Source organism: Setaria italica, chromosome II (genome assembly GCF_000263155.2).
Source record: "Setaria italica strain Yugu1 chromosome II, Setaria_italica_v2.0, whole genome shotgun sequence".
NCBI lineage: Eukaryota > Viridiplantae > Streptophyta > Magnoliopsida > Poales > Poaceae > Setaria > Setaria italica.
In genome coordinates, this window is record NC_028451.1 from 26,145,474 (window position 1) to 26,206,421 (window position 60,948).

The 60,948-nt window shown below is 46.0% G+C and overlaps 2 protein-coding genes across 3 annotated transcripts; both read right to left on the minus strand.

Annotated features, from left to right (window-relative positions):
- Positions 1-48,018: 48,018 nt before the first annotated feature.
- LOC101775604 (ubiquitin-conjugating enzyme E2 36) lies at positions 48,019-52,262 on the minus strand. Of its 2 annotated transcripts, XM_004956499.4 has the most exons (8): positions 52,054-52,262; positions 51,947-51,974; positions 51,578-51,664; positions 49,857-49,915; positions 49,390-49,431; positions 49,243-49,316; positions 48,433-48,530; positions 48,019-48,350 (listed from the first exon to the last, which is right to left on the minus strand). In XM_004956499.4, the coding sequence occupies exons 1-8, from the start codon at positions 52,087-52,089 to the stop codon at positions 48,313-48,315; spliced, it is 462 nt and encodes a 153-aa protein (XP_004956556.1). In that variant the 5' UTR covers positions 52,090-52,262; the 3' UTR covers positions 48,019-48,312. The 2 variants fall into 2 exon arrangements, with proteins under 2 accessions (XP_004956556.1, XP_004956558.1); XM_004956501.3 differs by lacking the exon at positions 49,390-49,431.
- A 1,092-nt stretch (positions 52,263-53,354) lies between these two features.
- On the minus strand, positions 53,355-59,045 carry LOC101776545 (phosphoenolpyruvate carboxylase 2). The gene is made up of 10 exons (XM_004956502.4): positions 58,734-59,045; positions 56,938-57,329; positions 56,772-56,856; positions 56,428-56,650; positions 56,130-56,233; positions 55,957-56,044; positions 55,700-55,854; positions 54,612-55,610; positions 54,021-54,407; positions 53,355-53,927 (listed from the first exon to the last, which is right to left on the minus strand). Exons 1-10 carry the CDS (start codon positions 58,905-58,907, stop codon positions 53,631-53,633), a joined length of 2,904 nt encoding a protein of 967 aa, XP_004956559.1. The 5' UTR covers positions 58,908-59,045; the 3' UTR covers positions 53,355-53,630.
- Between the last annotated feature and the right edge of the window lie 1,903 nt (positions 59,046-60,948).

Genomic DNA, 60,948 nt, shown 5'->3' on the forward strand with positions numbered 1-60,948 from the left:
TACAGGTTTAAGTCTCAAAAATCGGCAAATCCGAACCCAATCTCTCAAACATCCCTTAAACAATCTTGTAGAGTAATCTGAGCACTACATTTGATAGATTGGCCTTTACCCGAGATGAGCACCCTAACACCAAGTTTTTGGAGCTCCAAGTTCGGCCAGGACCTCCTGTAACTGAACTCAGACAATTCAGTTTCGACAGTCTTCACATGTGGTCATTTACCCTTCTTTGGCACAAATTTCAGTAGCTCAACTGTATTTCGTATAGGCCAACCACTCCCTATTTGTGTTCTACAACTAATAAGGATTCCATTTTGCACCATAAACCATATAACCTTTGCACTGGATTTTCCTGAAATTTGCTCCAAACATTGCTGTTTAACACGGTTTTCAGACTTAGAATTTATGCAGCTTCGAGAGTTGGCCGAAATAGCTAGAGTGCTGACTTTGAGCTTTGATTTACATTTGATTCTTTTGCTATCTCTGAGCAACAACATCTTATTAAACATTTCCAAGGATCATACTTCACCTCTGTCTAGTTTCCTTTGCTCACTTACTTGAAAAATTGGGCAGAATTCGGTTTCAAAAATAGATACTCATTATGTTTTCCAGACTTAGAATTAATTCGGCAAGGAGCTCGAAATCTGCTCAATTGCTGACTTTTGGCTCCAATTTGAATTCAAACCTTCCACTTTCTCTGGACAACAACTATTCATTTACCTTCTCCATAATCCATATTACACTAATGTCCAAAAACATCTGCTCACTTTTAAGGAAATTTCTCCAGAAATTGGTTCTAAAGTCATGCACTCAATACCAATTTCAGACTTAACCAAATTCCAGCAAAGCTGCCGATTGTGACAAAGTGCCAACTTTAGGCTTCCATTTGAAATAGTTCCCTCTGCTATTCCTGATCAACAACACCCAGATTTAGGAGTCCAAAATTCATACTTCAACATGGTATAGTTTTCCTGATTTACTTATTTGAGAAATTTATCAAAATTCAATTTCCAAAAATGGACTCTGAGCTGTTTTTCTGATTTCTTGTTTTCGGACGGTGAATAGTAAACGTAGCTTTTCATTTCCTTCTCTGATTTCTTTTGAGTGTTTAGGATCAAATATTATCCCAAATTTTTGACCCTTGAGTTCTAATCATCTTTATACTTCCACTTCATATTTTCGCCGAATTTTTCTGAATTTCAAATTCAAAATTCAAATTTCGGCCAAATTTGACCCGAATTTGATTTTCGGTCAATTCCTTTCTCCTTTCTTCTTGAATTGCTTCCAACTCCTCCAAGTCACTTTGATGACTAACATGGCAGGTGTTACAGCCCAGTTCCCACGCGCAGGGCCTTGACGGTAGGTGATTACTTCTTGGGCGTGGCTTGCTGGATCACAGTCGCATCCTCGCTAGCCTTAGCTGTTGTCTCCTCTCGTCGAGTACTTAACGTTGGGACCTCTGGTATAGTCAGCAGCCTCCGCCGCCGCAGGATCAAAGTAGTCGTTTCTTCTGCCTTTATCTCCTCCTTGACTACTTGCACATAAGCAAGATCAAAGTCAAATTTTGGTGATAAAGCAAACAACGAACAGACACTCGATCCTCAGGATCTTGTTACCTGATGGGGGACTTCATCAGCTAACACCTTCCTCACCGCCCGTTTGGCAGCGGTAGTACACGCCTTGTTCGGGGGTGGCACCACATCGACTTTCTAAATGTCCTTCACCACGCACTTGGACATCCCAGAAGATGAACCCACCTTGTCAAAAAGACGGGGCATCACAACATACTTCTCAGCAGACTCTGAACCAGAGCTGCTGAGGGAGGACCAGTCTAGCGACTCTTTCCTTTCTCCTTCCTTCTCCTCCTCCTCCTCAAGCACCCTCTGCATAAACTCAAGGGACTGCATACGGGGTGTGACATCAAGATCTAGTGGAGGGGGGTGGAGACATACAAGTTCAAGTCATCCTACATGCAATAGTAGACTACTCGGTACAATGACAGAAGTCAAAATTATACTCAGGGGCTGTAGGTCATAGGTACTTACAGGATTCGGTGGGTTCCCAGCGCAGTGCTCCTGCAAGATCGCTGGGATACCAATAATGCACTTGAAGAAATGCTGCAAGCATGCCATCACCTCATCAGGGGACAGCTCCTCCGACGTCATCCTCGACGGGTTGTTGGGCCTCGAGTAGTTGTATCCCGCAGTACAACGAAGCTGCAGGGGATGGACACACCTCCTCATGAAGCTGAAGGCAACGCCGACACCGGTGAGACCATCCTTCTTGAGCTGGGCAATCTTCTTAATCAGATCCGGCAGCTAAAAGCTGTTGGAACTACTCAGCTCATCCAGCCAGTGGTTGTTCCACACTGGACGATGGTCGGTGACCTTGGGAAGATGGGGCTCATGATTTGCAATGTAAAACCACCATTACTTCCATCCACGCATTGTATTGGCTCTAATAGTGCTCCTGAAGCTGGATCCCCACCCCTCCAATTACTAGTGTGTGGTCCATCCGGGGTTAGGACTTTACTCTGAAGAACTTCCTGAACAGCTGGAAGTGGGGTTGAATCCCTAGGAAGGCCTTGCAGAGGTGCACGAAGATGGCAACGTGCAAGATGGAGTTGGGATTGAGGTGGACTAGTTCCAGATGGTAGTACCTCAGCAGTCCCCTAAAGAACTCGGACGATGGCAGTGCCAGCCCGCGCTCGATAAAGTGCATGAAGATCACTGTCTCGTTCAGGTAGGCCTCAAAGGGCCACGAATTTCCGATTGCTTCCCTTCAATCTGCAAATTCCTTTTCCTAGAGCAGATTGGCACGCACCAGTACTTGGACCTCCACCTCCTTCAAGGTGGACGGCTTCCAGGCCATGGCTTGATTTGGCAGCACCGTCTGGTCGGTCTTCCCGTACTTGGGCGTCAGCAGCTAGACCTCCTTCTCCTTCTTGGTGGCCTTGCGCTTCTTCGACTCTGTCGCCTTGCTCGAGGATGATTTCTAGGGTGCCATTGCTCTGATGGTCTTCTGGCGCATCAGCTGGATGGCTACACAGTAGGGGGTGGCGGCACTCCGGGATGACAAGCTGTGGCACTAGGGCAACAATGCTCAGTGAGTGTAAGCAACGGTGCTAGGATGGTAGTGGAGAAGATGAATGGCTCAGGTGCACTAGCTTGGGTAAACGGAACAGATAAGATTTCTCCATCATTAATAACCACGGCACAAGGTAACTGAGCGGCGAAGATTATGTGGAATATTCCATTTTTTAAGCCATCAGTTATCACCAGAACGGTTACCAAGTTCTTCGGAAGAGATAAGTTTTCTGAAGGCGAACGGTCACATTGGACCAGTGGTTGATCCTTATACCCAAACTAGTCGTGTAATGGCTTGGGGGTTGTGTACCATGTGCCCATTGAACAAAAAGTTTTTTCTCCAGGTTTTATGGGGCAAAAGATGTGAAATTACAAGATTGACCCTTAGCCTAATTATTTGATTCAACCTAAGGCTCATGGGCTACTCCATATGGAGTGCGATTTTTTCAAATCGCACATACATATCAAGATTCAAGACTAAGTTAAATGAGACTTGAGCACCTTCTAGTTGCATGGCAGTACTCAAGCACATTCGAAGATTCAATCTGATGGAGTACTCAAAGGAGCACCACAAACTAGTCAGCGACGTCTACAGAAGTACTCGGGACTGCTGCATGTGTCTAAAAAGTACTCGGGGGCTTGTCGGCCAAACATCTATGGACCCACCAAAAGGCTTGGACACTCCTACAATATGGGGTTGTACACCAAGACGTATCAGACATAGAGACTACGGTGCAGGATGGTGTGGTCTATGTGGCAAACAAGGACTAGTCAAGGATTAGGAAACTACTAATAGCAATTAGAGTAGGACTCTCTGGTTGAATCCGACTAGTACTCTTGTACAACAACCGACCTATAACCCTACCCTCGTCAATATAAGGCGAGGCAGGGACCCCCTCCAAACATATCATCAATCAATACAATCCAACCAGCACACAGGATGTAGGGTATTACGCAACATAAGTGGCCTGAGCTTATCTAAATCGTGTGTTTGAGTTCACCTTCGAGGTCCTGGTCTTCGGTGAGCCCCATGCACAAAACACTACCTTGGTTACCCCCTCGGTAGGTTGCCGGGTCTAAACACCAACACTTTGTTCCACACCGCCGGTGATAATCAGGATGAAGGGTGGGTCTTTGGGTCACGAGCGAAAGCCTTGCCTTGCTTTGGCTGACACTTACAATAACGATGTTCGAGGATGTCGTTCACCTTGCTAAAGGTATTGTAATGACCTTGGCCTTACATCCTTGGGTGAAAACCTAGTCTTGAGGTCGGATGGGCGACGATCGCGCTTATGCGTCATGTCCTTCTAGGAGGCGTTGTCTTCAGGATACCTTCATCATGCAGATTTCACCATTAGTGTGGGTGCTCTGGCTGGTGTTGGCGGTTGTATAATCTTGTCTATAGGGTGTTCATTGCTTGGTTTGTCTCTAGGGTGTTCTTTTGGTGATGGTGGCATGTGTTTTGTTTATTGTCTTATGGATCGAAGCTAAGGTGGTCGCTCTCTCTTCTCTAACAATGGTCATCTCAGTGCACTATCATCTTCAAACTTTTGTGGTTGCTCATCACTCGGCAAGATTGAGCTTCACACTTGTGCTTGGTTGTCTTCCGCTTCGTTAGTCTTGAGTCCCTTGTATTGTGTGACGGGTTTTTCCTAAGCTTTGGGATGTAGTGATGTGTATTTCTTCAAGTTTATTGTTGTCATGTTGTTGTTGTACCTATTCAAACATTTCTTTTTCTTAATGAAAAATGTGTTGTGCATGTCTTAAAAGAAAGTTTCTATTACAGAGAGCATGCATAGGAATCCCCAGTCAATCTTGACGCTCGCTCACTAGCCACCACCGACCAGTCACCACCTCCCATTGACTTCCCCCTAGGAGAAATTCTCCACAATCAAGACGTCACAGGCAGGATCTCAAAGTGGCAGTTGAACTTGGAGCGTTGTCCATAGAATTCAAGCCCTGGACTGCTATTAAGTCCTAGACCCTAGTCGATTTCATGGCAGAGTGGCGGGAGAATCAACTACCAACACTAACAAAATGCTGGGAGCATTGGGTGATCTACTTTGATGGGTCACTCAAGCTCGAAGGCGCTGGTGCAGGAGTACTCTTGATATCCCCCAAAGGAAAACAACTCAAATACGTCCTACAAATCTTCTAGGAAGTATTCAACAATGAAGTTGAATACGAAGCGCTTCTACATGGGCTCCGCTTGGCAGTCTCGCTTGGAATCAAGCAATTGTTGGTCTACGATGACTCACTGGTGGTGAGCAATCAAGTCAACATGGCCGAACACGCGTTCGTTAGGCATTTTCACGTATTGGGTCTGTCACCCACGTTTTCGTACCCGGAGGCCGGTGTGTGGAGTTCCACCTTGTCATCCGCGACAACAATGTAGCTGTGGATGCCTTATCCAAGCTGGGATCTACTCGAGCTCAAGTACCAGATGGGGTCTTCATCTATGAACTGTGCAAGCCATCCATTGGCGGAGCCGGCACCATCTCCAACCACTGACCCTGGTCCATTTGAACCTAGTCGAGAGGTTATGATGATCGACGTAGACTGGACGACGCCCTTCATCGACTACATCAAAGAGCACAAGCTACCTCCAGAAAAGAAGGAAGCAGAGCAAGTCTCGCGACACAATAAGAATTACATTCTAGTCAGAGACAAGCTATACAGAAGAGGCACATCATTAGGGGTGCTCATGAGTGCGTCTCATGGCAAGATGGCAAGGATATCCCAGAGGAGATACACAAAGGCATCTGCAGCAACCATGCATCCTCACGAACAATCGTGGGCAAAGCTTTTAGATCAGGGTTCTATTAGCCTACAGCTTTCGCTGATGCTGAGGAACTAGTCCGACGATGTCAAGGGTGCCAATTCTTCGCCAAGCAGCAACACGCCCCTGCCTACAAGCTGATCACGATACCACCATCTTGGCCCTTCGCATGCTAAAGGCTTGACATGATTGGAACTCTACCAACTATGTTGGAGGGTTCAACCGAGTTCTGGTGGCCATCAACAAGTTTACCAAGTGAATCGAGGTGAAGCCAGTCACATGGCCCAAAGCAGACAAAGTACTTGACTTCCTCGATGAGCTTGTTCATTGTTACAGCTTCCCCAATTACATAATCATGGACCTAGGTTCAAACTTCAATAACCATTGGTTCTGGGAATACTATGAGAACAATGGGATGGATGTCCAGTATGTCTCCATCGCTCATCTTTGGGCCAACGGCCAGGTTGAGCGCACCAACGGGATGGTTCTGGACACTCTCAAGAAAAGGTTGCATGACATCTCCAATACCAAGGGAGGCAAGTGGCTCAAGGAGCTACCCAATGTACTCTGGGGGTTACGTACCCGGCTATGCAAGCCTATAGGGCAATCACCCTACTTCCTCATCTATGGATCTGAAGTCATGCTACCTGCTGATGTCATGTGGAAGTCTCCAATAGTCAAGCAATATGAAGAAGGTGCAGCACAAGAAACAAGGCATCTAGATATTGACAACCTCGAAGAAGCCTGCTGTGCAGCACTCATTCAGTCCGCGAGATACCTCGAGGGGCTTCGCTACCACCATGATTGAAACATCAAAGAACGTTCGTTCAACATAGGCGACACGGTCCTTCATCGTATCCAGGACACCAAGAGGCTGCACAAGCTCAACTCACCATGGGAGAGGCCTTTCATTGTCTCTAAGGTCACTAGACCTGGATCATAGAGGCTACAATACCCCTCTGGTGAAGATGTCGACAACTCATGGAACATCAAGCAACTCTATCGATTTTATCCTTAATTTAGAGTTACATATTCATGTAATCGGCCAATCATCCCTAGTTGTAGATTTACAATTCAATAAAGTAGTTATATTTTCATCATAATTTGACTACTTATTTCTGCCTCATCGCGGCTTACTAAAGCAAGTTCGCAGTACTCCTGATGAGCTATTCAACTCTCTAGGCAAAATCGTCCAATTGCGGTTTGTAATAATAAGTCTGCAAAAGTCTAACGAGCTATTCAGCTCCTTGGGCAAAATTGCTCAAATCACAGTTTGTAATAACAAGTCTGCAAAATTCTAATGAGCTATTCAGCTTTCTAGGCAAAATTATCCAATTGCAGCTTGTAATAACAAGTCTGCACAACTCTAACGAGCTATTCAGCTCCTTGGGCAAAATTTCCCAACTCGTAGCTTGTAATAACAAGTCTGCAAAATTCTAATGAGCGATTCGGCTCTTTGGGAAAAATTGTCCAATTGCAACTTGGAATAACAAGTCTGCACAACTCTAACAAGTTATCCAGCTCCTTGGGAAAAATTGTCCAATCACGGTTTGTAATAACAAGTCCCCAATATCACCATGAGCTATTCAGCACTCTGGGCCACATCACTACACCTCAGCTTATAAAAACAAGTCTACATATCCTTAGGGGTTATTTAACTACCTGATCAACCACTATCTAGACAATTCTATCTAGCCGCAGCTTGTAAGAACAAGCCTGTAGCTCCGAATTTTCATGAGCATATGTCAATACAACCCATAGAGGTTGTAAAAATACGAGCTCTATCAAAGAATTCTCGAAAAGACTACTCATCCAAAGGTCAACTACCCAGATAGTCTGAGTACATGCACTCTCAAGATGGAGAGCTTGACTACAAATGGTCTATATCGGCATCTGATGAGGCTAACATTAGTAGCCTTTGTGCAAACAACTACATCAATTACATAAGTGCAACTCAGAATTCTTCGTAGCATGCACATAAACAAGTCTCAAAGCAATAAAAATTGCACAAAGACTTAGTTACTTTACATCACAGACATTACTACTTGTTCATTTACAATACTAATGTTTGTTTAAATGCAGAATTACTCAAGGTCTAGTTTGGCCACCTCTTTCGCAATTAGGGCCATCTCCTGCATGTACTGCTTGAAGGCTTCATCAGAGCAGTCGTTCGCCATGCCTTCTGCAATGGGTGTCAAATTGGCTCCTGGTTAGAATGACTTCACGAAGCTCAGCACCTGTTGGGAGATCGACTTTGCCATCTTCTGGATATAGCCGGTCACCTTGTCTGGCACGTCTTTGAGTATTTCTGCGAGAGGACGTGGCTCCACACCTTCAACTAGAGGTTCTATCATATATGCAATGGGCTGGGCGGCTTCACAAATTTTCTTCAAAGTGAACGAAGCAATTTCCACATCTGCCTCATGGTCCTTCAAAGTCTCCAGGGCTCAAACCAAGTCAGCTTCACCATCCTCGCACATTTTCTTCTCCTTCTCAAGGTGATTCTCCTATTTTTCCACGTGAAGAATGAGCTTGTCATGCTGGTCAGTCACATGGTAATAAGCGTTTTTCCAATCCGTGACCTGCGCCTGGAGATCCTTCTTGGCCTTCTTCAAAGCTACACGTTGATACTTAAAAAGGGTCAAAGACTACAAAGCAGAATCAGCACACACAAGTTGCAAGAGCAAATTATTACCTTTGACTTTCTGGCTCAAGGACCTTTTCTGTCCAACAAGGCGATCCTTTTGTTCAGTAATTTCCTGGATGCAATTGTGGTACTCGGCGACCGTGCCATCAAAATTCATAAGCAGGTGTCACACCCAATTTTAAGGACAAAACCGAGTGCTTTCAATACATGTGCGCTAGGATCAAGTTACACACATGTATGACAGTAATGAATAACAAAGACAGTGCTAAGGCGAATAGAGGGAGTATTAAACATTATTACATGACCGAAAGTCTCAATAAAACACAAGCCTAAATTATCACGCAGCGGAACTCCAAAGATGACAACGACACCACAGGCAGCTGACTGAAGAACCGTACGCCTAGAACTCGTCAAAGTCGTGCAGATACTCCTCCAAATTAGCTTGGTCTGAACAGCAGTTTTGCAAGGGTGAGTACACTTATGGTTGGTACTCAACAAGTCGTGGGGAATAGTGTAGTGTAAGGCAAATCAAGGTATGGCTAAGGCTTAATTAGCATCAGCTTTTAATTAAGTTGGTCAAATTTTATTAGCAATTAACTAAGTATAAGTTTATACCACCCGAAATTAGACATGACCATAAATAAAGTAAACAACATATGCATGAAATGACAACAATTTAAGTCCATCTTTCGATAATATTATCATGTGAGTGTCCAGGCCGCTCTTAACCGTGAGCACGGCTGATCGATCAATTTTACACTCTGCAGAGGTGGCACATCTTTACCCACAAGTCGCGTAAAAGTTCAAAAGAACTTTGGACTCAACCATGCCGTGTTTGCAAGGCACATACCACACTTCCAAGGTGTGATTCCATAGGGACACTACGAGGCCTTTACAAAGATTCCCTAATAAGAAGTGGTCCGCTAAGGTTTCATGATCAGCGCAGAATATAGCAGTCCCCTAGTGGTATAGTGTCTTAGCCAAGCCCAGTTCCCAAGAGAGCGAGTGCTATACGCCAACTACTATCTCCCCCTCTTGCCCTTTCGGTAAGACCGCTTCAAACTAGAGTTTCTAATTATTCAGCCAAGACCAGAGCCATTTAGTCTTGTGGTAGCACTGTTTTCCTAGGTGGTTCTCCATGTTCTGATTAAACACTTGTGATCTTGTATTAATGAAAGGTATAACAGAAGTAAAGCAAGATTAAACATTGAGTTCATTTAAACCACCATATACCAAGTAAGAACTAAGCATAAGCTACCCAACATAAAAGGTAAACCCGGTTGGTCAAGGCAAAGGTAAATTCAATCTAGGCGAACCTTAATTGGGACCCATCAATTTAACCTTAACATGTGCATAGCATAAATGTTGAGTATGAGAAAGTAAAGGTGTATAGGACTGGAAAGAAGTGATCAAGGGCACAACTTGCCTTCTTGGCCTTGCTCCTACTGTTCGTACTCCTCAAAGGTTCGATCTTCAAATCCCTCGAACTACTAAACGTCTACACACGTCACATGAGCACATACAAGCAAACATGGGCAAAAAGTAATAAAACAGTACACCAATCACAATTACACAGAGAAAACAAGCTTGTAAAATTGATCTACACTTTAAAATGAACACGTGGATATAAAGAAAGCGAAAAACGGAGTTAAGATGCAAAAGATATGATTAAAATAAGATCTAGGGGCTTTTCTTCAAGAAAAACAAAACTTCTAGGATCAAACTGCGAAAAACCAAGGGCTTATACGTAATTACACATATAAACCGAAGGTTTAACATGCAAAAACTCCAAAACGGTTGGTGGGTTGATTTTAGAGAAACTCAGGGTTTAAACAAAAAAAATAGGACCAAAACACAAATATTTTTAAACTAGATTGGACCGCGGGTTGATTTGCAAAAAAGGTGAGGGCTTAAGTGCAAAAGCGACACGACGCGGCGTGGTTGACCGATACACGATCCGGTTGACTTGCTGCCGGCCGTCGGATCTGGATTCGACGGTCATGCGCGTCGGCGGTAGCGCGGCGGCGGTGGAAAAAAATGGCACACGGCGGCGAGCGGCGGCGGGGTTGCCGGAGTTGGCCGAAACGGCCCTCCGGGGCTTGGATTCGCGCGCGGAGAACACCAAAAGCATGAGAAGAACAAGGCGTTCTCGTTTTGGCAGTTCATGATGACTGAGGCTCACCGGAGGGCGGTGCTTGGCGGCGGAGAAGTGGCGGCGGCGCTGGAGCTCGCGGCGGCTAGGATTTCGGGTGCTGGCGCAGGTGCTCGTGGCCGGGAGGGTGCGGCAGCTTAAATAGTTGCGGATGGCAGCGGCTTGCTCGTCAAGGGATAAGGGGCGGCCACGTTCAAATCGGTTGGTGAGGCAGCTCCCGCGCGGAGATCTCGCGCGGCTGTTGCGGGCGGGCAGGAGTCCGATCGGAGGTGGGAGATGATGACGGGGCCCACCTGTCGGTGGCCGTGGAGCGGGGACGGGCTGGCGCGGCTGTTGGGCCAGCGAGGCTTCGCGGGCTGTGGAGAAAAAGGAGAGCGGGCGAGCGGGGAGACGAGCTGGGTCGGCGAGGGGGAAGCGGCCGTGGAGGCGCTGGCGTTGGGCCGCAAGGGAAGATGGAGCTGGTGACGCTGGGCCACTAGAAGAAAAGAAAGAAGGGGAAAAGAAGGATGCGGCCCAAGAGAAAGAAATAGAAAAGGAGAAAAGGAAAGGTTTTGGAAATTGAAATTGAATTTGAAATTTGAATTTGATTCAAACACAATCAACCAAAAAATTGTGCACCAGCATGAATGCACAATAAACTCCTATTAATTTAATTTGGAGAAAATGAAAATTAATATGCCTAAGAATTTAAATGACATCCTAATTGAGCAAATTTTAGTGAATTTAAATTCTTTAAAAATTTGGGTGTTACAAATCCTACCCCCCTTAAGAAGAATCTCGTCCTCGAGATTCGGAAGATCCTGCAAAGAGATGGGGAAATTCCTTCTGTAGCTCGTCCTCTCTTTCCCAAGTTGCCTCGTCCTCTGTATGGTGACTCCACTGAACCTTGCACATCCTGATCGTCCGGTTTCTGGTAACCTTTTCCAAAGTATCCAAGATCTTAACGGGGTATTCAGTGTAAGTGAGGTCATCTTGAACATTCAATTCCTCCATAGGCAACTGTTCTTCGGGAACCCTGAGGCACTTCTTAAGTTGTGAGATATGAAACACGTCGTGTACATCTGACAACTTATTAGGCAACTCCAGTCGATAGGCTACCTGTCCCACTCTCTCAAGAGTCTTGAACGGACCGATAAAGCAAGGTGACAACTTTCCTTTGACCTTAAATCTGCGCATACCCCTGATGGGCGACACCTTGAGATACACATAATCACCTACCTCAAAGGTCAATTCCCTTCTCCTGGTATCAGCACAACTCTTCTGTCGGGATTGTGCAGTCCTCAAGTTCTCTCGGATGATCTGGACCTGTCTCTCGGCCTCTTGTATAATTTCTGGTCCGAATAACTGACTCTCTCCTATCTCACTCCAATAAAGGGGTGTTCTGCACTTTCTACCATACAAAGCTTCAAACGGTGACATTTTGAGACTGGCCTGATAGCTGTTATTATAGGAGAACTCTGCATAGGGTAAACTCTTGTCCCAACTGCCTCCATGCTTCAATGCACATGCTCTCAACATATCCTCTAGTATTTGATTTGTTCTCTCAGTCTGTCCATCCGTCTGAGGATGATAAGCTGAACTGAAATTTAATCTTGTACCTAGAGATTCATGCAACTTCTGCCAGAAGCGTGACATGAACTGAGTACCTCTGTCAGACACTATCTTCTTGGGCACACCATGCAAACACACAATTCTTGCCATATACAACTCCGCTAGCTTGGACCCGGTGTAAGTAGTCCTTACCGGTATGAAGTGAGCTACCTTAGTCAATCGATCGACTATGACCCATATGGAGTCATACCCATCTCGGGTGCGAGGCAAACCCATGATGAAATCCATTCCAATCTCTTCCCACTTCCATTTCGGCACCTTCAATCGCTGAAGTAACCCAGCTGGTCTCTGGTGTTCAGCCTTGACCTTTTGACATATGTCGCAAATTGCTACATGTGCAGCTACATCTCTCTTCATTCCGGGCCACCAATACCTCTGTTTAAGATCCTGATACATCTTGGTACCACCGGGGTGAATAGAATAGGCTGAATCATGAGCTTTATTCACGATCGTCTCATGGATATTTCCCACATCGGGTACCCAAATTCTTCCTTTGACCCATGAAGTTCCCTGAGAGTCTTCTGTAAAATCTGTGGCTCTTCCTTCCTTTACCATCTCCTTAATTTCCTTGACCTTGGCATCCTCAAGTTGTCCTTTTCATATCTCTTGCTCCAACGTCGACTCCACTTCCATCGTTGTTCCTTCAGTATGTGCAACAACGCTCAAGTTAAGCCTCTCAAATTCTTTCATCAACTCATCAGGTAGCTGGAATGCTAAGGCCAGGTTAACATGATCCTTCCAACTCAGAGTGTCTGCAACCATATTAGCCTAGCTAGGATGATAGTGAATCTCCAGATCATAGTCGTTGATAAGCTCTAACCATCGTCGCTGTCTCAGATTAAGGTCCTTCTAAGTGAAGATGTACTTGAGACTCTTGTGATCGGTATAGATCTGACATTTAGTCCCCAGAACATAGTGCCTCCAAATCTTCAAGGCATGTACCACTGCGGCTAACTCCAAATCATGAGTCGGGTAGTTTTGCTCATGTTTCCTCAACTGCCTGGAAGCATAGGCTATCACATGACCTTCCTGCATCAAAACACAGCCTAAACCCTGTCGAGATGCATCACAATATATGTCAAACCCTTTATGCAAATCTGGCATTACCAACACTGGAGCGGTGGTCAACCTTTACTTCAATTCCTCGAAACTGGCCTGACATGCCTCTGTCCATTTGAATTCCCTTCCTTTTTCTAGCAGCATAGTGAGGGGTTTCACTATCTTGGAGAATCCTTCGATGAACCTGCGATAGTAGCCTGCAAGAAAACTCCTAACCTCAGTTACTGTCTACGGTGGGTTCCACTTCAAAACATCCCTCACCTTGCTTGGATCCACTGCAATTCCACCGTCGGAGATGATATGACCAAGGAAAGGGACCTCCTTCAACCAGAACTCACACTTACTGAATTTTGCATACAACTGATGCTCCCTCAACTTCTGAAGCACTAACCTCAAATGTTCCTCATGCTCTTCCTCATTCTTGGAATAAATCATTATATCATCAATAAACACCACAATGAACTTATCCAGGTACTCCATAAATACCTTATTCATCAGATACATGAAGTAAGCTGGAGCATTTGTCAGCCCGAATGACATTACCGTGTACTCATAGAGACCATATCTCGAAGTAAAGGCAGTCTTAGGTATGTCAGACGGCCTGATCTTCAACTGATGATAACAAGATCGCAAGTCGATCTTGGAGAATACCTTGGCTCCTCTCATCTGATCAAACAAATCCTCAATGCGGGGCAATGGTACTTATTCTTGACGGTTACCTCGTTTAGTGACCTATAATCCACACACATCCTCTGAGTACCGTCCTTCTTTGGCACAAAGATAACCGGTGCTCCCCATGGTGATGAACTAGGCCGAATAAACTGTTTTGCCAATAGTTCCTCTAATTGTTGTTTCAATTCTTTTAATTGCTCAACCGACATTCTATAGGGACGTTTGGAGATAGGTGCAGTACCAGGTAAAAGATCAATAGCAAATTCAATTTCACGGTCAAGTGGCATACCTGGTAAATCATCGGGGAACACATCCGGATAATCACACACCACTTTGATATCTTCCAAAGATCTTCCGGCCAACTGATTAACGGTGCAATCTGCTGCTGAAGGTAGAGTAGCCACAAACTCAATTCTTTCACCGGCTGGACTTGTCAATAGGACCGACCTCTTGGCACATTGAATGGTTGCATCATGCATACTTAACCAACTCATGCCCAGAATTACATCAATCCCCTTTGAGTCGAGGACTATCAATCTTGCTGAAAAATCTACCCCCATAATCTTAAGATTGACCTTCGGACACATATATGATGCTTTCATTTCCCCCCCTGGTGAGCTAACTAACATATGTTGCTTCATGGTGCAGATGGTAAGGTTATGCTTGGCCACATAGTGGGAGGTAATGAATGAATGCGATGCTCCAAAATCGAATAAAACTGATGGGGGGCTGAGTTGACAAGAAACATACCGAGCACAACTTCTGGAGCCTCCTGAGCGGTATCAACATCCACGTAGTTCAGCTTGCCACGCACATAGTTTTGTTGTCCTTGAGAGCATTGCGGGGTTTGGTTCACATTCCTTGACTACTGCGCCTGCGGATTCTGCCGAGGTGTGCTGTTATTCTGCATGGGAGTAGACGGCATACTCCTCTTAGGACAAGCGTTGGCATAGTGGCCAACTTCCCCACACTTGAAGCAAGTGTTGCCCACTGGAGCATTAGGCCTCACTAGAACGCCGGTAGGAGTCATCTGGCGATTCTGCGGAAAGCTGGGGCGCGGAGTCTGCATCCCTGGATGCTGGAACTGGGGGCTGGGGTGCTAAAATGGCTGCTGAGCGGGGCGCTGGAATGACTGCTGCCCAAAATTCCCACTCGGGCCCCCTGGACGGAGTTGTGTCCCTTGTTGTGGGGCAAAGCAAGGGCGAGTGTTGCTTCCTGATGATGACTGAGAGTTAAACTTCCTCTTCATCTCCCCAAGCTCATTCCTCTTGTGATCCAGGCCAATTGCCTTGTCCAGCAACTTCTGAAAGCTAGGGAAGGTGTGCGACATCAGCTGGTATTGGACTGGTCCAATCAAGCCATCCAAGAACAACTCCTGCTTCTGCTCATCATCTGCAACATCTTCAGGAGCATAGTGGGACAACTGGACAAATTTGTCCCTGTACTCAGCCACTGACATATTTCCCTGCTTAAGAGCAAGGAACTCCTTCTTCTTGAGCTTCATCAATCCGAAAGGAATGTGGTGACTCCTGAAGTTAGTCCTGAATTCCTCCCAAGTAATGCCATTGGCGTTGGCATGAGTGGTGGTGTAAGCATCCCACCAATCTGCAACTGGTCCTTCCAGGCATCCTGAAGCATACAGGACCTTCTCCCTATCCGAACACTGGGTAATGTTCAGCATCTTCTCTACAGTCTTCAACCAATCATCAGCATCTAGCGGGTCTAGAGTGTGAAAACGTTGGGGGCTTGTGGCTCATGAACTCCCTGTGCCTATCCCTTGGCGGCGGCTGCTACTGGTTGTTGTTGTTGTTGTTGTTGTTGTTCAGCTGAGCCTGTAAGGCTGCCACAGTGTTGGTCAGATCGGCGAGGAGCTGAGTCTGGGCGGCTAAGAACTGTTCCATCCCTGCAGGTGCTTGTTGATTCTGCTGCGGAGCGGGGTTGGGATTGCTGTTGTTGTTCCTGTGATGAGGCACTACGGGGTGGTCAACTCCTGATCTGGACCTGGTGTTTACCATCTAAGCGTTAGAGACAATAGATTTAGATATGTGTGTGAAGAGATAAGTGAGAAAGATAAAGCGACAAGATATAAAAGTAAGACAGATTCTGTTAGCTCTGTTGAATTAGATGTGGCCGTCAGTTGAAGTGCCCAAAATTAGTGAAAAATTACCAAGTTGTAACATACTAAATTTGTAAACCAACCCAACTAGAATAACCTCAATCAGACATCTAGATCTCGGGTTACAAAATTAACAAGCTAACAGTGTCGGTCGATAGTTTTAGATTCTGATTGCTCTAATAATTCACACATATCTCCCACAAAGATTCTCCACAAATTCTGAAAAATTTACATAAAATACTCCACGAAATTCTGAAACTAACCCCACTAATTTCATGTCATTTGGATCTCTGTAGCTCGAGATACAAAGAAAACAGTACTTACGTGTTGATTAATGACGAGAACAGAATTGAACATCTCATAGCTTGCATGACAGATAGATTTAGACAAATGGGAGATCAAGATTAAGAAAGATTAGAAGCTGATTTAGAACAGAACTAAAACCCAACCAAGCACTTTTATTACTAAGACCGGTATTGTGTGGCAATTACCCCACATACCGCACTCATTACAAAGATCCAGCTCAAACATTTAGCACAAAACCAAGCATCTAAGCACACTTTAAACTAAACACACTCGAGTGACGACTAACGACTACAAAAAATTTAAACTTAACACTCCTAACTCCTAAAGATCTTCTGCAGCGATGCCGGGCGAGTCATAGCGGGGACGCTTGGGTGACGGTGACGAAGCGGGATAGTCGGCATCCTCTTGCGGCGGCGGTGCCCTTGTCGTAGAAGCAACTAGTACATCTCTCTCCCACCTAACTTCATGCAGCTCCCATTGAGTATCCAAGAGGGTGTTGTTGGCTTCATTCAAGGTGGTGAGAGTTGCAGATAGGTACTTGCGGAGATAGTCCGTGGCCATGTCGACATCACCGTGAGTAGCTATGAATGTCCTTGCTTCACCACAAGCCCTGGCATAAGGTACCAGAGATATGTGTACTGTAGCCGTGGACGTTCCTCGTGAGAGAGGACCTCAAGCGCTCTCCTAGCTGCCTTGGCTATGCCGGCCTCCATGGTCCTCCTCATCGCCACATCATGGTGAACAGCCACCACCTCCCATCCTCTTTAATGCTCCTCACGAAGGGTAACCTTCAACTCCCAGAACGTAGTATAGCGAGGGTGTGTGTACCGTGCACACTTGTAGATAGGCCTCATGGTATATCCCAAATGGTGACAAGTCCACCTCAGCATGTCAGCCATGTGCACTCCTTGTCCAAAGTCCTCCTTCACCCATCTGATCCATCTCTCGGGCTCAAGAGCTTGTGCAGCTACTTCTAGCTCCGGTGCTGGGCGCTCTTCTGGTTCAGGCTCCTTGTCTGATATGTCGATGACAGGTACGGGCGCCGGGGCTGGTGCAGGTGCTGGTGTCGGTGCTGTCTCCTGCTCCACGGGCACGGCGTCCTCGTCAGTCTAATCCCTCGGGTGCTGAAAGTAGTAGACCTCCTCTTCCTCCTCTTCTCTAGGCTCCATGGCGTGATATGGTGCGATGCCGTGACGTGGGGGACGGGTGCTCTTGCGTGCTGTCAACCGGGTGCGAGCCATCTAACAGAAAGAAAAGGAAGAATTTTAGAATAAAATTTTGACTGAACCAAGATAAAAGTAAAATAAAGGATTAAAAATAGCAACAAGTATGAGACAAATCAAGTTTAAGAATATTTAAGTAGATTTAAATTAAGAAAAGGTAGGAATGGCTACTAGATTATTATAATCCTTAAATACAACCATTTTCTAACTAGGCTAATGTCCTACAGTGCTTTCGTACCACTTTTGTCACACCCGATTTTAAGGACAAAACCGAGTGCTTTCAATACATGTGCGCCAGGATCAAGTTACACACATGTATGACAATAGTGAATAACAAAGACAGTGCTAAGGTGAATAGAGGGATTATTAAACATTATTACATGACCGAAAGTCTTAATAAAACACAAGCCTAAATTATCACGCAGCGGAACTCCAAAGACGACGACGACACCACAGGCAGCTGACTGAAGAACCATACGCCTAGAACTCCTCAAAGTCGTGCAAATACTCCTCCAAATTAGCTTGGTCTGAACAGCGGTTTTGCAAGGGTGAGTACACTTATGGTTGGTACTCAACAAGTCGTGGGGAATAGTGTAGTGTAAGGCAAATCAAGGTATGGCTAAGGCTTAATTAGCATCAGCTTTTAATTAAGTTGGTCAAATTTTATTAGCAATTAACTAAGTATAAGTTTATACCACCCGAAATTAGACATGAGCATAAATAAAGTAAACAACATATGCATGAAATGACAACAATTTAAGTCCATCTTTCGATAATATTATCATGTGAGGGTCCAGGCCGCTCTTAACCGTGAGCAAGGCTGAGCAATCAATTTTACACTCTGCAGAGGTGGCACATCTTTACCCACAAGTCACGTAAAAGTTCAAAAGAACTTTGGACCCAACCATGCGGTGTTTGCAAGGCACCATACCACACTTCTGAGGTGTGATTGCATAGGAATGCTACGAGGCCTTTACAAAGATTCCCTAATAAGAAGTGATCCGCTAAGGTTTCATGATCAAGCAGAATATAGCAGTCCCCTAGTGGTATAGTGTCTTAGCCAAGCTCACTTCCCAAGAGAGCAAGTGCTATACGCCAACTACTGTCTCCCCCTCTTGCCCTTTCGGTAAGACCGCTTCAAACTAGAGTTTCTAATTATTCAGCCAAGACCAGAGCCATTTAGTCTTGTGGTAGCATTTTTTTTCCTGGGTGGTTCTCCATGTTCCGATTAAACACTTGTGATCTTGTATTAATGAAAGGTATAACAGAAGTAAAGCAAGATTAAACATTGAGTTCAGTTAAACCACCATATACCAAGTAAGCACTAAGCATGAGCTACCCAACATAAAAGGTAAACCCAGTTGGTCAAGGCAAAGGTAAATTCAATCTAGGCGAACCTTAATTGGGACCCATCAATTTAACCTTAACATGTGCATAGCATAAATGTTGAGTACGAGAAAGTAAAGGTGTATAGGACTGGAAAGAAGTGATCAAGGGCACAACTTGCCTTCTTGGCCTTGCTCCTGCTGTTCGTACTCCTGAAAGGCTTGATCTTCAAATCCCTCGAACTGCTGAATGTCTACACGCGTCACACGAGCACATACAAGCAAACATGGGCAAAAAGTAATAGAAAAGTACACCAATCACAATTAAATAGAGAAAACAAGCTTGTAAAATTGATCTACGCTTTGAAACGAACACGTGGATATAAAGAACGCGAAAAACGGAGTTAAGATGCAAAAGATATGATTAAAACAAGATCCAGGGGCTTTTCCACGAGAAAATCAAAACTTCTAGGATCAAACTGCGAAAAACTGAGGGCTTATACATAATTACGCGTATAAACCGAAGGTTTAACACGCAAAAACTCCAAAATGGTCGGCGGGTTGATTTTAGAGAAACTCAGGGTTTAAACCGAAAGAAAATAGGACCAAAACACAAATACTTTTGAACTAGATTGGACCGCAGGTTGATTTACGGAAAAGGCGAGGGCTTAAGTGCAAAAGCGACGTGGCGCGACGCGGTTGACCGGTACGCGATCTGGTTGACTTGCTACCAGCCATTGGATCTGGATTTGACGGTCACACGCGTCGGCGGTAGCGCGGTGGCGGCGGAAAAAAAGGGCAGAGGCGGCGAGCGGCGGCGGGGTCGCCGGAGTTGGCCAAAACGGCGCTCCGGGGCTCGGATTCGCGCGCGGTGAACACCAAAAGCACGAGAAGAACAAGGCAATCTCGTTTTGGCAGTTCATGATGACTGAGGCTCACCGGAGGGCGGTGCTTGGTGGCGGAGAAGTGGCGGCGGCGCTGGAGCTCGCGGCGGCTAGGGTTTCGGGTGCTGGCGCGGGTGCTCGTGGTCGGGAGGGTGCGGTGACTTAAATAGGTGCGGATGGCGGCGGCTTGCTCGTCAAGGGATAAGGGGTGGCCACGTTCAAATCGGCCGAGGAGGCGGCTCCCACGCGGAGATCTCGGGCGGCATTTGCGGGCGAGCAGGAGTCCGGCCGAACGTGGGAGACGATGGTGGGGCCCACCTGTCGGTGGCCGCGAAGCGGGGACAGGCTAGCGCGGCTGTTGGGCCAGCGAGGCTTCACGGGCTGTGGAGAAAAAGGAGAGCGAGCGAGCGGGGAGAGGAGCTGGACCAGCGAGGGGGAAGCGGCCGGTAGAGGCGCTGGCATTGGGCCGCGAGGGAACATGGAGCTGGTGACGCTGGGCCACTAGAAGAAAAGAAAGAAGGGGAAAAGAAGGATGCGGCCCAAGAGAAAGAAATAGAAAAGGAGAAAAGGAAAGGTTTGGGAAATTGAAATTGAATTTGAAATTTGAATTTGATTCAAACACAATCAACCAAAAAATTATGCACCAGCATGAATGCACAATAAACTCCTATTAATTTAATTTGGAGAAAATGAAAATTAATATGCCTAAGAATTTAAATGACATCCTAATTGAGCAAATTTTAGTGAATTTAAATTCTTTAAAAATTTGGGTGTTACAGCGGGTGCGGGGACTACCCTTTTTTTTGGCAAGCTCCGCCTCCAGCGCCTCCGCACAAAGTACCGTATCTCCATATGCTTCAAGCATCTGCCACTTGCGGCGGGAGCGCTCAATGATGTCCTGTAGCACAAAATCAATACTCATGTCAATTCATGAGCACAAATTTATCGATTATCTCCAACAACACAAGGGCAAGAAGATATACCCTGCATATAGTTGCCTAGGTGACGATGCGACTCCATCATCACTGACACCATTTCTGGGTCCAGTAACGGGTTGTCGATCAATTGGATGTCCTCCAGACGGATATTCTTATCAGCTCCAAACTTCACATGGATTTCTTCTTGCGACACCAAGGCATGACTACTTGATGGTCCAGCCATGATAGCTTCCATCGCCATGGCTTCTAGAGCTGATGCCATTTCAATTTCTACAAATGGCTCGGGGACTACAAGAGAGGCCACGATGCCAGGAGTAGTCACTGGGCCCTTGGGAAATGGCTCGGGGGCTGGCACTTCAACACCCGCCATTGACTCGACCATCAGTACTAGATTTTTCGCCAAGCCTTGACAATTCCACGTCCAAGGACTTCCTACAAAACCAAGAACTCACAAAGTTAAGTAGCGAAGACAACGTGATACAACAAGTAGTCGCAAGAGTGCCAAGATTACCTAGACAATCTTTTCAACTTTAATTTGGGCTCTCCCATTAAGTGCACAAGCTTGATGCCCAGGGAGGGTACCTTGGGCGCGGTCTGTACATCTGCAAGGGGGATCGACTAGCTTGCAGTACTCCCTCTGGTCCTTGAGTTGTTTTTCCGTTGGCAGGGTCCACAACTTGACCAGATGAATGGTCATCAGTAGCATCGTGAGGTGACGGACCGTCATCAATCTCAATCACCTTATTGGTCACCGGTGACTTATCTTGAGCAGCCAAAGTAGCTGCCTTCTCCGCATCCGTCACCAGTTCGATCACCTGTGAACCACCAGCGTCATCTAGAGTGGACGCGGTGGTGATATTGGAGACACCTTTTGGGAGTATATGATACTCAGGATCTCATCCTTCCTCATAGGTAACCTTGGAAGGCACATCATCTGCAGTGACGAACTTCTTCACGACCCATTTCGCAACAACGGTCCGCTTCTCCTTCGGTGGTGGAGGGATCGCAGCTTCAAGCTCATCTATAGCTGAGCAAATCTTCAACCTGAAGGACAATCCGGCCTTAGCAGATGGCCGAGCCTTGACTTCATATTGCTCTACGACATCAGAACTAGTGCCGCTAGAGGACTCAACTGCTTCCTCCTCCTGGTCATCACCCCTCATAACTTCCTATGTGAATACATGAGGAGCGGATTCACATGCATCTTCAGATCCGGGAGGAGGAGGAGCAGAGAAATATAGGGCAACATCTTCCTACACAGAAAGACAAGTTAGCAAATTCGAAAACTTCAAATAGGTACCAGGGGCTACGGCCACGGGTACTTACAGGCTTTGGCAGGTGTGAGGCACTGAATTCCTGTACAATCGTGGGGATCCTGCTCACATTCTTGAACATCCATTTGAGCCAAACCATTATTTCGTACGTGTTGGTTTTCTCAGGATAGAATCTGGATGGATCATTAAGGCCGGTATACTCGTAGCTGTAATGGCATCGCTGTTGCAGAGGCTGGATGTGATGCTTCATAAAGCTAAAAGCTACTCCAATTCCAGTAAGTCCTTCCTATTTTAACTAGGCAATTCTGCCAATCAACTTAGGAAACTACAGGCAATCATCATGCTTTGGCTCATCAAACCACCGGTTGTTCCAAGAGGGATGGTGTCCTGAGAGTTTGGGTAGTTTTGGATCATGGTTGCCACTATAACACCATTTTCTTTCCACCCGGCATTGGAGTCTATTAGTTTGTAATCCAAATACTGTCTGCTCACTATTTCTCGCATCTGAATCCCCGTGCCTCCAACCAAGAGGGTGTGATCTTTTGAAGGCTGCGGCTTGACACGGAAAAAACTTCTCAAATAACTGAAAGTGCCGCCTAATTCCTAGAAAAGCTTCATAGAAGTGGATAAAAATGGCAGTATCAAAAATTCCATTGGGATTCAGATGAACTAATTCCAATTTGTAGTAATCAAAGAGACCCTAGAAGAAATCGTAGATCGGCATCCCAAGACCTCGCTCGATGAAATGCAAAAAGGTTACCATCTCATTTGGATATGTTTCCAATGGGCAGGCGTTTCTGAGGGCGGATCTCCACTGAATATAGCACTGATCTTGCAATAGCTTTGTAGTGACAAGAGCCTTGATGTCACCCTTAGTTGCTTTTGACTCCTTTCAGGCGCACACGGCGTTGGGCGGTGCAGTCTGATTGGTATTGCCGTACTTAGCCATGAGCAATTGAGGATCATTTCCCTTGCCGGATCTCTTTTTCTTCTTCTCACTCCCAGTGGGCTTCGAGGCATCGGTCTTCCTTCCCATCCTTGATGTCACGAGCGTCTTCAGTCGTATACATCGGGGGCTGAGTGGTCGAGGGGGAGGCACTAGCGTTCGAAGATCGAGCAGTGGTGGTGATGTTAGGGCTACAGTACAGAAGTTGGAAAGGCAAATGGCAAGGGTAAAATAGAAGGGAAAAACTTCTGTTATGTACAACAGTGGCACAATAAAAATTGTGCAAGTGAATGGTTTTTGATTTAAAGGATCCCCAAAATTCAGGAGACCTGATTGGTGGTTACTTTTATTTCAGGAAGAGATAAGATTATTTTCCAGAGATGGTCATGTTGACCAAAGATTGACCCTTATACCCACCAAACTAGTCGACTAAAGGCTCGGGGGTTGTGTGCCACGTGTCCATTGACAGAAAGTCTTTTGTCCGAGTTTTAAGGGGAAAGTGATGTAGATTACATATTGACCATCAATCTGATTCTTCGATTCAACCTAAGGCTCGAGGGCTACTCCATACGGAGTGCGACTTCCCATGTAACAAATATAGAGGAATATTACAAGTTCCAAAAGGGCTTGAGCACATTCTAGCCTCATGGCAGTTTTGGGCACCTTTGAAAATCTAACCAGATGAAGTACTCGAAGGGTATCAAGAGTAGTCGGTGGAGACTTCAAAAGTACTTGGTTCTGCTGCATTTGGCTAACAAGTACTCGGGGCTTGTCATACAAACAACTATGGGACCACCAGAAGATTTGGACAGTCCCAAATATGAGGTTGGACATCGAGACGTATCTAACATGGAGACCATGGCGCAGGGCAGTGTAGTCTACATGAAAAGATAGGAACTAGTCGAGGATTATGAAAGTACTCACTGTAATAAGAGTAGAACTCCTCTAGTTGTGTCCAACTAGTATTCTTGTAAATCAACCGACATGTAACCCTACCCCCGACTATATAAGGCGAGGCAGGGACCTACTCCAAAGCAATTCAATCCAACCAACACACAGGACGTAGGGTATTGCGCTATTCAGCGGCTCGAACCTGTCTAAATTGTGTGTTTGTGTTTACCTTCAAGTTCCTGATCTCGACAAGCCCCACCAACCAAAACACTACCTTGGGAACCCCCCCCCCCCCGGTTGGTTGCCAGGTATAAACACCGACACACGATGCAATGGTCGTCGCTGCAGCATATTGCGCCAACAGCGCCCATACTCGCTAGCACCACGCTGCTGTTGGTTGTGGTAAAGACTAGAGCTAGCATCGGTGCGCAGATCTGCAATCGCCTGCAGCGAGAATGGAAAATCCTAGTGGGCCTAGCGGTGAAGGGAGGAGAAGGAGGAGCTCCGATCAGGTCAGTCCCCCGTTTTGTGCCACTACTTTTCCCTATCATCCTAGGGAGGGAAATTTCTGGATTTGGGGATCTAGGTTGAAGATACTAGATTCCAATTTTATCCTACCCTTAGATTTGCATTCCGATTGGTCTTAGAACTTGATAGGCTATAGTTTATGAAGTGATTCTCCATCCTGATTTTAAGAGTTTATGCTAGAGAATCAAAGAGAATTACTTTCAACCACAAAATCACTTCTCTCAAAGAATCGGCTCCCATAGGTGCATAGCAAAAATCATGTATCTAGTTTATAATTTGATAAGTTCATGTATTTTATTAGCTTCCATGGGTTCTTGGAGTCACTAATAGCTATAGATCGCTGTTGCCTGATCATGATGTTATAGTTTTGGATCATGAAAACAAGTGCAAGCACGGGTTTCCTTTCTATGTGAGGTATGATTGGACGGGTGTCAACCCTGTGTGTCGGTATGCATGCTGCTGTGAGGTAAACAATAAATTGTTTCAATTCTAATAAACCTTGCTTCTACTTTTGATGTTAGTGTTGTAAATGGTGAATTGTATGAACGTAATCGGTGTCTGCAGAATGAAGGGATGAAATGCGCATCATTTAGGTGGGTTGATCCTTAATGGGATGCTAGGACTAAAGGTGAGGAAGGAAAAAGTTGAAGAGGAAGCAAGGTCATGGGATGAAGCATCGAGAATTGCGAAGAAGGAGGCTAATGACACAACCTATGAGCTGCACTTGATGAAGCGATACTTTGGGAAGACAACCAATTCCCTGATGAACACAAGAAAGAAAATGAGAAATGATGCAGTGCTGAAGGAGCTAAAAATGGAAAACCCTTATAGTGATTACGAGGCAAGGAAGTGGAAGGAAGAATACGAAAAGGCTAGTATGGAGTTTGAAGAGACTGCCGCTAAACTGTAGAAGGTGAAGAGGCACTTGGACCAGTTCACCAATGTGGTGAAGAGGGTCAAGCAATCGATGTTGGAGATCAAATATAGAAGGAAACTCATTAGGGACAATTGAAGGCATAATGTCACTCATCAAGCCAAATTATGATTTTGGATCCACTGTTGCTAGATGGAAGTTCTCAAATCAATGCTACTTCTTGCTAAAAAACCTGATGAGGCAATTGAGTACTCAAGAAACTCTACCAAATCCTTATGCAGCAGTGTTGATGGGGAGCAAGTTGACGTCGACAAACAAGATAGGGTACAAATTCGACAATGGTTTGTTGCTCACCAGCAAGAGTTAGCTACTTGAAGAAGAAGGCAGAAGAATTAGAATCAACTCTCAAATTGCAGTCAGCCAAGATTTATAACTCGAAGAAGGTAACAGAAGATAGTGAAGCACTCCTTCGTCAACTGCTAACCTATACAAGAGGTTAAGATCAATGCTCTACTTTATCTCTTGAGATTATAAGCTAGATGCAGCTTTGTTAATCTCTGTTTTTTGTGAAACAATTATTTTGTAATATTTTATGATATGTGATGAACAATATGGTAGTGGTTGTCTGGATGGGGAACAATAATTTGTTTTCTTTTCTTGTATACATAAATATGTATGTTATGTTTATTATTTTACCAATTGGATCAGAATTAAAATAACTTCAGATCTGATTGGTTAAATTTATGTTTGCCTTAAGTGGGCTTAGCCCACATATAATTGGACCAAAAGTAAATTTCATTCATAAATCGGGACTAAAAGGGTCGCAAACAATTTGCACAACTTTTGGGCTCGACCCAACAACAAATAGGGCTATCGGAATCAATTTTGGGCTATGTTTTAGACTATCTGAAGAACATTGGCCCATGGGAAAAAATTTGGGCTCGACCCAACAACAAATGTGCCAAATTTATTTTATGACAAAACAATTTGTCACAATTGCCATGCTACATCAGATTTTATCCATCGTGGAAAACAGTAGGAACCATTTTATGACATTTCTGTTTAACAATTCGTAGGTGTTATAATCTTAGTGATACAGCGAAATAAGGAACGTCACTTATCGTGGTTATGACGCTCAACTAATGACGAAGGGTTTTCGTCACCCCGCACAATAAATCATGGTTTTATGACAAAAAAACGCATTTATAACCTTTTTGTTCATCGTCGAAAGACTCCCCCCTCCCAACCTCGGCTGCCATGCTATGCACCCTCTAATTTATCAAAGAGTTGTGTGCGGTTTTCCACGCTCCGATTCATCACTCATTAGAGAGCTGGAACTTTTCTCTTGGTGGTCACTACCCCTTGCATTAGCAGTAATGCGAAAGCCCCCCTTCTGTCAAGGTACAACGAATCACAGCCTTATCCATCTGCCACTCGGTCTCCTCCAGTCCGTCGTCTTCTTCCTCCGCGAGTCTCCATCCTTTGTGTGCTCATCCCACGCCTCCACCCTGATGCCAGCCGGCACTGGCGGAAGCCCTCCAGTCTCCCCTCCTCCTTCCCTCCCTACCCTTCCTTCTCCTCCTCCTCCCCTTCGTCCGAATCTTGCCATCGTCGTGTCCGCGCACCCACCTACTTCATCTTCTTCCTCTCCGACACACACCACCGCCACAGTCAGCCTCCACCACCGCCCGCGGCTGGCAGTGACCTCGCTGCCATGCCGTCCACCCACCTCTCACTACGCCCCCTTCCCCATCCTTCCTAACCACTACACTGCCTTGCCCCCGCCACCGTACCGACACCGGCCACCGGACATCCTCCACCACCCGGCCGGTTGCGCCATCGCCTCCTAGCCTCGCCGCCCACACCCCGTGCTCCTTCGCCGGGCCTGCCGCCGCCGAGCATCCCTCTATGCCCACCGGCCATGGGGCCTCCCCCACAACCCTGAACCCAGGTAACCCAAAAACCATAACCCCGCCAGACACCCGCGATCAGCAGTGCTGCCAGCCGCCCCGTCCACCTCCCGCCCACAGGCCGCGGCCTTCCCTTTGCCCATTGTTGCTTTCTTGGGTGTCATGTTATTTTCTCCATTGATTTCATGGATGTAACAACAGGGGTCTCCAGTTAGCTTTAAATAGAGAGGCCTCTCCATATAGCTTTTGCGTTTTCTTTTTGGGGCATGAAAGAGAGGAGGCTAAGATGCGGGGGAGGGGAGGTGCAACCAAAGAATTCTCTCTTTCCCCGGTTACAGGAGAGACAACACAAATATCATTATATCAAAAGGTAAAGAATCAAGTATATGGAAAAGGAGAAAAATGTCAAATAACAAAAACACTCTAGTATTTTTGACATTGACTTTATTGATGACCTAAAGAGAAATGTTCATTACAAGCCAAAGGTTCGGCCAGATCTCAAATGATTCATCTCTAATCTTAACACTAGCTAGTAGTGACTTGCAACACTACAAAGAAGCAGATATATAGTAAACCATCATCATATGATAATATCTGAAGAGCATTTCCCTGGTGCAGGAAAGATCGGAAAATTGACTTGCTCAGCACTCTAGATCTTACATTTGCCAGTGGCTTCTATGCTCTCCCACGTTCCCCCATCATGCTAGCAAAGAATTATGGCGCAGGAGGCTGTTGTGCAGCAGTCCAGCTGACGATGAGCTTTGGTGCACTCCAATCTCCTACATATCCACGATAGGTTCGGGGATGGTTGCTACCACCATGGGCGACCTCACACTAGCTCTCCATTTTTAACTCGGTCCCTCTCGCAAACAGGTGCAATGCAGCAGGTCATCGGATGCCAATAGTCGCATTTATATATATGTAGCCTCTAGGAGTCTGCATAATTTTTTTTTTATAAAGGAGTTCATTCAACATTAAAAGCAATGTACACGGTGAAAGGTCAGAAGACCCCAAGTTACAGACTGGAGCGCTGCCAGAATAGCACATCCATGACCATGGTGAAGATTGGAACAGACATTAAGAAGTAGCCCATCAGAAGCAAGAGATCTAGCTGAAACTGCTAGTTGATGTGCTGCCTGATTCTGAACGCTAGAGATTTTAGTCACTTGCAAGATTGGAACAGACATTAAGAAGTAGCCCATCAGAAGCAAGAGATCTAGCTGAAACTGCTAGTTGATGTGCTGCCTGATTCTGAACGCTAGAGATTTTAGTCACTTGCAAACCATCGTGTAAGCCAAGCTCCTGAAAGTGAGAGATCCACGGACGAAGTTTCCATGGAGAATCCAAGGGACCCTTCTTCAGATAAGTGACTGCTTGAAGGCAGTATAAACCAATGCCTCCAGATTGAACCTGCAGCAAAGAAAGAAATTTTGCCGCCAAAAGAGAGCAGCAAGTTCTGCCATCACCACCGAATCAACCCTTACTGATCCAAGAACCTGCAAACAACAAGATAAAGAAGTAGTTCTAAGATCAATCAGGACCCCCAATCCAGCAATTCTTGAACTACTTCCTTCCCCATTAGGTTGGAGAGCTGCATCTGCATAAGCAAAAACAAAAGGCTGCCAAGCTTGGAAGGTATAATAACAGGAAAAGATTGATTAATGGAATCATCAGCAGTAGAACTTGTTGTTGCCAAATTTCTTGTTACACCGGCATGTGAGTTAAACAATATAGAAGTAGCAATGTCCGCTGCACTTCATGAGTCAGTCTGCTGACCGACCATTTGTTGTTGTTGAACCTATAATCATTCCTTGCCTTCCAAAGATACCAAAGTCTAGTAAAGATCTCCTGCAAGATGTCATCTGAGAAATTGTTTGATAGAACTGAAGCCAAAGTAGTTTGTAGGCCATCAAGTTCCTGAATCAGGCAGTCAGTTCTCAAGGAAATAGGTGCAGCAAACCAGACAGTTCTTGCAAAGGCACATTAAAAAAATAAATGGAAATCAGTTTCATCAGCACCACAAAGCTTGCAGGTGTTATCAATTCTAGTACTGTAAGTTGCAGCTCTATGACCAGTGGCTAAAGAGTATCTAATTAGCCTCCAAGAAAAAGCCTTAATGCGAGGAGGAATGGTTTTATGCTTCCAGATTCTTGTAAGAATAGAAAGGGTAGCAGCAGAGATAGCTCTAGGACCCTGATTTGGCAAAGAGTGAGAATTCTAAGCAGCTAAGTATTTGTAAGCCTCTTTTGTGGAACAGGTACCTTTTGAAGAAGGTTTCCAGCAAAGCTGGTCCACAGAATTAGAATAGACCTTAGAAACATGAAGAATAGCATTAGCAACTGGATGTTTAAAGGTGGAGTTGATAAGATTTTCATTCCAAGAGGACTGATTTTGATTCCACAAATCAGAAACTAAGTTGGGAAGTTGCCTATTGATATGAGGATTAATCAAGTGACTATGAATACCTTCCCAATTATCAAACCAAGGGTCAGTCCAGATATTGGAGTTACCTCTGTGAATCTGCACCACACACTGTTCATGAAGGTAATGCTTCACCTGCAAAATAAAAGACCAAAAAGCAGATCTAGTTCCGGAGCAAGAAGCTCTCCAGAAACTATTATTTGGAAAATATCTGGAATAGAGGTTAAAAAAGGATCTTTATTAGTAGCAACTAGCCAAGAAGAGTGAAGAACTAAGCTCTTATTCACAGTGTAGATGTTTCTTATACCAAGCCCTGATTTCTGTTGGCATATATCTTCCCAGGACCTGAAGTAAAAAGGTTTTGAAGAATCCTCCTCTTGAACACCTTGCCACCAAAAGCGTCTCAAGATGGAATTGGAGCCTGCAGATTGGTTAGATGGTGTGCATTATCATCGTGAGCTCTCGTTAGGTTAAGCATGCCTATGTGATTGATCTTCATGCAACCAGCATGAAGCATCCCCACCTAAGTAGAGACTAAATGTGATACAAATATCAGTCCTAGGAGGCTGATAAAACATTTATTCGACAGATAATTCAGTTACCGTACAACTCCCGAGGGAGTGGGCGTGAGAGCCACGAGTAAATAAACAACAGCGGCTAACCAAGCGACTACCAAAAGACAGCACTCGGGACTACACGGCAGCAGCAGCATCTTGGAAAGGCCAACACCACAGGTAGCGTTGGGTGCGGACACAACCTCTACTCAAGGTCTTCGACGATGAAGTCCGGGTCTTCCTCTGTAGTAACGAAGCAAGGGTGAGTACGAACGTACTCAACAAGTCCAACCCCATCCACGGAGGGGAATACAAGCAAGTATATGCACAGGATATAACAAGGATAGGCTAGAGTTTATTTACGGTAAAGCTAAATTTCCAACACATGCATAGGCTCGATTTCAAACAAGTTTTCGTAAAGCTTTTCTTTAGTAACCAAAACATGGAGTGGGGTTGATCCTACACAAAGGATCCAAGTTTTATCACTATCGGACTCCCCGTCCGCCATAGCTCATGACACAACTGCCGGACACTTTCAAAATCCAACACACACACACACACACACACACACACACACACACACACACACACACACACACACACACATGCGACAACTAAGCCCAAGTGCTAGTTATGTGACCAAGCCATAACTCGTCCAATGCCGTGGACACGGCTACCCGGATAGGTTTTAACTCTGCAGAGGTTGTACACTTTTCCCACAACTAGGGTACCGCAGCACGGTCACCTTAGTGCCGGTGCGGATCCTAACAAAGCCATTACCCACCTCAGCTAAGACTGGCTAGCCCTCACGGAAGCACCCAAGGGGTTCACGGCTCATCCACGAGACCGTAACCGGGACCTAAGTCACCAAGATCTTACTCCTTCTCCATGGGCTCCGTTGCTCACCAGCACCCCTGAAGACTAACAGTTTAGCTAGTGGGATTTAAGCTAAGCCGTTGCCCATACAACGGTCGAGTGGTTGTACGATGGTGGAATTAGGCAAGATGACACATCAACTCGGTCCTTAATCATGACAAGATGGATATCTCCCGACATTCCTCAACCACTAAGGTACGAGCACAACATCCTGGCATTTCACACAAGAAACACCTATCCATCTCGTCTACACATTCCTTTCCTCTGAACCCGGAAAACCATTTTCCCAATTGCACACACACACACACATATTTATTTTACAAATAACCATTGTAATAATGATTGAAGCCGAGTAGCTATTTCCTAAGCATTCTAGCAGTGGTTATCGCCTACATAGAGCGGGTCATATTTAGAGACAACCATAGGATAACAAGGAACGTTCACAACAATCAAGGGGTGGCTATCCAACCATGTCTTGCAATAAAACAACATGCATTTTATAAAACAGGTCAATGGGTTGTGTTTGAAAAACTAGGTATTAAGTATGTATCAAAGGGTGAGATTGGACTTGCCGTCTTCAAAGCCTTCCGGGAGTTCCGGCTCGTGCTGCTGGTCCTCGAGCTCGAGCTCGCGGTCAAACTCCTCCTTGGGCTCCTCCTCGGGTAATTCGCGATCTACGGCACACACAAACGGACACACAAATAATTAAAAGAAAGTTGGTTTTTAACCGTTGAGCTCCGAACAGAAAACGTGAACGGAAAATAGGTAGAAGTAGTATTTTTGGGAAATTTGGATATGGATCGGCGGAAGTATTCTGGAGGATGATGTGGTAAAATTTGGGATTAATTGGAGGAAGTTTGGCGCATGAAATGACGAGTTAAACATGAATTAGGGGCTTAAAAGGGAGGTTTAGGACTGATTCGCGATAAACCAGGGACCTATTTGTGAATACTTTTGGAGGTGGAGGGGCTTTTTCGCAAATAGGTTTATGAGAGTGGTGGAAGGACTAATCTGTAATTTGACGAAAGTTGGGGGTTAGATCGGAATTTTGTGGTTTCTTCTTCCTTCCTCTCCAGGAACTTGGAGAGGGAGAGAGAGGAGATGGGGCCGGCGACGGCCGGCCGGCCGGGCCTCGCCGGCAGCGAGCCGTGGGCTGGGGGCAGCGGAGGAAGGGAAGGGGGCTCCATTTTGCCCCTTACCTTGGAGCTTCGGAGAGGGAACAGGGCGGCCGGCGGTGGTTCGGTGGAGGCGGCGTTCGGGTGGAGGAGTACGGGCGGCGGCGGCGGTGGCTCGGCACGAGCGGCGGGTCGAGGAGGTTAGGGGGTGCGGTGCGGCTTGGGGAGAGGGCGGCCGGGGCGGCTCCCTTTTATAGCCGGCGAGATGGGGGCGGCCGGTGTTGCGGTGGGGCCGGCGGTAGCGTGCGGCGGGCGGCGCCGAAGGGCGGTAGGGGCCGGCGGTGGCGTGCGGCGGGCGGCGTCGTGGAGCGGGGCCAGGGCGCATCGTGGTGGGCACGCTGGCGGGGTCGGGCCGAGGGCCGGCAGTCGCGCCGGCGCTGGCCACGTGCGGTGTGGGTGCCAAGGCCGGGCGCAGGCGCGGCAGGGCCCGGGCGCGTGGGGCCGGAGGGAGCCGGGGCCAGGCGTCGGAGAGGGGGCTAGGCGAAGTAAATGCGCTGGGGTAGGTGGGCGCCAGGAGGAAGAAGGGAGGAGGAAAGAGAAGGAGGAAGGAGGAAAAAGAAAGAAGAAGGAGAAGAAGAAAGGAAAAAGGGAAAGGAAAAAGAAAAAGGGAGGGAAAAAGAGAAAGAAAAAGGGGAGACCGGCGGCGTTCGTGGCACGCGGTCGGAGCACGCGCGCGGCGTCTGACGACGGCACGAGGCGGAAATTACGAGCACGGGTAAAAATGATGGCTGTCGGCTTGAGTGCCGGGACGGCGAAATCGTCGGGAAGATTTTAGATTTCCAGGAGCTTAGCAGTAAAAAGATTTTAAAAGCGATTTTTAACAGGTGATTTCAGGTTGGTGATTTTTCGGATGTTACAAACCTACCCCACTTAAATTGAATCTCGTCCTCGAGATTCGACTGAGTCCTGAAAAGGTAGGGAAATTCCTTCTTTAACGCGTCCTCGCGTTCCCATGTGGCCTCTTCTTCGCCATGTCTACTCCATTATACTCTGCAAATCCGGACTGCTGTATTTCTTGTCCTTCTGGTGACGGTGTCCAGAATCTTGATGGGCACTTCTTGATACCGAAGATCCTTTTGTAGGTCTATTGTCTCTACCGATACTTGTTCCTCCGGTACTCTCAAACATTTTCTCAGCTGGGAGACATGAAATACCGGGTGTATATCCGATATTTCCTCAGGCAGTTGGATACGGTAAGCTATGGCTCCAACTCTTTTTAACACCTAGTAAGGTCCAATATACCGAGGTGCTAGTTTTCCTTGTACTTGAAACCTTCGAGTACCCCGAATCAGGGAGACCTTGAGGTAGACAAAATCTCTTTCATTGAAGCACAATTCCCGTCTCCTTTTGTCCGAGTAGCTCTTCTATCTGGACTGTGCGGCCTTCAGCTTCTCTCGGATTTCTGCCACACGGTCTTCTGCTTCCTTGATGAAAGCTGGTCCGACTAGGGAGCGTTCTCCTACTTCTGACCACATCAAAGGGGTCCGACACTTTCTACCATAAAGGGCCTCAAATGGTGACATGCCTAGGCTGTCTTGGTAACTATTGTTGTATGAGAACTCTGCATAGGGTAAACTTTGTTCCCAATCTTTGCCATAGGTGAGGACACACGCTCTCAGCATATCTTCCATGATTTGATTGACTCGCTCTGTTTGGCCATCAGTCTGGGGGTGAAAGGCTGAACTAAAGTCCAATTTGGTGCCCATGGCTTTATGCAAACTTCTCCAAAACCTAGAGGTGAACTAAGTTCCTCTATCCGAGATGATCCAGCTGGGCACACCGTGCAGCTTCACTATGTTGTCGACGTAGAGTCGGGCTAGTCTTTCTCCACCATATGTGGTCTGTACGGGCAGGTAGTGAGCGACTTTAGTGAGTCGGTCCACTATTACCCATATGGAGTCATTTCCCTTCTGAGTTCTGGGCAAGCCTACTACAAAGTCCATGCCAATCTCATCCCACTTCCAAACCGGGATAGGCAATGGTTGCAGCAAGCCGGCTGGCTTCTGGTGCTCGGCCATGACCCTTTGGCAAGTATCACAACGGGCGACAAACTGAGCTATGTCCGCCTTCATTCCATTCCACCAGTACTTCTGTTTCAAGTCCATATACATTTTGGTGGATCCGGCGTGAATGGAGTATGCCGAGTTATGGGCTTCATCGATGATGGTCTGCCTGAACTCTCCGTCCTTGGGGACACAAATTCTGTCCCTGTACCACAGGGTTCCTTTGCCGTCCACCCTGAAATCCGGGGCTTTATTTTCTCCGGTTTGCTTGCGGATTTTTACTAAGTCCTGATCTGAACCTTGGGCTTCTCGGATTTTATCCTCCAAAGTGGGCTGGACACTTAGCTTGCGGCTAGTATTCTGGGGAACTATGTGCACATTTAACCGAGCTATTTCCCCTTGTAAGTGGGCATTCTCGGGTCCGGGCTGTCCATAGGATTTCCGGCTTAAAGCGTCAGCCACAACATTAGCTTTGCTGGGGTGGTAGTGGATTTCTAGGTTGTAGTACTTTACCAGTTCTAACCACCTTCTTTGTCTTAAATTCAGATCGGGTTGGGTGAAGATGTACTTTAAGCTCTTATGGTCGGTGTAGATCTCACATTTATTCCCAATCAGATAATGCCTCCAAATCTTGAGGGCATGTACTACGGCTGCAAACTCTAATTCATGGGTTGGGTAGTTCTGCTCATGGAGCTTGAGTTGGCGGGAAGCATATGCCACAACCTTCCCATCTTGCATGAGGACACATCCTAATCCTTGTCAGGATGCATCACAGTAGATGACAAAGTCTCACTGGATATCAGGTAAGGTTAATACTGGGGCTGTCGTCAACCTCTTCTTCAGCTCTTGGAAGCTCCGCTCACATGACTCGGTCCAGGTGAACTTCTTATCCTTCCTGAGCAGCTCTGTCATTGGCCGGGCTATCTTGGAGAATCCTTCAATAAACCTCCTGTAATACCCAGCTAAACCCAAAAAGCTTCTAATCTCACTAACATTGGTGGGTTGTTGCCAGTTGGAGACAGCTTCAACTTTTTCTGGATCAACTACGACTCCTTCCGCGGTCAGGATATGACCAAGGAATGCCACTTTCTCAAGCCAAAATTCACACTTGCTGAATTTAGCATAGAGTCGGTGGGCTCTCAATTTCTCTAACACCACCCGTATATGCTGTTCATGTTCCTGAACACTCTTGGAGTAAATAAGTATGTCGTCAATAAAGACTACAACAAACTTATCTACCTCATCCATAAACACTTTGTTCATGAGGTTCATGAAATAAGCAGGTGCATTGGTCAATCCAAAAGACATCACCGTAAACTCAAATTGACCATAACGGGTGACAAAGGCCGTCTTCGGGATGTTTCTCTCCTTAATCTTGAGCTGATGGTACCCTGACCTCAGATCTATCTTGGAGAAATACTTGGCTCCTTTCAGTTGGTCGAATAGGTCATCTATTCTGGGGAGTGGGTACTTGTTCTTAATGGTGACCTCATTCAGTGCGCGATAATCTACGCACATCCTCATGCTCCCATCTTTCTTCTTGACAAAGAGCACGGGGGCTCCCCACGGGGATGATCTAGGCCTGATAAAGCCACTCTGCTGCAATTCTCCCAACTGTTTCTTCAGTTCGGCTAACTCTGAGGCTGCCATCCTATAGGGTCTCTTGGCTATTGGAGAGGTCCCAGGGACAAGGTCGATTACGAACTCTATGTCCCTATCTGGGGGCATTCCAGGTAGTTCCTCGGGAAAGACATCCGGGTATTCACTTACTACCGGGACTTCTTCTATGGTCTTGGTCTCCATGCTAAACACCATGGGGTCTGGGCCACTTCCTCGAGTGTGACAGGTCACTTGCACACCATCCCGAATGGTCAGGTGCACTACCTTATCGGCACACCCTATATGACCGTCATGCAGGCTCAACCAATCCATTCCAAAAATCACATCTATCCCCTTAGATTTAAGTACTACTAGATCCGCTAGAAATTCTTCCCCACTTAAATTAATCCTTACCCGGGAACAACCTAGTTGACACCGAATGTCGGCTCCAGGAGTCCGGGTTAATAGGGGTAACTTTAGTAGTACTGTGGGTATAAGGTGTTCTTCCACAAAACTTGAGGATATGAAGGAATGTGATGCTCTAGAGTCAAAAAGTATTGTCGCCAAGACTGAGCTGACTAGAAACTCACCGAGTACCACGCCCTGAGCTTCGCGAGCCTCTTGCGCGCCGATGTGGTTGACGCGGGCTCGTCCAAATGATTGCTGGGGCGGCCTCATCTGCTGGCTGTTGTTGTTGCTGGGGTTGTTGTTGCTGCGGACTTGCACACGGTTGGCTCCTGACAATGCTGCCCTGGGCCCAGCTACTGAGTTGGAGAAGGCTGATGCTGCTGGCTTGTTGGCATAGGGGCAGTTGGCGATGAAATGACCTGGCTCTCTGCAGTTGAAGCATGCCCTACTGTTGCCAGTGACTTGGCTGGCACTGCTCTGTGGGGCCTTGGCAGGGTTCTGGCTCCTAAACAAGGCAGCGGTCTGGTGTGAACCGAGTGCTTGGGACTGGGTCCGGTAATGCATGGGAGCTTGGGATCTGGGCAAGGGATGACTGAAGCTCCTCGGCTTCTGGAATCGGTCCTGCTGGTGCGTCTTGCTCTCCAGGAATCGGCGCTTGTTGTCCCTCCGTTCTTCTGCCTTAGCCCTCTCAGTCAAGATGGCCATGTTCATCAAGGTGTTGAAGTCGGGGTAGATTTGGGGAGTGAGCAGGGTCCTCAGTTTCGCGTTCAAGCCTTTCTTGAACATGTCCTGCTTCTTCTCATCCTTGTCCACCTCCTCTGGAGCATAATGAGCCAGCTCCATGAACTGGAAGGTGTACTCTTCCACGGATCTGTTGCCTTGGCGGAGTTCGCGGAACTCATCCGCCTTGCGCTTCATGGTGGCTGCGGGGATATGATAGCGATGGAATTCTGTCACGAATTCATCCCAAGTGATAGTGGAGGCATCCTGGGCGGCAGAGCAGTAGCTCTCCCACCAAGCTAGGGCAGTTCTAGTGAGCTGGTAGGCAGCCAAGAGAACTTTATCCCTGCCCTTACAACCAAATGGTTCCAGCTTCCTCTGGATGACGCGCAACCAGTCATCTGCGTCCAGAGGGTTGATGGACCCGCCAAAAGTGGGTGGCTTGGTCCGAAGGAAGTCCGTCAACTTCTCATTCATGTTCTGCCCGCGGGGCCTCTGGTGGGTAACGGCGTTGGCCAGAGCTTCCAGTAGAAGGGTCTGGTTGTTCATCACTTGAACCAGATCAATAACTGGTGGGGGTGGTGGCTGCTGTGTTCCCACTTGGCTTTCTCCCCTTCCTTCTGGCTGGCTCACTTCCTGCTCCTCAGGAAGCACTGCCGGAGGTGGTTCTTGCATTTCTGGCTGCCTCTCAGCACTGGGGGTGGCATGGGCCTGACTTGGGGAAGTCCTGGTGGTACGCTTGGGCAGCATCTGCAGATTGAGCGAGATTTTATGAGAGTAGGATTTGGATTTTAGTGATCTTTAAAGTGGTTATTTCGTATTTTCGAAGAGACAGAATCCACCTCCTGTCGACAAACACACAGACTAACAAGCAACAAACACAAGCAATTTTATTTATTTTGCCCAGGGGGGTACAACACTTCTGGGGCAAGGCCAAAACACATACTACACGACCAGTTACAACACGCAACTGAAGGGGGGTACAACTCTAAACTGCGGACCATGACGCCTTCATTCCCTTAGGCAACTCTGGGCTGGGCATACTACTCGCAGGGCGAGTCTTCTCCCTGGACTGAGTGGTCTTCTAACAGGATAAGGAGGGCCAGCACTTCATCCTTTAGAGTCCCGCCCGCTGGAGGGGGTTCTGGCGCCTCTCCATCCGACACCTCGGAGTTCTGTTCCGAAGGCGGTGGCGCTGGGGTGGCATCCGGGCTCTTCCGTTTACTGGACCCTGGGGCGATGGGAATTCCTTCAAGGATCGGGGCCTCTTCGTCCTCGATGGTCACCATCCTCCTTCTGGCACGAATGGTGAGGTGGGCATCCTTCAGTTCCTTGGAGTGCCGATCCTCAGCCTCCTTGAGGGCCTCAACGGCATGGCCTTGTTGCTTTGGGCGGCTGCGGCTCGAGCTTTAGCGGTGGCTAACTTTACCTGAAGCCTCCTCACCATAACCTCTGCGTCCTCGGCCCTACGAGTCTGCTGCTTCAACTTAGCAGCCTACTCGTCGTAGAGCTCGTCCAATGTGAGAAGGTAGGCATCCATGTGGAGTACGGTAGGGTCGTCCTCGCGTTGTCCACGTCCTTCCAAAGTTCTTACCCGGACCAGCCATACCGGGCGGTTTTTCTTGACAGGCGGGTAGAACCTCATCGGAGTGCGGCCGATGTGCCTCTCGTAGATCTGGCATAGGAAACGGAGGGCCTTCCGAGCTGCCTCTTGATAAGTATCCTTGTGCCGGAAGCCGGTGGCAGTCATATTCCAAGGCTGGATGTCAGGGTAGCAGCTACTCCGCCCGATGTAGATAATCATCTCACATCGAGGGGTTCCACGATCCTCGTACTCCCTGCTGGTGTATTCCGGACGCTCGTAGATCCCGAGGCAGTCCATGCAGGCGAACAACAATCTGGGACAACCGGGCTCCTCTAAGTAGTGGCTGTTGACCCATCCTTCCTCGGCCATCTAGAAAAGATCCGGGGCACAAATTAGTTTTGCAATAGAGCAGAGGTAGGCAGAAATTTTGTAAGTCATTTATTTTGGTCAAAAAGGGCTAGTCCGGTCCTAAGGTCGCGTCCTACAGCCAACGACAGCTCTGATACAGCATGAAGCGTCCCCACCTAACTAGAGACTAAATGTGATACAAATATCAGTCCCAGGAGGCTGATAACACATTTATTCGACAGATAATTCAGTTACCGTACAACTCCTGAGGGAGTGGGCGTGAGAGCCACGCAGCGATAAGAAGTAAATAAACAACAGCGGCTAACCAAGCGACTGCCAAAAAATAGCACTCGGGACTACACGGTAGCAGCAGCATCTTGGAAAGGCCAACACCACAGGCAGCGTTGGGTGCGGACACAACCTCTACTCAAGGTCTTCGGCGATGAAGTCCGGGTCTTCCTCTGTAGTAACGAAGCAAGGGTGAGTACGAACGTACTCAACAAGTCCAACCCCATCCACGGAGGGAAATACAAGCAAGTATATGCACAGGATATAACAAGGATAGGTGAGAGTTTATTTGCGGTAAAGCTAAATTTCCAACACATGCATAGGCTCGTTTTCAAACAAGTTTTTGTAAAGCTTTTCTTTAGTAATCGAAACATTAAGTGGGGTTGATCCTACACAAAGGATCCAAGTTTTATCGCTATCGGACTCCCCGTCCACCATAGCTCACGGCACAACTGCCGGACACTTTCAAAATCCAACACACACACACACACACACACACACACACACACACACACACACACACACACACACACATGCGACAACCAAGCCCAAGTGCTAGTTATGTGACCAAGCCATAACTCGTCCAATGCCGTGAACATGGCTACCCGGATAGGTTTTAACTCTGCAGAGGTTGTACACTTTTCCCACAAGTAGGGTACCGCAGCACGGTCACCTTAGTGCTGGTGCAGATCCTAACAAAGCCATTACCCACCTCAGCTAAGACTGGCTAGCCCTCACGGAAGCACTCAAGGGGTTCATGGCTCATCCACGAGACCGTAACCGGGACCTAAGTCACCAAGATCTTACTCCTTCTCCATGGGCTCCGTTGCTCACCAGCACCGCTGAAGACTAACAGTTTAGCTAGTGGGATTTAAGCTAAGCCGTTGCCCATACAACAGTCGAGTGGTTGTACGATGGTGGAATTAGGCAAGATGACACATCAACTCGGTCCTTAATCATGACAAGATGGATATCGCCCGACATTGCTCAACCACTAAGGTACGAGCACAACATCCTGGCATTTCACACAAGAAACACCCATCCATCTCGTCTACACATTCCTTTCCTCTGAACCCGGAAAACCATTTTCCCAATTGCACACACACACATATTTATTTTCCAAATAACCATTGTAATAATGATTGAAGCCGAGTAGCTATTTCCTAAGCATTCTAGCAGTGGTTATCGCCTAAATAGAGCGGGTCATATTTAGAGACAACCATAGGATAACAAGGAACATTCACAACAATCAAGGGGTGGCTATCCAACCATGTCTTGCAATAAAACAATATGCATTTTATAAAACAGGCCAATGGGTTGTGTTTGAAAAACTAGGTATTAAGTATGCATCAAAGGGTGAGATTGGACTTGCCGTCTTCAAAGCCTTCCGGGAGTTCCGGCTCGTGCTGCTGGTCCTCAGACTCGGGCTCGCGGTCAAACTCCTCCTTGGGCTCCTCCTCGGGTAATCCGCGATCTACGACACACACAAACGGACACACAAATAATTAAAAGAAAGTTGGTTTTTAACCGTTGAGCTCCGAACAGAAAACGCGAACGGAAAATAGGTAGAAGTAGTATTTTTGGGAAATTTGGATATGGATCGGCGGAAGTATTCTGGAGGATGATGTGGTAAAATTTGGGATTAATTGGAGGAAGTTTGACGCATGAAATGACGAGTTAAACATGAATTAGGGGCTTAAAAGGGAGGTTTAGGACTGATTCAAGATAAACCAGGGACCTATTTGTGAATACTTTTGGAGGTGGAGGGGCTTTTCCGCGAATAGGTTTATGAGAGTGGTGGAAGGACTAATCTGTAATTTGACGAAAGTTGGGGGTTAGATCGGAATTTTGTGGTTTCTTCTTCCTTCCTCTCCAGGAACTTGGAGAGGGAGAGAGAGGAGATGGGGCCGGCGGCAGCCGGTCGGCCGGGCCTCGCCGGCGGCGAGCCGTGGGCTAGGGGTGGCGGAGGAAGGGAAGGTGGCTCCATTTTGCCCCTTACCTTGGAGCTTCGGAGAGGGAAGGGGGCGGCCGGCGATGGTTCGGTGGAGGCAACGTTCGGGTGGAGGAGTACGGGCGGCGGTGGCGGCTCGGCACGAGCGGCTTGTGGAGGAGGTCAGGGGGGTGTGGTGCGGCTTGGGGAGATGGGGGCGGCCGGTGTTGCGGTGGGGCCGGCGGTGGCGTGCGGCGGGCGGCGCCGGAGGACGGTAGGGGCCGACGGTGGCGTGCGGTGGTCGGCATCGTGGAGCGGGGCCAGGGCGCGGCATGGTGGGCACGCCGGTGGGGTCGGGCTAGGGGCCGGCAGTCGCGCCGGTGCCAGCGACGTGCGGCGCGGGTGCCGAGGCCGGGCGGGCCGGCGCAATGCGCCGGGCGTAGGCGCGGCAGGGCCCGAGCGCACCGGGGCCGGAGGGAGCCGGGGCCAGGCACCGGAGAGGGGGCCAGGCGAAGTAAATGCGCCGGGGTAGGTGGGTGCTAGGAGGAAGAAGGGAGGAGGAAAGAGAAGGAGGAAGGAGGAAGAAGAAAGAAGAAGGAGAAGAAGAAAGGAAAAAGGAAAAGGAAAAAGAAAAAGGGAGGAAAAAAGAGAAAGAAAAAGGGAAGACCGGCGGCATTCGCGGCACGCAGTCGGAGCACGCGTGGCGTCTGACGGCGGCACGCGGTGGAAATTACGGGCACGGGTAAAAATGATGGCTGTCGGCTTGGGTGCTGGGACGGAGAAATCGCCGGGAAGATTTTAGATTTCCGGGAGCTTAGCGGTAAAAAGATTTTAAAAGCGATTTTTAACGGGTGATTTCAGGTTGGTGATTTTTCGGATGTTACACAGCATTATTCACCAGGCCATGTTGTTGATGAGATTTTTTACGGTGAAGGATGGAGGCAGGGGCGGAGCTGGGCTAAGCCCACGTATAAGGCCACTCAATGGAGATAATTTGCTTGTTGGGCTGGGCCTCTAGTAGCTATAGTAACATCATATGGAGAATGCGGCCCAACGCCTAGGCCAATGGCCGTAGTGGAAATCCTATCTGTCTTTCGGAAGGTGGGAAGTCAAGTGACCTTCCACTTTGAGATTTGTGCGCCTGGCCGAAGGGAACGGTGCTGGTTTTTTCTCCATCTCACACGCTTGTCAGGCATGTCACTATCACATGTCAAAATGCATGTCGTTGTCACCTGTCGTAGGCTCAAAGACGCTCGGTTGTGGGAGGCTGGCTAGGAGTGGGATGGAAAAGTATTATATGACAACTTCGAGATGCAAAATCATTTATCTCCTTAACCGCTCATCATTTTTCGAATCCGTTTGAACCATGAGATCCAATATGCATATTTTTCATAAAAAATAAATATTCAACACTTCGCATGAACCATTTCAACATTTATACTAATTGTTTCAACATTTTTCTATATTACCTCAATATTTACATACAAATGTTGAAATAATTTTTGCAAAAAAAATGTTGAACTAGATATTAAGAAATATTGAATATGATATTTTACCAACATCTTTCATATAAATGTTGAGGTCATTTTTCTAAATTTTTGAGCGAGGTTCGAGAATTGTTGAACTATTTTTCATATACTATTAGATATACTACTTCAACATTTGCCATACAACATGTTGAACTTATTTATTCGAAATGTTGAATGTGATAGTAATTAATGTTGAATATGATTTTTCTTGAAAAAACTAATGTTGAATATCAATATAAGTATAATTATTATTATTATTTAGTTTTTTTGGAAAATCAATATTTGACCTTTACAATTGCAACATTTTTAACATACTATTTCAACATTTTTAACATAGAATGTTGAACTAGTTTATACGAAGTGTTGAAATAGTTTATCCAAATTAGATTGTTGATCCGTGTGTTCCACGAATGTGTTCTAAACTGTTTTAAACTGTTCTATGATGTTGGACACCGCAGTGTTTTACGTCGGAATAAAGAAAGAAAGAAAAAATGATGAAAATAACTAAATTATGAATGCTTTCGCATGCTCGCGCTAGTGCTTTGCAGTAGAAAATCGAAACTGGGCCGTTATGGGTTTCGGTTATTGGGCTACTTGGTTTAAAGATAAATAGCTTATCCACATATAGGGGCCCCCTGGCCATAGTCGGGAATCCAATCTAGCTTCCAGAAACATTTTTCTTCCACACTACGAGTGTTTGAGATTCGTGCGTGTAGCTCTCTACCGTTGGATGCTGATCTCCTCCCTCAACCCTAGCACGTGTTGTCGCCTATGCATGCTCCTCATCCCACACACTGCCACCCGCACGCCTAGTCCCCCGACCACGCCAACGCCGCGCCTCCCGTGCGCTGGCGTCAGCGCCCATAGGGCCGCGTCGCCGCGTGCTTCCGCCGGCACCTGCCGTTATCAGGCCGCGTCGCCGCCGCACGCTTGCATCAGCAGATAGTGCTCGACGTCGCCGCAGCCCGTCCCACCACCGTGTTGCGCTGCCGCCCGCCCGCCCGGCGCGCCACCGCTGGTGCTCCTACTGCCACGAGGAAGAAGAAGCGGTTAAAATAATGATGGTTTCGAATGTTGAATTAGGTTTAGAAAAATGATGAATTGAGTTTTTCAAAATGTTGAATTAGGTCAAAAAAATGTTGAACGAGATATGTTGATAATGTTTTACAAAATGTTGAATCTGCTTTTTTAGACGTTGATTTAAGTTTTAGAAAATGTTGAATCTAATTTGTTAAAATGTTGAGTTAATTTCTTATTATGGATTTAATGGGTCTTAAAGTTACTACTCTTCTTATCTAGCTTATGGAAGTCAGATAGCTCATGGAAGCCAGATAGGGGGCCTGTTTCTCCGCCACTGGATGGAGGAAATCGAATCACTGCAAGCTGATGAGGTCCGAACACACGCTTGTTTACGTGACATTATCCCAAGGGCAGTTGCAAATGGCCCCGGTTCTTTTTTTTAAATCCGGATAAGTTGACCTCCAAATATGAATTAATTATTCTCTCCTAGCTAGCTACGGATTTTTTTTTTCAAGAACTTGGCTGGGCAAGCATTTTATTGAGTTAGAGGTATTATAACACACATGCGACCTCAAATCAAAGTGCAAAGAAAAAATTACAAAGAAATAAAATAGAAAAAAGGTATTGTTAAGGATAAGCGGAAACTAGCCATTTGGAACACCAAATGCAATAAATCATCTATCCTCACCACAATCCAACAACATCGTTCTACGACAACATCCTCTACCGTACTTGTCAGTGGCGCCACCTTTCCATTGAATACTCTATTATCCACCTATTGCTAGGGTCCTGTTTGGATCCATCGACTCGCTAAATTTAGCTGCTATAGATCCAAACAAGATCTAGCTAAATTTTAGCTGGATAAAGATTTCTTTAGCTGGCTGAACCTAGCTAAACCTAGCTTAAAGTAATAAAACACCAAACAACCACTCCACCTTCCTCGAGAAAAGTATTTAAAGTGGGAGTGGAGGATAAGATAGACAAATAACTTTTTAACTATATTTAGTTAAAAGATCCAAACATCCCTAGCTAAACTTTGGCTAGCTAAAAAACCTTCTAAATTTTAGCTAGCTAAATTTTAGTTGTGTGGATCCAAATATAACCTAGATGTTCCAGAGACTACGATGTCAAAACCTTTTCCTATTGTCTTTGCTACGCTTCTACGACCCCCAACTACCAATCAACTAACTCCTCCATCCATCGGGGCCTGGTGTGAGTCCTTGGAGGCCAGAGGGACAAAACGTAGCTTGATGCCACGGTGCCATTTTCTTGCCAAATCGTTCAAGGTGCCACGGTGCCAAATCGCTCAAGATGCCACGGTGGCATGGGCATGCGGCCACATCAGCCCGACAGTCCAACATGAAATCCAGTTTTTTACCCGTCCCAAGCCCGGCCTGACCGGCCTGGCCCGTAACTCTTCGAGCTCGGGCTGGCCGGCCCGATGGCTCGTGCCGGGTGTGGGCTAGTGCCTCGGCCTGACGGGTGGCCTGGCCCGCACGATTTTACTATGTCTACCCGAAATGACCCGTTAAACTCCTCCCAACCGGCCCAACAACAATATAGATGCCAATCTGGCCTGCTAACTCTCACCCGTCACCCATTCCTCTCCCTATCTGCTGCCCACCATCGCCTTCCTCTGTCTCTCACATCTTCCCAGCTCCCCTTCATGGCTCCATCCTCCCCTTCCTCTCCAACCTCTGCCTCCCCTTCGGCCGGCAGCGGCGGCGGCAGCGCAAGGGGCCGACAGCGCCGGTGCGGGAGGCCAGGAGCGGCTGCAGCGGCAGCGCGAGGCCCGTCGTGCCTCGCGGTGGCCCGAAGCCAGCCGTGCTTGACGGGCTGGCCCGGCACGGAAAAGGTATTGCGGCCCATGCTTGGGCCGCCGATGCAGCTCGTGGACCGACCCAGCACGGCACGAATTTAACGGGCCTTGCTGGGCCCATGCCAGACCGGGCCGGGCAGCCCGAATGGACAACTATATTAGTCCCGTGACCCCACTTAAAAAGTTTAGGTACATAAATATACATTTTTTATGTTGAAGTACCTTTTGATCGTACGATACAAGTTTAGTTACCTCTAGCACATTTTACTCTTTTTTCAACTGGTATGTAAAATTGTACAATTCAAGTTGTTCCTGAAAAGCTCAATTACAAGGGCAGCGTGTTGCAGGGGCGGCTAGAGGCCTGCTCCTATAAACAACATTTCGAGCTGTGAAAAAGTAGGATGGATCTGCAAATGCCAAATAGTCCGAACTTACAAATATTGTTTTGTAGTAATGGTGAGAGCCAGCTTAACGACGGCTACTGCATGGGGCAATGCGGCTTGAGAGCCTCGTCTTCGTGGGACAATAATCCGATGTGTTGCTGAATCTTGATTCGATCCATTTTTGGGATCAATGCACGCTGGTGATTCAAGCAATGTAATGTTTTGTAGGGAGTACTTGTTTGTTTGCAATGCTGAATCTACGATACAGATCGCAGAGACAAGGGCTGGGGAAAAATAAAGGAGAAGCGTCGTTATGGACCATGGCGGGCACAAAGCATACGTGGGAGCATCCGTGCCAGCGTGGAGTTTGTCCGTGCCAGCGTGGAGCGTGGCTAAGTATTTGTCACACCAAAGCGCATGGCATGACTAAAAAAACTAGTTTTTAGAAATTTAGTTCGGCATTTGTTATTATTAAAATTTTAGTTTTAAAAGGGTTAAAATAAAAAAATTCCAAGTTTCAGTGGCGAGGCCACATTGTAAACTCAGGCCTGGATTCTACATATTATATTAAACTAGTAGAAATGCCCATGCGTTGCTACGTATTTTTACATGTTCGCAGCTTATTATTCTTTTTTTCATGTATGGTTGTTTTTTTTTTTTGAAAATAGTATGGTTGCTTAGCATCTCATTTTGTAGGAACATTTAGAGCTCTCTATATTAAAATAAAAGATCTCATGATGTTTGAAGTTTAGATAACTTATATTGAATACAAAGATATCTAAATAAAGTTATAATGTGAAAATATTATATCACTAAGCATTGCACAAACTCTCCTGAGTAATACGCTAAGATACAGAATGACTAATGCAATCCAAACCAGCCCACTACACCCTACCGGCCAACTCCCCGCAGTCACAAGGTCGTCATGTTTGTCCCGTCACCATGCTCAGGTTTGACGCGCCGGCCCCCATCCTCAACTCTAACTCCCCGCTTCCACCTGACGCTGCCGGCCAGCGCCGCCGCTACGGCCTGCCCTTGCTCGCCGCTGACCGTCCACAGGATTCCGGCTCGCAGGATGGCGGGATTTAAAGGTAGAGTTCCAGGTTCATTCTTTTAATTTCATGTTTGCACGCACAGATTTTATGTTGGTAGAGACTCCAATACAATCGGAGGAGCAGGGCAACAACCAAGTGGCGGTGAGGCGACCATGGAGGAGCAGCAGCTTCGCGCTCTACTCCACGACCTCGATGCGCTCAAGCAGCGCCCCGACGACCCCGCCTCCATCTATCGGGTAAGCTCCCTCCCACCTCTCCGCTTCCTGGATCTCGGCAACTTGCCTTGCCATCTTCCCTTCTCCCGTGGCTTCCAATTCTTAATCACTGTTACTCTGATTGCTAGATGCGAGATCGGGTGGTGGCGATGTTGAGCCCGGCCTCCGGTGCCGCCTCCTCCGACCACGCCACGGCCTCCTTGTGTGCGACGGCCATTCCTGCCGCTGGCGGGCACATCTCGTGGAAGGGTGGCAGCGGGGGGAGCGCGGTGATGTCGGCATCGTGGAGGTGGACCTGGAGCAGCACGGCGACACCCCAGACCCGCCACGCCACCTCCTCCGACCACGTCGCGGCCTCCGCTACCGGCGGACTGGAAGACTTACGGAGCGGCACGGTGATGCCCCAGGCCCGCCACGCTGCCTCCTCCGACCACGACGCAGCCTCCTCGTGCACGGCGGCCATTGCCCCCGCCGATGGGCAGATCTCGGCTAGCACATCTCGTGGAAGAGTGGCGACATATTAGATTGAGCGCTTCGCTGGGACCACGGGCCTCGGATCTCTGGTGAGTCCATGTCGCCAGTGGGACCACGGGCCTCGGGAAGCAGAGTAGAGTAGAGAGAGGAAGATGCGGATTCGATTTTTGGTCTGGGGATTTTTGTTTGTCGAACAGGGACTGCGGGTTGATTACTAAAAACTTGAGGGGATTTTTTTGCAAAATACCCGCGACGGTTGACGGTTGAAAGAAACATCCTCTCTTTAATATTCAAAATGCCCGCGGCGGTTGACGGTTGAAAGAAACATCCTCTCTTCAATATTAGGTATAGATATAAAATCCTGGGATCCCTAGAGGGAAAAAATACGCATAAGATAATTCAAGAAATAACAGGCACACACATCATCTCAGCATATTTATTATGATATATGTATAATCATCTAACCTCTCAAGGTCAAGTACCAGACATGCCAAAGGAACACTTTACATGTATGAGGGTTCGTCACAGCCCAGCTAGATTAATGTACATCAGACTGTAGGACACATCATAAAGAGGATAAAATTCGACACATCACTAGACCCCTTCAGTTTCAAATGTAACCAGCCAATGGTTGTTCAAGTTGAGCTCCACCACGAAGATTATTACCAAGCAAGCATTGCATCGTGCAAAGCTCACTCTCCACTGGCATATAGACGAGTCCACTCTTTGGCTGTCATTCAAGAACACCATTGAGCTTATAATTCGTCCAAATTCTGAAGCTAAAGATGAACGAGATTAAGTTACTCCCTCACCTGTTTCCACAGCTTCAGTCTCATTAGATTTCCAGTGCTTTGCAACATTGTCAGCAAGTGGATCGTCAGGATTTGGGGCACTGAGCAGCGCCTGGATGCTGAAGACCAGAAACAAGAATATGTGCTCGTCAGCTAAGATTAAGTTATTCAAGTTCAGTTATTTTTTCTGACTCTTTTCAGCAACTATTTCTGGAAAAGCATAAACACCACAAGCTCTGAAGGTTGTGAAGCTGGCATGTGTGTGCATGCTATGTCCTGTGCGCATCCCTACGTGCGTTATGATCAAGAGGTAACTGAGACACACTAGGCATATGTGAACAGATTGTGAATAAAGCAAAAAAAACAGTAAAAGTGTAAACACTAGCAGCTCTGAAAGTAGTGAAGCAGGCATATGAGCTGTGTGCATCCCCACTTGTGTTAGGGTTGAGATATCGGGATACAAAGTACACATACTAGGCATATATGAACAAACTGTAAAAGGGGCAAACATGTAAATGTTTTTGCCCACATTCCAACAGCATTCTGGCAAATAATATGCAATAATGGCAAGCAAGTGCAGCTTCCTCCACAATGCACACACTATCCACTGATATTAAATTGATGTATCTTATATGCTAATCTGCTTTTTTAGTGGCCGAGGATATCGAAGTGTAACACTCTGAAGGTGCACATTTGCCACTGTAGGGTCTCTTAATACTGTAAGCTTATAATGGACATGGAGATCAACAAGCCCCTTTCAGGTGTTATACACCTTATTTAGTGGAGCTGACTGATGTTAATCCAGAAAATCAGCGAAGCAGAAGTATTCACCTCAAAAGAACTGTTCGGATCTGAAGGGCAGGACTCCACTTGTCCTTTAAAATATCAAGGCATATCCTACCAAGCTGTATGAGTGTGAGTATTAAGCAACACAGTATACTAATACCCTAAGAGAGAAGCATGAGGTAACAAGCTTACCTTGTCAATGTTAGGGTGATAAATTTTTGTGAGAAATCGAACCTACGTTCAGTAATGATTTCAGAAACCATAAATGTACAAATTCTTGTGATCTTAAACCAAACTAACCACCAATATATGAAATACTAACAAAAACAGTGGAGGACAAATTTAAGTCAGTAAAATAAAAGCATGGATGATGTTATACAAGTTTACTGAAGCCATTGAAATTTGCAAGAGTATTCTGAATAGCTGGTGTCACCAAAAATAAATCATATGATGATTTCCAGTTAAATGTGAACCTGAAATCTAAATCTCATTGAGCAGCAACACATATATATATATATGCAACCTTTCTGAATTTGATCAACTCTATAGCTTAGCTTAAATTAAGCTTGACAAGCATCAGCAGAACTATTTATTATTTATATCGATTCATAGAACCATGGCATTACTGAAATCATAGTCAGGCAGTAGTAATGAAATACCTTTGGTGGAGCCATTGGATATTCTTCAGGCAAGAATAGTTCAAGCTTGAAAACTCCTCCTGACAGGTAGTCCAATCAACAGTTATCAGGGACCATATTAGAAAGCACAAAAACAAAAATACCACTAATTTGTTTTGCATTCTTTGAACAGGAGAGAAAGGATGCATTAATGGTAGCACAGAGTGCAATAATCATCACAAGAGACACAAAAAAACCATATAAGAAAGTTTCTGAAAAAAAAATTGTTATGCATCAAAACAAAAATACAACCAGGGCAATGAAGCAGAAATGCACACAAAGAAAGCTAGCAAGGATGACTTGTTTGCCAGCACTTGCAGAAAATACTTTGGATCTTAGTTAAGAGAAATTAATAACTGTTATGGTCGGCATACCATATAGGAGGCGCCGGCAGCAGCCCCAGGAACCCCAAGGCAGTAGGCCAGTTAGTTAGTGTCTTCTTGAGAAAAGATAGAGTTGGTTTAGGCCTTTGTTTGGCCAAAGAGTAATCGGTTAGGATTCTCCATTGTAGTAGGGGTGATATATATAAACCCAATTGTACTAGGGAATGAATCAAGCAATAATATCAAGGGATATTGTTGCCCAGCTCTCCCACGTTCCCCTCGCCACCACAGCTCGACGCCATGCGACCAGCACGGCGCCTCCCCGTCGCCATCGCTTCAAGCCCTCTCCTAGGCCTGTTCACAGCTACTTCCTACACAGCAAGGCGTGTTCTACCAATAACAAACACCACCCATCGCACTTTACAAATATTTACAGCTAATTATAAAAATCCTAGCAATGTCAATAAGTTCAATGTGTTTTTCACATAACTAGAGTTACCAGCTTGTTTGGCTGGTTGCCCCTGTTCAACTGATGCCTCTTCACTCAGCCCAAGCCAGATTTCTTGCTTGCATTGTATGCGCAACCAATCAAAGCCGTCTTGTTCCATGCCCAGTCACAGCAATTCATTTCCATATGCATTGCTGCCCCCTTGTTTTCTTGCTGGCCTGCACCCTGGTGCATAAATACTGCTGTCAAACCTGGAGCGTGGGCCTATCGTGAATCTGTTCCTCACACAATGCCAAAAGGGACAATGCCACAGATTGATGAATGAAAGCCACACGGGTCTCTGATTTGGAGCAGGGGCATGCAGGCCATGGGGCAAGCTGGCAGAGAAAGAGGCTTGCTATATGATTTGCAGGTATTGGAAGCTCTGAGCTCAGCTGAGTATAGGGAAGGATGAAGGAGAGTTGCTCACTGGCGTTGAAGGAGCAAGCATAGTGGAGGTGCGATGGCACTTTTTGCCATGAGCCACCAGGGGCAAAACTACAGAATTGAGAAGAGAAGAGCATCGGGGGCATGCACTAGAGCTTCCTAAACTTCTTTCTTTTCAAAAACGATCAGATCGCATAGTGCCAAACAGACATGGAGGAAGCTGTAAAAATCTAATGAAACAAACCAGAAAAACATGGAAGGCACTTTAAAATCTTTATAAAGCATTTCTTTTTCAATCTTATTAAAGTGAACTAATGTGACTGAATGTTATTTGACTAAAGTTTGTTCTTTTTGAATGGTATGGAATAAAATTTTCCAATAATCTAGATTCCATCTACTATTTCCAAAGCCAATTAAGAGAACCATATTATCAATTAAAAACATATACATGATGTCTAAGGCAATTAAAATACAGAACAGAAGAACAAGAGGAAAAGATTCCTCACCCTCATATGGTGACTGCGACGGGCCAAGGATCATGACATTGAAGTAGCGCATGTTCTCCTCCGTTGGCGAGGCACTGATTCCTGGAGCTGCAAAAACAGCAAGCCATACAACCCGGGAAACATCAATACACCACCCAAGAAGTCCCCAAAATTCTAAAGAGCAATCAAGACATAAAATGGAAACTATCTTCGGACAGTTAAGAGCGTATGCATGAAAAAAAAATAGACATTCTAATTTCTTTAGCTAAATGAAAACAAAAAACTAAGGCCTTTGGGGGCAAACAAGCTTACTGTAACTAAATCCTAGGAGAAAAGAAACAAAAGAAAAGAACCACCAAACTGACATCTTTCATATGTAACGCATCTCACCTGGCTCGCTGAGCAGCCGCTGCGTCTCCTGCAGGAAGCAAACCACCAAAAAATCACCATATTTGCATAAAAATGGAAAGAAACCGAAATTCGACGGGCTTCCTCACCTTGATGATGCGGCGGGGGAGGTTGCTGTGGGCCATGGTGGACTGAGGAGGGGGGCCTTCGGGCTAGGGTTTGGTGGTCCTTGGGATCGCGGTGGAGGCGGAGAGAGATTGGGGGCAAAGAGGCGGCGCTGGTGGAGTCGTGGAGAAAGAAATGGTCGCTTGCTTGCTGGTGCACCCTGGTCCCTGTAGTTTGCGTTTTTTTACAGAGGAAGGACACAAGGAGGAATGCAAATTCCTTTTTCTTTCGGAAAGGGCAGGAATTCATACGAGAGCATATATTCTGATGTGTGAAATATAGTGAAGTATTACCAAACACTTTTCAATATAAGAATCATTGCATTTTAATTTTTTAGCATATACTAATATATTTATTAGAAAACTAAAATATATTTTTTAGAATATTAGTTTGTATTATTACATATCATTTTTTCATGTGAAATGGAACTCCTACGTTACTAATACAATAAAACATGTTGGACAACATCCTAGGTTCAGGCACCTTTACTACAACAAGATTTTATAAATCACGGGAAATTGTATAATGGTACTTAAATATCCTTGTAAATACAATATTGTGCACCGATTCCTTACATATTAGCTCAGATGGTACAAGACGTTAATGTTTTGAACGGGGTCATGGTTGCGATTGAAATGTAATGAAGTAGAATTTTTCAATTTTAATTGTAGTTTTCCTTTTCTAGCATAGTCTTTTCCATTCATGTTCTTTTTTTCTCAATATAAATTATGTACAAAGATGCCCTAGGGTGTATTTCGTCAAAAAAAATTGTTACGGATTTGGTATCTTTTCCATAGTTCTAAGGTTGCTTTCTCTAATATGGTATGCTCAATTATAACGTTGCAGAAAAGATGTGTGATAAAGAAAAGGATCCCCACAATACATCTTTTTAGCACTCTAGTGAAAAGTAGCTCCTTAGGTATCCTTTCAAGTGGACCATCCTTTTTAGATAGTGGTGAAAAATAATAGAATGTGTTGATCCAGATTTTAAATGTGTGGTTTGTTTTCCTCTTCCGTGTTCTAATTTTTATATTTATATGAACAATTCATCTAAGGATATAAGATGGTAAACTATGCATACTGGTATTTAGTAGTAGTAAGGAAACATAAAAGATACCCTGATTCTGAAATGTGTAAGTGCACTGGTTTCACCTATTTATGGTGTCCGTATGTGACAGCGTAAGTAGGTGCTTTACGGTTCAGCTGAATTGTGATACTGATTGCACACTGTTATGCATTCTGACTCATAATCCAGCAACAGATTGCAACGGGGACTTGGAACCTAGCTGGAACGCACAATCCACACAATTCAGATCCTGCCTGTGAAATACTTCAGGCAAAACAGATACCACACTTTAGGCTGTTCCATTGTGAAGTTACAACACAACTGTCTACGAACAGATCGGATATGATCACTGCCTCCCTTTTATTTACCACCACTTCGGCGGAAAACGCCATTATTTTCTCACGGTGCAGGGAGACGATCAAAGATGCAGCTAAAATCGGCAGAAATACAAAGGCCTAAAGCAAATGATCAGAAGAAATAGTTCATCTCCTTGTCTTAACCAGTGTTCTGCAGACCGGCAGCTATGCCCTTCATGGTGAGGATGAGTGTGTCCTCCAGTCCTGGGGCGTACTCGCTGGCAGGGTTTAGCTTCACGAGCTCCGCTGCCGGCTTGCTGGAGTCCATGATCTCCTTGGACAAGTGGGGGCGCAGCGCAACATGGTAGTCTGGGTCGCGGATCCGCTTCAGGGTGTAGGCCTGGCAGACGTTCATGGTGGTGATGTAGGCGTCACGGAGGCGGAGCCGCTGCTTCAGGTAGAGATCACCTTCAAGAAGATCCCTGTGCCCAGCAACCTGAAGTCCAAAAATGAAGTTCAGTACATCGTGAAGTGCTGGAATGGTGGTCGAAACAAAATGCAAGGCATGCATGTGTTTTGTTCAACAAACCTGAAGGAGAAGTTTTTGGGTTTCTTCATAGTTGGCCCTCAGCTTCTCGCCCAGTGGCTGTAGATCCTCCGAGACAAGGAGTTTGTCATACAGAGCGGCAATGCCAGGATTACCCTTGGCGAACACCATCTCAACAAGATCGATGGTGACCCTGAAAAACGGCCACTCATTGTACATCTCTTGGAGCATGTGGAGATTCCTGATGTCCTTCTGGAGGACATGCTTGAATGCAGCTCCAAATCCTAGCCAGACTGGGAGGTGGAACCGTGTTTGTGTCCAAGCAAAGATCCAGGGAATAGCACGAAGTGACTCGATGCCTCCACTTGGCTTTCTCTTGGATGGCCTGCTTCCTATGTTCATCCTGCCATACTCTGTTTCAGGTGTAGCCTGTCAACACAAACATCACAAAGTGAATATAGGGCCTAATCGAATGGCTTCGGTGAACATTTTAGTTAGGTTTGCAAAATATACAATTCCCACAGTAAATCATGCGCTAGATTCATATTAATGATCAGGTCAAACCTATTCCAAAAGTTCAGTTTTGCAGATTAAGTTACTGTAATATGGTAGTGGCCAAGAACAAGGACTTACGAGGCGGAAATACTCGACGAAACGAGGCTCTTTGAAGACAATGGACCGATATTCCTCTGTTGCCACAACTGCCATCTCATCGAGAAGAGCACGCCATTCTGGCTTCGGTGCATTTGGTGGACGCATGCCATGCTCCAGGGTAGCAGCCGTAAAACGCTGCAGTGTTCTGAAGCACAAGTGTTCCTCACCAAAGGACTGCTCAATGACTTCACCTTGGACAGTGACCCGGAGCGATCCGTGGATCGTGTCTGGTGGCTGGGACAAGATGGCAAGGTGAGTAGGACCACCACCCCTTCCAACAGTCCCACCACGTCCATGGAACATTGTCAACTTCACACCGAAGTCCTTAGCAACCTTGATGAGCTCCTCCTGAGCTTTGTACAGCTGCCAAGCTGCTGAGAGACGACCAGCATCTTTGCCTGAGTCTGAATACCCAATCATGACCTCTTGCTTGCCATTCATCCTTTGTCTGTACCAATCTATTGAGAACAGTCTGGCCAATGCAGCCGGAGCAGCCTCAAGATCGGCCAACTTCTCGAAAAGTGGGACTACTCTAAGGGGTGTCTTTACATGGCACTCACGTTGGAGGAGCTCAACAGCAAGGACATCTGAAGGAGCTGTTGCCATGGAAATGATATATGCACCAAAATTATCAGCAGGAAGCTCAGCAATAACATGGAATGTGTCTAGAACATCAGCAACTTCTTCAGTCTTGGGAAGGTCTGGGCCAAACAGTGGACGTTTCCCATTGAGTTCAGACAATAACCATTCCTGGCGGCGCTCTTCGGGCCACTCGCGGTAAGATCCAATCCCCAGGTATGTGGTGATGGCATCCAGGACATCTGTGTGCCTATCTGATTCTTGCCTAATATCAAGCCTCACAAGGGAGAGCCCAAAGGTGGAAACTTGACGCAAGAAATCAAGAAGGCTTCCATCAGCAATCACACGGTCACCACAAGCACACAGTGATCTGTAGCATAGCTCCAAGGGCTCCAAAAGCTGCAAGAGATGGCTTCTACAGATTAGAAACCCACTGAGGAAAATCAGAAGTCAATATTATTTTCTGATGACCATGGATAAATCTCAACCTGCTCAATACTTGTCAGTGTAGCTTCCTCAGGAACATCAGAATGTCCACTTGATAAAAGCTCACGTGATCGTTCACGGGTGTTGTAAAGTTTATCCCTTACATCACTCAGTATCACCCGATATGGCTCATTTGGAGGAACCTTCTTCCAAAACTCTGCAACAGAATTGGAGAAGGTAAAATAATTAGAATGTCAAAAAAATGCCTAACAACAGATCATCACTAAGAAGACCTAAAAATGATGTCACTGGCACCTACCTATGTAGTGCTTGGCATCCTTCTTAGTAGAGCGATGCAGCTCATCAGCACGTATGCGCAGCTCATCATTGCATCGCCACATAGACAACTGCGATTATTTGAAGTCGTTAACTTCAATTATCAGATGCAAATGAAGTTATAAACTATATTCATATTACCAAAGTAATAGCTACCTCAAACATAAGATCCTCAATCTGTGAGCAGTATAGGTTTGCTGCCATCATTCTGGCAAGCAAGCAGACATCCCTGGTAACCTCTGGCGTGACTCTTGGGTTTCCTAAATTTTAGAAGCATTACAAATTTAGAATACAAAGATAAATGCTACTACCATCTATATAAGGGCAGTGGTGCAAACACAGGGACATGCAGCAGTCATCTTCCCGTGTGAAGCAACAAAGGTAATAGGTAATGCAAATATTCACATTTAATAATGATGGGAAGACAAGATAAATAGATAGAGATGTCCCTCACCATCACGATCTCCTCCCATCCAAGAAGAGAACTGAATAAGAGGTGCATTGTAAGGAACACGCTCATTAATCCCAATGTTCTTCAATGCAGTATCGACTCGGCGCAAGAACTTCGGAACACCCTTCCAAATTGTTTCATGGAAATAGCTCATACCAGCACGCATTTCATCTTGGGGAGTAGGCTGCGTTCTTCGGATCTCATCAGTTCTAAAGGCAGCTTGGATCTGAAAAAGAAGAATTCAGGTAACAAATTAAGAATGGACCTCTTTGGTCACAAGCTTCAACGAATTTGATAACTAGATCATGCTTATGCATCAAATGAATAGTTAGATTTGCAATAAGTACCTCTCTCTGCAGAGCCTCATCAAGTTCCTGCTTATCATCTGGGGTGATATCTTTAGAGTAGAGTTGAACCAAACAGTTTCGTATCCTGAAATAAGAATGTTCAGATAAAGGTTAAATTCTAAAACAAAATCATGTCAGCTACAAATGCGTTGTTTGGCTGGCTAACCTTGAGTGTTTCTGGAGCAGGGACCTCCTCACAGACTGTGTTGGATGTGCAGTAAAAACCAGGTCAATAGTTTGGCTCTTGAGGGCATCAAATACCTCAGCAGGTGACTTCTTGAGGTCAACTACAAGCCTCTTAAGTGTTTCCTCAATGTCAGATTCTGTTATTGCCGAGTTTTCATCAGCGAAGTCTCCTTTCTTGAGTTTGATTCTCCTCCTGTACGCTATCTGGACTTCCTCAGCCAAATTGGCCAAGTTAAGCATGTGTGAAAAAGCTTTGGCCATCACAATAGAGTCCCCAGGATCCAAGCTTGTTATCATCTTGCCAAGTTCATCGAGCTTTTGCAAGTCATGCTTCGTTTCATACTCAGCAGCTACCTCATAGCATTCTTGAACCTATTAAGCAAGCTGACCCAATTAATGACTGTCCATGATTACAAAAAGAAAAGAAAATTATAGCTGTGTTTCTTAATTTTGTTGCTGCTATCTACAGAATCCACATAACTATCGCAAACAAATTTAGATCTGTCAATAGTGTTGTGGCCAACTGGCCAAGTCAAATAAATTTAATATGGTAGCCACCATTCCAGAGTGCAAGAACTTAGCCTTGATATGGCCACTTGAACAGAAGTTTGTTTTAATCCAAAACTATAAGTTATTATTTTTAAAAGAACATTTTTTGTAGCCTATCTCTGGAGCTGTCATACGTTCTAGAGGTTCAAGTTCTGTCAGGGAAGGTACAAGAAGGGAGTGACAGATTTTTTTTGCAAGCTGTAAGGAACTGCATTTCTTTAGAATGGCAATTCCATATATGTCCTGGATTGACACGATATGTCAGTTCTCCTAAAGAAATGCTGCTGTCACTCTCAGTTGCAAATACTTAACTAAATTAGTATATCTGAACTGGAGATAATGTCTTTCACCTACATTTTGATATCCAACAGGTGACAGTCTACTAGTCAAAAGATGACCAAAACATGCAAGTTTCACTGTCCAATTGGTCCAAATCAGTTCACAGACCACATACATGCCAACTAGAGATCCACACCTGATACACAATACCAAAGGCATTTTTTAGTTTTTCCAGATATGAAGTCATGTTTTACCAACACGATTGAAATTAACGTGTTAATGAATCAACGAATAATGTGTTTATAAAAGAGGCCTCGTAAAGGGAAAAAAACTATCTTGATTGGACCAAAAGATAATTCTGAGAGGAAGTTGAGATGGCCAGTCTCCTTCATACTAAGAAACAATCATATGGGCAAAGAATTAAAAAAAATCAATCCAGAAGACCAGAACCTGAGCACCCTCCAAGATTCCAACATTAATCTTGACATGTACTTAAAAGCACCAGATTAAGCAGTAACCACCTTGTTTTACTATTTACCCCGAGACTAAAAGAGTTACTCGAAGTCTGAAGTCAACCACAAACACTCCAAGTCTCCACCCATACTGAAGCTGCGCTCCAAGAAATCGTTCGAAAATAAAACAAAATAATGGCACTAAACTCATTCTCATGCCTTTGACCAATGAATGATTGGTACTTTTCCACTGTGAAAACTAACTGACCGCAAACCAGGGGCATACAGTATGTGCAGAGGACGGGAAACGAAGACCGAAATAAAATTAAGGATAACATAATAGCTCGACACTGAACTGATTGCTCGGATCCAAACCAAGATTAGAAGTGCACTGGAAACTCGGACACGAAAAGGAAAAAAAAAAGGAACAAAGGGCAGAAGAGCATGGACGAGTTGGGACAAGAAGGGATGAGACGAATAATGGAAGGTAAGGTACCATCTCCTTGAGGTCGTCGCCGTGGAGGTCCTGCAGGATGTCGAGGAAGCGGTCGAGGAGGAGCGCGTCGTACTCGATGAGCTTGTCGTCCTCCGACACCTTCCCCGGCACCAGCATCCGCAGCTGCGCGTCGATCGACGACAGCCGCTCCACCTTCGCCCCCAACGCCGCCATGCCGCCTCGCCACCCCCTAATCCAATTAGCAACCCAACCCACCCAAATGCTGGGAGCAGCAAGAACACCGCCGCGCAATTCTGGCAAGGCCGAAGAGGAGGAGGAGGCTGCGATGGTGGTGGACAGAGCGGATTCTGGCGGGCTCTTTATAGAAGGGAAGATGGATATAGCAGCCGGATGAATGTGCCGGGAGAGAGAATAAAGTGATTATCAAATTAATTTTAATTTGCGTTGATTATTGGAGAGAGAGAGGAGGAGGAAAATAAGGATGGAACTGTCTAGAGACACCCGACTCGAGATGGTCAGATTGCTGTGTGTCCAGATGGACGGCCCTGATTTCCTCTTCCCCAAGAGGACGAGTATCATGTGCAGGCGCAGTTATTTCAGTCTACTCGTGGTAGAAGCTCACACTGCAATCTTTTTAAAAAGTCTGTTCGACACTGCAATCTTTTAAAAAAAGTATGTTCGGCTGGACTTATAAATCGGCTGAAAAGCTGAAACGGCTAATTTGTTGTGAGAGAAAAATATTGTTCGATGGCTGATAAGTTAAAGCAAACAAGCTGAAGAGATAAAAAAAAGTCATTGTAGAAAATAATTACCCGAAAATACGAGCATATACATACATACATTCTGAATAATTAACCAAAAATAATTAAAGAAAGCTCACACAGCAACGTGCGGTACATCATTGTCAAGAAAATAATTAACCGAAAATACGAGCATACATACATTCTGAATATGAAACTTAATGCCAGAATTATACAGCACAGTTTAAGTTGGCCTTGTTTCTTTAAAACAACATAAGGTTTTTCTTATCATGATTCTATTAGGCTAATCCTAGTGGGAGTTTCATAGAGATTTCATGCACATTAAATACGGTGCCACATAAGCATATGTGATGACATGGCATGGTAGTTATGAAGGGAAGGAGTTTCATCAGGATGAAAAACTGTGTATACACTGTTTCCAAGACTATGAAACCTATTGAAACTTGCATTGGGAGCTATAGAGTTTCATTTCATCTAACCATATCCAATCACATGCCTCACAATTAAATGTCATGGGCATCCTATGAAATCGTGAAATGAAACTGTGCATTGGGACTCCCTGTTTCATTCATGAGAATACACCTCATGGGATGATGTGGCATCCTTGGAAACAGTGCAATGAAATCTTGCACCGGGACTAGTCTTATCCCAGTCCAAACAAATTGGACCAATGGCCCATACCCCTATGCAATTCTGGCCCTATTAATTTGCAGGCAGAGAGGGGGCCTCCGGAACCATAGGCAAAAAATACGATCGCTAGGATAATCTCTATGATTGCAACCTTGTAATTACCGACAATGCCCTTTTGACTCCACCAATTAGAGCTAGAGACGTGTGATTACATCCTGCGGTTGCATCTCACTTTCTTGACACTTTTGAGAGGCTCCACCTCTCCAGTTTGTGCTGTCCTGTACCCTGACTTTGCCGAAAAAACAAAAGCTTTCCTTTTCATGTGAAGAGAAAAAAGGCTTAACTTTTGCACCAATATATGGTTGTAGAGAACATAAAGATTACACGGGTTGGGCATGAGTTTCTCACATTCCTGTACCCTTTCTCCAGAGGCATTCCATCAAAGTCGTCGCATCAAACGTGCAAGCATTTGACGTTCTTCTTGACACCACCTTACCCTTATGTTGAGCTTATAAGCCATAAAATTGTGATATGGATTTCGTCTTCCTTTTTTTGCATAAATGGTGGCGCGGCGTGGATTTCCGTAGAAAATTATAAGATTTTACTTTTTTGTGAGTGAAAATAAAGAAAGATTCTATGGGAATTATATTGTTTTCTTCATAACTAATAACTTCTGTAGGGAAAGAGTATTTTGTCCCTTGCAAGGAAGTAGGCTGCCATTTCTCCAAGAAGTCCGCATTAGTTTTCTTGGTGGACGTCAAATTTGCACTAGTTTTCTAAGCCCTGTCAACATCTATGATATGTTAAGTATCAAAAATAAAAACATCTATGATATATTTGCATCGGCAGCCTTCTTCTCCCAT

What these genes read in the sequence shown, in the direction of transcription:
- LOC101775604 (XM_004956499.4), bottom strand. Translation starts at nt 52,089, where the DNA reads ATGGCCCACAGCAACCTCCCCCGCCGCATCATCAAG. An exon ending in ATCCAATGGCTCCACCAAAG is followed by an intron (nt 49,432 to 49,856) that starts GTATTTCATTAC and finishes TACTGAACGTAG; the next exon opens with GTTCGATTTCTCACAAAAAT. An exon ending in ATCCGAACAGTTCTTTTGAG is followed by an intron (nt 48,531 to 49,242) that starts GTGAATACTTCT and finishes TCTGGTCTTCAG; the next exon opens with CATCCAGGCGCTGCTCAGTG.
- LOC101776545 (XM_004956502.4), bottom strand. Translation starts at nt 58,907, where the DNA reads ATGGCGGCGTTGGGGGCGAAGGTGGAGCGGCTGTCGTCGATCGACGCG. An exon ending in TCGTCGAGTATTTCCGCCTC is followed by an intron (nt 54,408 to 54,611) that starts GTAAGTCCTTGT and finishes TTGTGTTGACAG; the next exon opens with GCTACACCTGAAACAGAGTA. An exon ending in CCCAAAAACTTCTCCTTCAG is followed by an intron (nt 53,928 to 54,020) that starts GTTTGTTGAACA and finishes TTTGGACTTCAG; the next exon opens with GTTGCTGGGCACAGGGATCT.